The sequence below is a fragment of the Martes martes genome, assembly GCF_963455335.1.
Source record: "Martes martes genome assembly, chromosome: 8".
In the NCBI taxonomy this organism is placed as follows: Eukaryota; Metazoa; Chordata; class Mammalia; order Carnivora; family Mustelidae; genus Martes; species Martes martes.
In genome coordinates this window covers 60,083,824-60,155,912 of record NC_137895.1, presented here as the reverse complement: position 1 = coordinate 60,155,912, position 72,089 = coordinate 60,083,824, and positions in this window count along the sequence as shown.

The following is a 72,089-nucleotide window of genomic DNA, read 5'->3' as shown; positions in this document are numbered from 1 at the left end:
AGACATGGACAGACATTTCTCCAAAGACATGCAGGTGACCAGCAGACACATGAAAAGATGCTCAACATCATTCTTCATCAGGGAAATGCAAATCAAAACCACAGTGATATATCACCTCACACCTACAGAACGGTTAAAATAAAAACACAAGAAACAACAGATGTTGATGAGGATGTGGAGAAAAAGGAACCCTCTTACACTATTAGTGGGAATGCAAACTGATGCCACTGCTGTGAAAAGCAGTATGGAATTTCCTCAAAAATTAAAAATAGAACTATGGTCCAGTAATTGCATTACTGAGTATTTACCCCCAAAATACAAAAATGCTAATTCAAAGGGATACATGCACTATTAGCATTATTTACAATGGCCAGATTATGGAGACAGCCCACATGTCCATTGATAGAAGAGGTGCTATATATATATACAGGGGAATATTACTCAGCCATAAAAAGAATGAAATCTTGCCATTTGCAACGATATGGATCTAGCTAGAGAGGATATAAAGCTAAGCGAAATCAATCAGAGAAAGACAAATATTATGTTATTTCACTCATATGTGGAATTTAAGAAAGAAAAAAGTGAGCAAAGGGAATAAAAAGGCAAATCAAGAAACAGACTCGTAACCATAAAGAACAAACTGAAGGTTACTGGGGGGGAGGGGCATGGGGGATGGGTGGAGTAGGTGATGGGGATTAAGGAGTGCACTTGTGATGAGCACTGGATGATGTGTAGAATTGTCGAGTGACTATATTGTACACCTGAAACTAACGTAACATTGTATGTTAACTATACCAGAATTAAAATTAAAAACAAACAAACGGGGCACCTGGGTGGCTCAGTCAGTTAAGCATCTGACTCTCGGTTTTGGCTCAGGTTGTGATCTCATGGTCATAAGATGAGCCCTGCATCTGACTTCAAGCTCAGTGTGGAATCAACTTGAGATTCTCTGCCTCTTCCTCTCCCTGTGCCCCTCCCACTGCTCACTATCACTCTCTCTTTTTATTTTTTTTTTATTTTTTTTTTATTTTTTTTTTTAAAGATTTTATTTATTTATTTGTCAGAGAGAGAGAGAGAGAGTGAGCACAGGCAGACAGAGTGGCAGAGGGAGAAGCAGGCTCCCTGCAGAGCAAGGAGCCCGATGTGGGACTCGATCCCAGGACGCTGGGATCATGACCTGAGCCGAAGGCAGCCGCTTAACCAACTGAGCCACCCAGGCGTCCCTCACTCTCTCTTTTTAAAATAAATAATACGCAACTAATGAATCATCGAACACTACATCAAAAACTAATGATGTATTATATATTGGCTAACTGAACATGATAAAAATAAAAAATAAATAATAAATAAATAAATACAAACAAAGTGACATACGAGGAGTTTCTACACCTACTAATATTCTATTCTTTTAACCTACATTAAGTGATTCTTTAATGTGCATTCAACTTACAAATGTTCAGTAAACTGTGTATGTGTTTATGCAGGTTATGATAATACTTTACAGTTAAATGTCTTAAATATGGTTTAAAGGAAAACAAAAACAAAACAGAAAATAAACCAATATGCTAGGGCTTTCCATTAACATGCAACCCTGAATTTCTTTCGGTTGTTCTTGATTTTCCTGATTCCACTATACACATTCTGCACCTTCCAAATGGTCAAAAAGAGATCATTTCCAATTAACGCCTTTAACATCTCATCAAATAAAGCATATACCTAACAGAACTTCAGATCCTTTGCAATCTAACATAGATATTTATATTTAGTAAAGTCCCTTGAAATCGGAACTCCTCTTCTATTCATTTTCATCTCTTATATTCTGCCTAGAAAATCCTCATAAATCTAAATAAAATTTTTGTTGAACCAAGAAAGAAAGCATCTCTCACTCATTTCTCATCTAAATAGCTGGGATTCCGAATGCGGAACAGATATATCCACAGAACACTCTGTACATTCTTTTTTCTCATTTGTAAAATAAGGGCAAATAAAGTTAGCTAAATTTATAAAGTTATTTATTAATAAAGATTGTAACAGAGTCTATTAGACATTAGACTATGACTTCCCTTTATAGAGTATAGCACAGTCTATAAAGGTGTCAACTTTTAAAAATATTTCTAGAATTCTAAATCTTTCCCACTTTATACACTTTTTTATCTGAGCCACTAGCATAACATTCAGAAGACATGCTGGGTTGACATAAAGACTGTTCCAAGTCTGGAGTCAACTGAGGTTCCAAAGTTTTGTGGGGAAGCTAACGTGCTGGTTCGGGGCTCCAAAACTTACATTTTTCCAGATGGAGCGTTGTTAATATTCTGGATTTGTGGCATTGCACTATTTTGAAACAAATAAAATGAAGCAGTAAAAAGTAAGTTTGTTTGCCATATGGCTGTTTATTTCTGTGTGTAGAGCCTAACTGTGAAATATATGGCTCTTCAATATGGGACAGCTACATATTCACACCGGCACACCTGCTTTTAGCATAAAGAATCCTTCTTTTAGATGACATTAAATTCACAGTATCATGATTTGAAGAATTTCTGTCATCATTTACGAGACTCTGGGGAGCGGTCTGGCTTATACGACACAGAAAATGAGATTATATACCAGTAGCTTTTACCCTTTCAAATATATGTATTATTTAAATATGAAAAAGAGCTGCTTTAGGTAAGTAAGAGAATATGACAGATAGGAGTGTGACTCTTAATACTGGGAAGGAGGCCTGTGTTCCAATTCTACCTGTGACCGGGGTTTCTAAGACAGCCTTGAGCAGGGAATGACATTTCTCCACCTCATCTATTCTACCTTTATAATTGGAATTTAAATAATAGAATCATAGAGTTATTGATTTCCTAAAGTTTGATCTAGCTTTGCTCCAGGAAAGTTACAATGAGGACACCAAAAGAGGCAACAACTCCTTTCTTCCCTCAAAGGAAACAATTTCTGTTCCTAATCAGTCCAGTGGTGCTTTCAGGGTCAGAGGTCAACCTGTTCTTTGGAACCTCCTTTCTCTTTTCGAGTCAGAGAAAGAGTGACCCCTTATATACCTACAGAGGATTTTAAATCAAATCGCTGCTTTCAGGCTGGAAGAGGCGAAGACACCCTGCTCGGTTAATTATTTTGTTTAGTTCTGAGCCCGACACTCAGACCTACAAACTCTTCTCCAATAAAACTGTTTAGATTTGATGGTGACTTTCAATATTTCACCTGGTCATTCAATCAGTTCTTTTATAGAAATATCATGCTTTATGACATACATTTTGCAATCTTTTTATAAGATTTCAACTTCTTTGGACCTGAATAGTATAAAACAGCTCTTCAATCAGTATTAATTACTTACGTGCATATGATAAAACCTAGAGACAATCAAGTACTTGTTGAATCCATGAACACCAAGCCTATGTTAAATACTGTTTAATATTAAAGAGGAAGGAATAGTCCAGATCTTAGAGGAATACAATCTAAATATGTGGTTGGAGAAATAAAACTAATGTATGGTAATAACTCTATTTTTTTTTTTTAAATACACCCTTGTAAAAATAAAACAAATTATTCTCTCTCTCTCTTTTGCTGTTATTCATGTTTTGTCCAATCATTGGGTAAATTCTGTTTTGTTTTGTTTTTTTTACAACATTTTCAGTATCAGTCAACTTTCAAGGCCCATCATATTCAGGATGCTTCGCTAGAAGTGTCATCAATGTGACCATCATTGAATTTTTCCAGACTTTATTGACAAATTCTGTTACACAAGTGTCTTGTTAAAGCACCTATAGTACTTGTTATTCCTGCTTACCAGATCTGATCAGCATGAGTCCTTCATACAGTAAATCAGTGTGAAATTCTGTGAGTATTTTAGTGTCCTGGGCAGCCATAACAAAGGCCAAAAACTGAGTGGCTTAAAACAACAAGAATGTATTTTTTCCACAGTACTGGAGGCTACAAGTCAAGGTGTCAGCAGGGTTGTTTCTTTTTGAAGTTTCTGAGGAAGAATGTTCTGTGCAGCTCTCCTACCTTCTGATGAAGGGCAGCCATCCTTGACATTCCTGGGCTTGTAGAGGCATCAAATCCCAGCTTTATCCTCACATGGGGTGCTCCCTGTGTCTTGTATCTTCCTGTGGCAGTTCTCTTATGAGGGCGCCAGTCATCGTGGATCAGGGGTCCACTCAACTTCAGTAAGATCTTGTCTTAACTAATGACATCAACAATGAACCTTTCCAAATAAGGTCACATTCTCTAACCTTATTTCTAAATAAGCTTAGAACTTCAACACATCTTTTCGGGAGACACAATTCAACCCATAATAGATGTACACTCAGATACATTCAGATAACATTATGTCAGAGAACAGGGATTCTGGTAAAACACTAAGTAAGCCACTGAAGTTACAGTGTTGATCCTGCTAGTTGAACACAAACTTCTTCTGACCCTGCTTAATAATTGGCTTTTAAAAGTACTTGTGGAAGGTATGGAGAAATTAAATTGCTCCAATATAACAGTCACCTCCTAATTTAAGGTTATGTTAATCTTTAATCATTGTCAGAGGTTGATTTGGCTTTTGTACCTTTGAACAGCAGCTTAAATGGTGATGTGATAAGAATCACCACTCCTTTGTCTTTTAAGTCTTTTTTTTGTGGTACTAACTTCTGAAGTTCTCTTAGAAATGTGGTACATTTAGATGACTGTTTGATAATGAGATTCTATGCTAAGAGTTTACCCTTAGTTTTTCTTGTTATCCATAGCCTGATTGCCAGGTCAGGGAACCATTGTGGAGATTCTGTAAGTTGCCAGGCTCATCCCAAGGAAACATTCAAGGACAGGAAAAATAAACAGGATAGTTTGAGAATCTACTGGGCCCAGTGTGAGACCCACCTGGAACAAAATGCAATTTATCACCTCATAACTATAAGCCCTTGGTGGTGGCCTATAAGTAATTGGAGGAAAACGTTATAGTATTTAGCATATATACCCTTTCACTTAGGGAAACGAGTCTCCATTTAAATCATAGAGCTTCAGGTTGTCAAGAACTGTGAGAAATCTACAATTGTATCCTGTTTGCAAGCTAACAAGCTAACCTATCACAGTTTCATGGATGCTAGCAAAAGACAAGAGACTCCTGAGTCGAAGACAAAAGATTCTATTGCTCGAAGCCCAGTAGGTAACAAGTTTCACGTTTGCGTAGGTTCTGATGCCCACAACTTCCACAAGGTCATGTGGATTGAGCCAGGTAGATGCTATGCATGCAGTGGTTAACATCTCAGGTAAAGAACACCAAGTTTAAGAAACCCCACTCTTCTATAACAGATTACAAGCCATTCTGCCTGACTTTGCCCTAGAACAAGACATTATCTTTATTATCCTGACAAAAACCAAATCTGTCCTCTGCCCCAGAAGGAGGTACTATCTCTATCTTCCACAGTAGTTTGTCATACAAATATCTTTGTAAAGATAGTCCAAGACAAAAAGTTGTTTATACCTCTGACCAAAGACTTGCCAGAAAAAAAAAAAAAGAAAGACCCATGGAGAGTTGTGTCTCAACACAAGTACGAATTGGTTTAAGCCTGGAAAATGGGTAACAGGTAATTACTTCCAACTGAAGTTATCCAAATCAGGTTTCTATTAACCAGACTCTGATTTTTTTTCTCATAATATGGATTAAATAATTCTTTTGTAAATTGTTGTACCCCCAAATTAACTGCTTCTCAATGCATTTGTGAGGGAGAATCTTCTGGGCCTCTTGTTGGCAGAGTCAACAGGAGGTGGTGGTGGGACAGGATGAAAAGGTAAGGCATAGAAATCCAAACAACATTCCTATCTTCTTAGTCTTTCAATTCTTTTCTCCACATAATGATAGGGAAGTTCTGGGATTTTGACCTAATTAAGTATAGGTTACCACTGAACTCAAATTTTATTCAGACTGTTAGGGCCATTTTACTTTACTAAGCTTATTAAATGCAAAATGTCTGATAAGCACATTCTTATGGATACAGCCTGAAATTTCTTTTTAAAAAACGTTTTATTGAAGTATAGTTGACATACAATGTTATACTAATTTCTGGTGTTATGATATAGTGATTCAACAATTCTACGTTACCCAGTGCTCATCACAATAAATGTAGTCACCAGATGTCACCATACAATGTTTATTATTGACTATATTACTTATGTCGTACTTTTCATTTCTGTGACATTTATTTTATTGGCCTGATGCTTCTTAAATCAGTTTTTAGAATTCATTTCTGTATATACTTCTTGCACGTCTGCTGATAAAAATTAACAAGATTTTTCAATTGTTTTGTCATCTAAGTTATTTTAAAAGATCTTCCTAGACGTGATGTAGTCCCAATCTCTGGATCAGAAGCAATGAGATTTGGGGATGAATCCTGAGGAAAATACGGATCTCCTTGCTAGAAACCCTACAGGTGAAGGTTTGGAACTCAGTGTTCTCATATTTATATAAATGTGATCAAAATTTGCCATCCCAGATCTTAGGGTCCCCTTCCTTTCCAGTTAATGCCTTAATTTTAATATGAGTAATTGGTCAGGTTATGAATTCAAGTTTCAAGTAAGTTGCTTACTCTACCCATGTATAAGCACTCTGGTTTTCTATCCTTGCTATCCTTGCTTTGAATGTCAATTTTAAGTCCTTGAGTTTATTATGTAATTTTACTAAACTTTATCCCAGTAAGATAGCAAAGAATCTTGCTATCTTGTTGTCATCATTATCAGCACACTTGAAAGATACAACAGCTGCTTGATTTTCCAAAGCTTTTCCTTCAATAATAACTTCTTCCAAAGCTAACACACATGATAATACGTGTAATAATTATATACTTGTTATCTGATTTTCTGTTTGCAAGAATATTATTGCTATATTCAGTTTCTAACGGGTAGGCAACTCATTTCCACTCTCTCATCTTTGAGGTCTATTTCCTAGGACCACTCATGTACGAAGAACTCCATGAATTAAAGTTCAGTCAGGAATATAGAAACAATTTGAAATTTTAAATAGATGAAATTTAACGAAAGCGATTTTTTAACAAAGATACTAGGATTGCTGAGAACACTAATTAACATGGAATAAGAGGAAAAAGACTGGTTGCTGTCCAAGCAAAGGAATATCTGATTCCTCCTTCTTTCTAAGCCCCAATATCCTCTCAGTATGAACTAGTAGCAGAAACTAGCTTGAAATAGTTGTAAAAGGAAATTTAGAAATATGGCTGACTGAAAAGCAAAGCAGAGCATGGTCAATAGAATAGTGCCCTCCTCCCACCCTAAAGATGTTTATATCCAAATTCCTAGAACCCATGAATATGTTATGTTTCATGGATAGAAGGAATTAAGATTGCAGATGGAATTAAGGCTGCTAATCAGTTGACTTTAAAATAAAAAGACTATCCTGGATTATTTGGGTAGACCCAATATAATTATAAATTTCCTTTAAATGTGGAAGAGTTAGGCACAAGAGTTAGAGAAGATGCAGGAAAGAAGAAACTTTAGAATGATGTGCTATGAAGACTCAATCCACTGTTGCTAGCTTTGAACATGGAAGGGGGACATCAGCCAAGGAATGCAGGCAGCCTCTAGAATCTGGAGAGGGGAAGGACACATATGTTTTTCTAGAAACTTTAAAAAGAACAGAGTCCCATAGACACCTTTATTTTAGCTCAGTGACACCCATTTTGGAATAATGATCTCCAGAATTAAAAGACAATAAATTTATATGGTTTTAAGTCACTAAATTTGTAGTAATAGTGGAAATAAGAAATTAATACACAGAGTAAGGTGAGAGGTATAGATATGAGGTAATTGACCACATCTAATACCCTTAATTCCTAACATAGTAGTTCATAACTCCATGTATGATGGAGTAAGTGCCGCTCCTTCATTGAATAAAGCTTAGGATATGTATAAACCCGAGTAGGCTCAACCTCTTTTTACCATTCAATTAATTGTACTAACCTGAAAATGAAATTTTATTAAAAATTTGAATATATTCTAAAGATCAATACTTTTTAACAACTTATATGGGATGAATCATACATATGTGCATATTAGCCAATTTTAGAATGGCTTGCCATCGAGAATTTAAGGTCAACTCTCAAAATTATTATCAGAATCAAATACTTGTTCAGGAAGACCAGCTGAGAGTGCTGGAGAATTCTAGGACATCATCAAACCCAGAGGTCCACTTCTATTCATGTATCTTAAAGAATATATGGTTACTTTCTGTCCAAGCGGTGGGTTACTTCAGAACCTGGGCCATCAAGTGAACCCAGACAACACAGAGGGGATTTAGTCCTAGTTTGACAGGACACGGTCATCATTCAGTTCAAAGGTTTCATTTGTGGGAAAAAATGGCTCAGGCCAATGTAGATTGTTAATATATGTCAGGAATGTATGTTCTTGGAGTATACTATACAATGCTAGGTTGGAGAAGTCTAAGCCAAAGGACATAGGAGAACAGAAGCAGAGTGACACAAGTCCAGACTTCCTTATTCAGAGGAAGCCAAGCACAGAAACAAAAACGAAAACGAAAACACAAATAAACCGACAACCAGCAAGAAAAACACACACATACACACACAAATTAAAAGCAAAGTAAAACAAAACAACAACAACAGAAAACAAGCCAGACAGTAATAGGAAAAAAGAAACAGAATAGAAAAACAGACATGGCAATTTCAGGATCCCAAGAAGTCCAGCAATTCCTGTAATCAGCCAGGTTAGAATGATTGCTTTCTTGTCTTGCTTTTAAGTTGTCCTTTTTTTTTTTTTTTTTTAAGATTTTATTTATTTATTTCAGAGAGAGAGAGATGAGAGCATGAGCGGGGGGAGAGGGGAAGAGGGAGAAGCAGACTCTCCGCTGAGTAGGGAGCCTTACATGAGGCTGGATCCCAGGACCTGGAGGTCACGACTTGAGCCGAAGGCAGACACTTAACCGACTGAGCCATCCAGGCACCCCTAAAGTAGTCTTGTTCTTGATAGAGTGAATTCAAAATGCAGGTTGCTACTGACAGTAAGTGCAGACATTTATTACAGAGAAAGGAATCTCTTCATCTGGGAAGCAATCAGAGTACTACTAATAATCTATCTCAGTTTTTTCTTTCATTTCTGTAGTCAACAGATATTATTTAAATAACTATGATGGGGGCACCTGGGTGGCTCAGTGGGTTAAGTCTCTGGCTTTGGCTCAGGTCATGATCTCAGGGTCCTGGCATCGAGCCCCGCATCCGGCTCTCTGCTCAGCAGGGAGCCTGCTTCCCGCCCCCCTCTCTACTTACTCATGATCTCTCTCTGCCATATAAATAAATAAAAATCTTTAAAAAATAAAAAGTAAATAAGTAAATATGATGCTACAATCATTGTACTACTCACTGAAACTATAAGGATAACTACCGTGCTCATGAAATGTACTGTTGATTAATTTCAGTATCTGGGTTAGTCTAAACCACCCTATAAATCATATCTTTAGCGGTCTTAAACTCTAAATTATTCCTCACAGTTTAGTTTAATTAATTCCTACTCTCTGTGAAAGGGAGACAGTTGATCATTACCATCCAGATACTTTTCATTAAAAACAGGAGTACTAAAAAAACAAACAAACAAAAAACACAAAAAAACAGGAGTACTTCAATTTTTCCAAGAAATAGTCATCATTAGGGATATTTCCTATTCTCAATTTCTATCCTTTTTTTCTGGATCATCTCAAAGTTTTCCATATCTGACTTGGGTTATAGAACTTAAAGTTAAACATAGGAAAACCTTGCTTGTATTTTTGATAGTGACAATTGAAATTTCTCAATATAGAAGTTCACAGCCTTCCTGAAAGGTTAGGAAATGTCTTGGATTTCTGCCAGTAAAACTTTGGAGTATCTCTTGGAAAATAACATTGAAAACAAAATCTTGCAAGAGGCCTTAATGTACAACTCTGTAGGATTTCTTAGATGTAACAGGTTAATTCTAGAGTTAGGACTCCCTTGTGGTACTGGAGCATTTTAGCACATTAAAGATAAAACACATTTAGTGATCACAGGAGAGAATGCAACTATAAAAGCAAGCTCATCTTTTCCTATCCTCTGGTTTAGCTGGAAAATTGGAGTAAGCATCTGTGGATGTGGTGCAGTTTTAAGGTACAAGAAGATGATGCTTCTAGGTTAAACAATTTCAGCCCCAACTTCGTAGTCCAGAAGCAGCATGGATGAAGAAACTCAAGTGTGTTGAATGCTGCTGTTGGGCCTGTACTGGGTCATCTGAATAAAATCTGAAGTGCCAATCCTTTTAGAATTATCCAATTTAGTCATATCCCTAATCTAAGATATTATGTTTCTCTGAATATTCTTATTGTTTGCTAACCCAGGATTTTGTTGCTATGTAAATATTGTTTTGGCCACACCATTTATGCTAACATAATTGAATGGTAACATGAAAACCTTTATCAATTAGGCCATTATATGTCTATCAGTCTTAATTCACATGTGACATAAAAAAGCCATGTCCAGCAACAAAGGCATAGAATGGGCATTTTGGCAAAGTACCACATCCTGTCTTCTCACCAGTGATTACGTTACAAAAAGAAATAAATCTCTTCTACCTATAACAAAGTTGCAGGAGACACTTTCTGGAAATATGTACTGATATTTACTCCAGAAAAATGTGAATATCAAAACACGACTTTGGAACACTGGGCCAGAAACAGTTGACCTATGCAGCTTTTGCTACGTTTAGATGACAGACGTGTATTACGTTAGAAGTGAAATCAGTGAAGGCAGAGATGGGGATAGGACAGAGTGGGAGGTTGGGCAGGTAAAATGCCCAAAACATTGAAGATTGTTTCTAGCAGTTGCATGCTCATGAGAAAAAGAAACAGTTACTGTGTTTAAACAGCCAAAATAGTCTGGAAGCTTTTTATTTACATTGGACAGATTTAAGCTAGAAAAATAATTGTGATGAGAACTCAAACTTTTGCTGGCATAGACATAAGCTCGGCAAATCTCAGAAGCTATATCTAGAGCAATGGGAAGGAAATATTTCATTATATTTTATCGAATAGGGAATTTAAAAATTTTAGCTAGTTTTTTGAAAACTCCATAATTTACTTAATGCTATTTATTATTTGGAATGTGTTCACTTAACAAACTCCATGAATGGATTAGAACTGCTAATTTACTAATAATAACATAAAGGGTTTTTTATAAAAGATTTTATTAACTTATTTGAGAGAGAGAAGGCATGTACAAGTGGGGGGAGGGGCAGAAGGAGAAGGTGGCTCCCCACTGAGCAGGGAGCCCAATTCCGGACCCTGGGATCACAATCTGAGCTGAAGGAAGATGCTTAAGCAACTGAGTCACCCGTGTGCCCCAATAACATAATGTTTTTAAGGAAACAATTCCTTGGCACCTCAATCTCCAGGTAGTTCAAGTAACTTCTTTGAGTGATAGTCATTATGCATTTACTGTGTACAATTATGAGGTGAACAACATTCAAATGTAGTGAAGAGGAAGAATAAAGCTGAGAAGTAGCAATTAAAGATTTGGTTATTACATCTTGGATTTCAAAAGATAATATAAATTGATCCATAGCTTATAATTACCCCTAACATACATACGGATTTTTCACAACTTCTCAATGGATAACAGAAGACTAAGACATTCATAAATGTTATATTAGAAAGTTTTTACTTTATAATGCAAACCATGGCTGTGACCCAAAGCAAGAATATACAATACTCTTCTGTGGGATATTCAGTCACTTTCATTCTCTTTGATGCTTTCTTCAGTTTCTGGAAAGGAGCAGAGGGAGTTCAGGTTTGTGGCTGGCTCCCCTTTTGTCCTTCACGCTACAGTCACTGAAAAAGAGATGAAACCTCAGCTGCTCACCAGTGCGCATGCACACATCCCCTGGCTTTCATCAGTTACTTTTCTTCTTCATGGAAGTTTCTGTCAGAGAGCAGAGCACCTGATTTTATAGCATATCCAGCTCCACTCACCACCGTTGGGTGTGAAATGGGCAATTGCAGAACATTCCACGAGATTTTTCTTCATGTGTAAGATTTCCTCAAATGAGTTCTTTTTCCTTACAGTGTTGAGGAGTGGCTGAAACAAATGACTCCAGGGGACACACAAGAGTTGATAGATCATAACGGTTTTTATCACCCAGGCAACCTCCTTATTTCACTCTACTGGCAGAACTAACATGGGTTTGAGTCAGCATTTCCATGACCAACACAGGTGGGCCTAAACATGTGTCATCAGATGAGACTTTTCAAGAACAATGAGGAAAATTGTCTTTATTTATATTTGTCTTTTTCTTTTTATAAGGTATATTGAATTTTTCCTTAAATTCTTAAAGGTAAAAATTCAGAGTGTTACTATTTTATAGTTTCATCAACTTCCTTTGACCTCATAAATGCAAACCCTTTAAAGAAAAGTAAAGTGAGGAAAGGAAAAAAACAAACAAACACAATGATATATAGATTCAAATAACCTAGGGAGGACATGTAATCAGTTTTCTTACACTAAAAAGGATTGACTATTAATATATGATGAAAAGTATTAAATCTTCCTAGAAGACATTTACATTTAGAGCTGAAAGGAAAAATGTAAGACTTTCATTTCCATTTTAAAATTTGAAATTCAGAAATATTGGTTGAATAACCAAAAGAAGTAGGGGTCTAGTTTAAGAACTTTTATAAATCATTTTCATTATAAATTTCATTATAAATCTTTTATAAATCACAATGCTCTTCCTTCTAGACTTTTTATGACTACAAAATTTTCATTGCTATTACATACTGTTATTAATTTAACAACTGCAAATATTTGTTGATTAACTTCTCTAGGCTAGACACTCTTCTATGCTTGGAGGATACAAATACAAAAACAACAACAACCAGACGAAATCCTTACACTTAAGACCTTAAAACTTAGAGGGGACTGAAACAAATGAAAAACAAATATATAAAGATAGATGAAGTAAGCACTATGACAAAAACAGCAGAGTAAAAAATAGAGCAAGGGGTGCTAATTAATAGCCCTTTTGAGAGATGACAACGGAAAAGAGACCTAGATAAAGTGAAATCACATGCAGATGTCTGTGGGAAAAGGCTACCAGTAAGAGAAAACATTGATACAGAGATCCTGAGCAGGGGTTGCCTCCTTCTGTTCAAAGAATCATGATCGCGGGTCAGTGTACCTACTCAAACTGGGTGGTTAAGAGAGAAAGAAAGGTAGATGAATAACAGATGAAACCTGGACTTCAGATTTTATTTTATGCATATGGAAAAACTATTTGTTGTGGGATGCTAGTGAATGCCATAAGCAGATTTATATTTTAAAAGGATGACTCATAGCTCTGTGAATGCAATGTAGTCAGGTAAGACTGAAAGTAGTAAGAGTACCAGGGGTATTAGAAGTATAGGTGAGGTAGTAGTGGTCTAGGTAAGACAGCTCCTGTATTGATAATTTTGGAGTTGATAAGAAGTAGATATTTAAATATACATTTTATCATTCTTAATGTTTTCTTTTAAACTTTACTGAGGTAAAATTGACAGAATGTAAAATTAACCTTTTTTTTTTTTTTAAAGATTGTATTTATTTATTTGACAGAGAGAGATCACAAGCAGGCAGAGAGGCAGGCAGAGAGAGAGGAAGGGAAGCAGGCTCCCCACTGAGCTGAGAGCCCGACATGGGGCCTGATCCCAGGACCCCAGGACCCCAGGACCCAGGGACCACTACCCAAGCCGAAGGCAGAGGCCTCAACCCACTGAGCCACCCACATGCCCCTAAAATTAACCATTTTAAAGTGAACAGTTCAGCATCATTTAGTACATTCACAATGTTACAGAACTGTCCCCTTTATCGGTCCCAAGACATTTTCATCATCCCAAAAGGAAACTCTGTACCTATTGAGCACAAGCTCCCAATTCTCTCCCCATCCCAGACACTGGCAGCCTCTAATCTGCATTCTGTCTCATGGATTCATCTATACATGCCTAAATGTGTATTTCATAAAAATGGAGTAATACAACAGGTGCTCTTTTGTGCATGGCTACTTTCACTTAGTATAATGAATTAGAAGTCCACCTACGTTGTTGCATGTATCAGTGCTTCAGTTTGTTGTTGTTGTTGTTTTGTTTTTAGTGGTTAAGTAGTATTTTCATTATATGGATATCCAATAATGTGTTTATCTGGCTATCTGTTGAAAGACATTTAAGTTGTTTCCACCTTTTGGTTATTATGAATACTGCTGCTATGAACATGCACATACATGAATGTACTTGTTTATCTGTTTTCAATTCTTTTGGATCTATACCTAAGAGTGGAATATCAGAGTCATAGGGTAATTACATATTTAACTCTCTGAGGAATCCCAAAAAATTTCCTCATGGTGGAACCATTTCACATTGCTACCATCATCAATTTTTCCATGTCCTTGCTAAAATGTGTTACATTATGGAGTAGTTTTGTTTCCGTTATAGTCATCCTGGTGGGTGTGCAGTGGTACCCATTTTATGTATGGTTTTTATTTGCATTTTCCTAATTAGTGATGATGTTGAGCAACATTTCATGTACTTTTGGCCATTTGTTTATATTCATGGATAAATGTCTAATCAAAACCCTGATCCATTTTTAATTGGGTGTTTGCCTGTCAGTTTTTCAGATGTAAGAGTTCTTTATATATTAGATACTAGACCATATTCAGATATATGATTTACAAATATTTTCTTTCATTATATAGGCTATTTTTTCATTTTCTTAATAATGTCCTTTGGTATAAAACATTTTTAAGAAGTCCAGTTTATTTATTTTTTTCTTTTGTTACTTGTTATTTTGGTGTCATTTCTAAGAGTCCACTGTCAAATTGAAGGTCATGATTTACCCCCTATGTTTTCTAAGCATCTTACCCCCTTTGGTTATCTAATGTAGATTGTTGATCCCTTTTTAACTACTTTTTGCATACGGTATAAGGTAAGGGGCCAACTTCATTTTTTTTCCATGTCGATACCTACCTGTTCTAGCATCATTTTGTGAAGAAACTATTATTTTCACCATTGAATGGTCTTAGTACCCTTCTGAAATCATTTGTTTATATCTGTGAGGATTTGTTATTGGTCTCTCTATTCTATTCAATTGGTTTATATGTTTGTCTTAATGCCAGTACTACACTGTTTTGATTACTGTAGATTTGTAATAAATTCTTGAGTGAGGAAGATGAATTCTCCAACTTTGTTTTTTTTTAAATATTATTTTGGAAATTTAGAACCCTTCAAGATTCCATGTGAATTTTAAAAACAATTTTTCTATTTTTGCAGAAAACATCATTAGGATTTTGATAGAGATTGTGATGAATCTATAGTTAAGTTTGGGTAGTATTTACATCTTCCAATTCATGAACACAAGATTTTTAATTTTTTTTTTAGTTTAGTTCTTCTTTAATTTCTTTCAGCAATATGTTGTCATTTACAATCTCTGAGTCTTTAATTCCTTTAGTTACATTTATTCCTAAGTATTTAATTCTTTGAAATACTACTGTAAATGCAGTTGCCTTCTCAATATCCTTTTTGGATTGTTCATTGCAGGTATGAGAAAACAAAACAGATTATGTCTATTATCTTGTATCCAAATTTGATAAATACCTCTGGTTTATGGTGTATAAGCCTTTTAATATCCTGTTGAATTCAGTCTGCTAGTAGTTTTTGAGGATTTTGGCATCTATATTCATTCTTTGTCTGGCTTTGATATCAGAGTAATGCTGGCTTATAAGATATGTTAGGAGGTGTTTAATCTCCTATTTTTTTTAGACTTGAGAAGGATGAGTATTCATTCCCTCTTTAAATATTTGGTAGATTTCACCAGTGAAAGCATTAGGTTATAGGAGTTCCTTTGTTGGAAGATTTTCAATGATTCTTCTGCCTTCCAAAACCTGTTATTGGAAACCTATAGTGAGTTTTTCATGCCAATAATTGTATTTCTCAGATTCAGGATTTCCATTTGGTTCTTTATATAATATTTCTCTCTTTATTGATATTCTCTATTTGTTCATATATTGTTACCCTGGTTTTATTTAGCATTTTGTCCATATTTTCTTCAGTTCTTTGAGCATAATTAAAATAGTTGGTTTAAATTTATTTTCTAGCAGGGGCACCTGGGTGGCTCAGTCAGGTGGCTGACTCTTGATTTCAGCTCAGGTCATGATCTCAGGTTCTGGGATTAAGCCCTGCATCAGACTCTGCACTCAGTGGGGAGGCTGCTTGAGGATTTGCTCTACCTCTCCCTTTGCCGCTCCCTCCACTCTCTCTCTCAAATGAATAATCTTAAAATAAAGTTATTGTCTAGTAAGTCCAAAGTTTGTGCTTATTCAGGGGAAGTTTGCATTAATTTCTTCTGTGAATAGTTCATACTTATTTCTTTGTATACTTCGTATATTGTTGAATGTTGGACAGTTTGAATATTATAATAAGGTAAACCTGGAAAATGGGTTCCTCACCCTCGTTAAGATTTACTTTTCCTGCTTGCTGCAGGCTGGAATTGTTTGTTTCCTTGAGTGCTAAGGGGTTGGGGGAGGGAGAGGGAGAAGGAGAAAGAGAAGAAGAAGGAGAAGGAGGAAGAGGAGGAGGAGGAGGAGGAGGAGGGAAAAGAGGGCACAGAAAAAAAAAGATAAGAAATGGAAAGAAAGGAAGAAAAAATAAAGTAAACAAACAAATAGAAACTCTCCCAGTATTTGCAGATGAATCTGTACATAATTTTTTGGTGTTCCTGTGGAAGGATATGCTTCTAGAGATGCCTTCTCTGCCAATTTTGCTGACGTCAACCCTAAAAAAAATTTAAGGACTTCTAAGAAGTTCTTTATTAGACAAAGTATGAGGTGTGAGATAAAAATTAGTAGTAAAATTATAGCTCACTTTTTGGCCTGAGTAACTGGGTGAATAATATGCTATTTAATAGGAAGAGGGTTAGTAGAGAGAATGCAGGGTGAAATAAATTTGGGTAAACTAAGTTTCAGTTGGTTATTAGACCACCAAATAGAGAACTTAAATAGTATGGTGGTTTACTAGATCTGGCTCAGTCATGACTTAGAATTAGAGACATCTTAGAAGTCATTATTATATGGATGGTAATTAAAAAGAGAAAAAAAACACTGTACTAGTTCACTTAGAAACTAGTGTAGTTAGAGAAAATAAAGGGTCTCAGGAAAGAATTTAGGACATTACAACATCTGCAAACTGGAAATTGAAGGATAATTTAGCTAAAGACAATAAGAAGAAAGTGAGGTAGAAAGAAAAACGGGAATGTATGGTATCTAGAAGCTAAATGCAGAAACTATTTAAAGAGAGAAGTGATTGATTGCTTTAAAGGCTGCTGAGAGATAAAGCATAATAATGGATCATTTTTTGTACTAACATAGAGATCACTGATGTCCTAAAGTTTTGGAGAAATAATCTCAGTTTGCTTAGATTCAAGAGAAAGTGAGACTAAAAATACAGTTAATAGATGTAACTCTTCAAAGAAATTTTGCAGAAAATGGGAAGAGACTATGAGAAGACAATGACACTAGACAGGAAAATGAAGTAGAGAATTTTTTTCCTAAGAAGGGATATATAATATGTTGGTGTGTTAATGGAAATAATGAAATAGAGAAACAAAATATGATTCAAGAAAAAGTAAATTATCTTAATTTAATTTAAAATATTTAAAAGTCGCCAATCATGTAACCATTTTCTTTTGTAATCTCTGTTATATATGTATATGATTTAAATTTTTTCTTTATATAAAGGGATCCACTTATACATTTTAACTGTATATTACATAAAAGCATATATGTTATATAAAACTTCTTTATAAGTTCATAAAATCTTCATAATTACATTAATGATGCATAGTAACCTATTGATGTCCCAGTACTTATTCAATGATTCTTCCTTTTAATATTTAAGTTGTTTCTATTTTTCCTCTTACAATTATTCTTATAATGAGTAGTCTTGAACACACCTGTTTGTGAACATGTATGAGTAGTACTCTAGAATACATAGGTAAGTTGCTGGGTCAAAGGATAGAAACAATTCAAATTGTAATTTCCCATAATTGATATTAATGGCATTCAGTAAAATGTTATGACTTTTCTTTTTTGAGCAAGAGATGTTGATTATGAAATTCATTTGGAAGAAAAACAATAAAAAATAAACCAAAAAAATCTCAATTAGAAGAGCAAAAAAGGGCCTATGTTCTTGAATAGAAAGTTCTTGAATAGAAAGACCAGTGGAACAGAAGAGAAAATGCAGAAATATCCAAGTTCATATGGAAATTTAGTATAAGGTAAAAAATAAAAAATCTTGTATCTATGGGAAAAACTGGACTTCTAAAGAACTGATGTTGGAAAACTATGCTAGACAAATGTAAAAAAGGTCAAATTAGATTTGTTACACATGATGATCATGAGGCATACTTCTGAATAATCAGAGATTTAGGTTTAAAAAACATGGAACTATATAAGAATCAGGGTTAAATAAACAGTTCTAGATTAAAAAATCTAGAAGCAATAAAGGGAATGGTTGATAAATTTAACTGTATTAAGTATTTGCTTGATAAAAGCTCCATAAACGAATGAAAAAGGACCAATATCCAATTAAGAAAATATTATAATTTATGTTAAACACAAAAATTTAGGGGCGCCTGGGTGGCTCAGTGGGTTAAAGCCTCTGCCTTCGGCTCAGGTCGTGATCCCAGGGTCCTGGGATCGAGCCCCACATGGGGCTCTCTGCTCAGCAGGGAGCCTGCTTCCCTTCCCCTCTCTCTGCCTGCCTCTCTGCCTACTTGTGATCTCTGTCTGTCAAATAAATAAATAAAAATTAAAAAAAAAGTTATAAACACAAAAATTTAGTATTCCAAATTACAGAGTGTATAAATATTGAGGACCATTGCTGACAACCCTATAGCAAAATGGGCAAGAGACCCAGGTAGACTATCACAGGCAACCTCCTCTTCCTCTTCTTCCTCTTCCTCATCAGGCTTCAGGCATCTGAAAAGATATCTTCTCACAACATAATAAAATTAAACTAAATGCCAACATGTTTCTCAACTCTCAGACTGGCAAAGATCTCATTTTTTTTGACAACACATAGCTTTGATGAAATATGGGGAAATTTAATATTTTTGTGTACAATTATATAACCCCATTGAGAAAACTTGGCAGTATTTAGCAAAATTACACTGACTTTTTCTTTTTCTTTTTTTTTTTAAGATTTATTTATTTATTTATTTTAGAAATTGACAGAGATTGGGGGAGATGGGGCGGGCAGAGGAAGAGGGAGAGAGAAAATCTCAAGCAGACTCTGCACTGAGTTTGCAGACCCTGACCCAGTGCTCAATTTCATGACCTGATTCTGAGATCAAGACCTGTGCTGAAATCAAGAGTTGGATGTTTAATTGACTGAACCACCCAGGTGCCCCATGTAACTTTTCGTTTATTCAAAATTCCATATCTAGAATTCCATCCCAAAAATATGTTACCAAAAATTGGGGGGAAAAATGTCTGCACGTAAATTTTGATAACTACAACTTTTATAATATTCATAACAGAACAAACACAATTCTGGAAACAATTGAAATATCCATTTATAAGAGGCTTGGTAATGATGGTACATTTACCAATGAAGTAAATTGCAGCTACCAGAAAGAATAAAGCATATTTTTCTATGTAATGTAATGGATGTATCTTCAGGCAATATAATTAAGAAAAAAGAAAGATGGGGGAAAGTATATGCTGTGATGTATATGTGTTACCTATGGGAGAGAAATACAAATATATGTGTTTGGTGACTCTAGAAAGATAGATGGCTAAACTAAAAGAAAAAAAGGATCCTTCCTGTGTGATAGAAAAGGAGCAAAGGGACGGGGGCACAATCTAGACTTCTCTAAATATGCCTTAATTTATAGATTTGACTTTGTTGCTATAGAGACGTTAAGATATTTATAAGACAAATCTAAATTTATAAAAGCCTTAAAATCTAAAGCATTATAAGACAAATGAGGCTGCAGTATTTCTACTTGGTGGTATATCGTACAAAGAAACATTATTTCAAGTGACTCTAAAACAAGTAAGTGACCATTTATCCCTTGTAAAATATCCCTTAAGAACAAAATAAAACTACCAAAATACTTAAACTGCCTTTAATCTTCATATTATTAGTAATAACATTGGAATTATTATTCTGATATATATATACATATATATGCCTATGAACACATACATATGTGAAAAAAATGTGTTAATGCAATTAAGAAGCAATAATTCTAGCATAAGAAAAAGGAGATCTAAACAGTAAAAAAATTTCTGTTAAAAAAACTTTCATCTTAGATTTGAATTGGAAATATCAGGTCTATAAATTCAAGGTATATAATCTTTTCTAATCTCTTCTATATTTTTTAGATAGATTCTGAAAAACACCACAGCAACAAACAACTCAGGTCTCTAAATGTCATTTCTAACTACAAAAAATAGAAAAATGAAAAAATAGTTGATACCATATTTGGCAGGGGATGAGTATGAAACAGTTTCAAGATCTTGTTATAGTGACAAACACGGTTTCCAAGAGTTTTTGGAATGTGGCAAAGAGAATTTAAGTTAACCTGATGAAGTTATCATGAGTCAAAGACTGGGCAATTTAACCATCAATAAGAATAATAACTAAAAAGAATTCACACACCTTGGGTATGTTAAAACTATATCTATCTATCTATCTATAACTATATCTATATCATCTATATCATCTATATCTATACATATATATCTCTATATATCTATAATGATACTTAAATACTAAAACTGCTTTTGGTCAGGTTTAAAGGATGCTAGAGGGAAAAAAATTACTATTTTGGAAACTGGTAGAGAAGAAGGGAAGTGTTTATTATCCTGCACCCCAAAGTCAGAACACCCAAATATATTAAGTAAATACTAACAGATCTAAAGAGAGAAACAGATAACAACACAATACTAGTAGGTGATTTCAATACCCCACTTTCGACAATGATAGATCATCCAGACAAGAAAATTAATGAGAAACATTGGACTTGAACTACACTTTAAACCAAATGGGCCTAACAGATACATATAGAACATTCCATCTATCAGCAGCAGAATACGCATTCTTTTCAAGTGCACATGGGACATTCTCCAGGATAGGTGTGTTAGGTCACAAAACAAGTTTTAGAAAATTTAAAAAGGTTGAAATCATACCAAGTATCTTCTCTGAGCACAATGGTATGTGAAAGTAGAAATCAGTAACAGGAGGAAAACTGAAAAATTCACAAATATGTGGGAATGAGACAATACACTACTGAACAACCAATGAGTCAAAGAAGAAATCAAAAGGGAAATCAAATAATATCATGAAATAAATGAAAATGGAAACATAATATACCAAAACTTATAAGATGCAGTGTAAGCAGTCTAAGAAGGAAGTTTATAGTGATAAATACCTACTTTAAGAGACAAGAAAAGATCTCAAATATACGACCTAACTTTATACTTCTAGGAACTAGAAAAAGAAGAACAATCTTAGCTCAAAGTTAGCAGAAGGAAGGAAAAACAAATACTCTATTTTCTTATTGAAATATACCTCAAAGAAAGCAAATAGTGGATTACAGGCAATTTGTCTCTATTAAGATACTGCAGCTACTACATGTAAAAGAAATGAGAGCATTTAAATTTCACTATTTCATAATCATTAAAGAAATAATGGATCAGGGCAATGATTATCAATAGTAACTAACATCCCCCCAATGAGAAGCTGTGTATGTGAATCTTAATACATAAACACTTAGGAAATCTTCTTGTCAAAAACTGAAGCTGAGGCAGATCAGCCCTCTAGCTATAAACAGAAGATCACAGGAAATATAGACAGAAGATATATTTAATGGCACCGCAAAAATACGCTTGACATTCTATACTGGGATTAAAATGAAAAACAATAAGGAAGAAGAAAAAAGAATACCCTCAACATGAGTTTCAGTAGGATATGTTACAGGACTAGCCCCCTAGTTTGTTCAACTAATAAATTATAAATATAAGAAAAAGGAAAAGAGAATGTGTAGGTCAAAAGGAGATTAACAGAAATATCAACTAAGTGAGTGGACAGTATTTAATTCCCAATTATGGGAAACCAACTGTAAAATAATACGAGACCTTTGGGGAAATTTAAATATCGACTGGTGATGATATTAAGGAATCATTTCTACATACCTTAGGTATCATAATAACATCATGGTTATGTATTTTTTAAATATTTAATTTTTTGTACATCTAAATACTTTTTTAAAAATGATTTAAGACTCATAAAAGTTGCAATGATAGTACAGTGAGTTCCTGAGTACACTTCACCCAGCTTCTCCCAATGGTTACCATCTTAGAGAATCAGAGAACATTATCAAAACCAGATGTTGAGCCTGATACAATATTATTTATAAAACAAGAGGTCTTGTTCATTTTTCACAGTTTATATTTATTTTTTTTTACCAAAGTTTATTCTTAAATGTTCAATAGACTCCAAGACAGCTCTTTATTCTAGCAATAAGTGGTAACAGATGTTATGGCAGGGAATCCAGATGTTTAATCAGAAATGGAATTAAGAATCACCATTGCCTCAGGCAGGAGAAACAGCATACTTTTTGCCAGTTTCTTAATTCCCAGGGACCCTTCCCCACAGACTTCACTCTTAGCTCTTTGAGTTTCTTCTGCTTCTTTTTCTATTTCAGCTTGAATGTCCTATCTTTCCTCATCCATCTCCCTGGTCTCCTTCTTGGGCTGCTTCAAGGGCTCCTCCACCTTTGTGGCCAGACATGGTGCCTGCTGCCCCTTCTTGAGACTCTGCCACCAGAAGTGGAGCCATATTTCACAATTTTTGTATACTCTTCCAATTAATGTATAGTTCCACGAAATTTTACCACACATAAGAGGTTTATATAACTACCACAGAAATCAGAATGTAGAATTCTTCCATCACCAGAAACATGTTCTCTGATACTACCCCCACAAGGTCACACTCTTCTTCCAACCCTAACCCCTAGCACTGATCTGTTATCACTACAATATTTTCATTTTGAGAATATCAAATAAATAGTTCTATGGTATGTAATACTTTCAGATTGGCATTTTTAACACAAGTCATCCAAGTTGATGATTCATCCAAGTTGATGTTTGTATCAATATTCATTGTATGGATGTACTACAGTTTATCCATTTGCCCATTGAAAGATGTTTGATTATTTCCAGGTTTTGGCAAATACAAATAAATTTCTATGAATATTTATGTACAAGTTTTTGAGTAAACATTGTTTTCATTTTTCCAGGCTTAATACCCCAAAGTGGGAATACTAGATTATATGGCAAATGCACATTTAACTTTTAAAAAAAAATTTTTTTTATTTTATTTATTTGACAGACAGAGATCACAAGTAGGCAGAGAGGCAGGCAGAGAGAGAGGAAGGGAAGCAGGCTCCCTGCCAAGCAGAGAGCCCAATGCGGGGCTCGATCCCAGGACCCTGGGATCATGACCCGAGCTGAAGGCAGAGGTTTCAACCCACTGAGCCACCCAGGTGCCCCCACATTTAACTTTAAAAGAGACAGTAAAACTGTTTTTCAGAGTGGCTGTTCCAGTAATGTCAGAGAGATTCAGCTTCTCCACATCCTCACCATCACTTGGTTTGTTATTTTTTATTTTAGCAATTCTAACTGATGTGTAGTGCTATTTCACTGTAGATTTAATATGCATTTCCTGGATCGCTAATGAGGTTGGACTTTTTTTTATATGCTTATTTATCTTTCATATATTCTCTTTGGTAAAAGGTCTATTCAACATCTCTTCTCATTTTCTAGTTGCATTATTATTATTATTATTATTATTATTACTGTTGAGTATAGAGAGTTCTTTGTATATTCTTGATATAAGTCTTTCATAAGATATGTGACTTACAAATATTTTCTCGCAGTCTGTGGATCATGTTTGTGTCCTTTGTTTTTTGTTTTTTTTTTAACAGGACCTTTGTTTGTTTAAGTTTAATGAAGTCCCAATTTTGAAATTTTTATTATTTTTATGAGTTGTGCTTTGGTATCTTATTTAAGAAACATTTGTCTAACTCTAGGTCATGTCTTTATATTTTCTAGGTACATACAAAACAATATCACTAAATTTTTTCTTAAGCATAATTGAATAAAGAGAGAAGAAACTGGTCAGGGGGTGGGATAGCCAAAAGTTTATAAATATCAAATCTAAGTGAAATGTACATGAAAGATCATTAACCTATTCTCTTTATGTGTTTCTCATGTTTCAAAAATTAAGAGATATTTGTTATATACATTTGCAATTTTGAAAAATATTGCATAATTGTTTTGCCAACAGCGTATGGATATGACTGTGTCCACATATATTTTCTACATTATATACAGAAAATCCTCTTCATTTTTTTTCACATGTCTTCCAATTAACTGATTTTGTGTGATTTTTTTATACCTCCAGTTGAACTGTCATATTGTCTTTTGAAGTACCTTAGAACAAACAAAGTAAATAAATAAGTGAACTTTAAAAATTACATTAGAGCCAGTTGCATAAGTATGGAGTTAGCAACTATTTTGGTTTGTGGTCTCGAACTTATTTTGGTTCATTCCCATCTGTTTATAATAATCTTATTGTAATTAAATGACCCCAACTTTTCTGATGGTATTTGTACTCTCTCTAGGTAAAACTTGTTTTCAGATTCTTCCTTCTTACTAAGGAGACTAATATTAACATGCAACATAATTCAACAGAATTAAATTTATATTTTATGACCAAGCAAAATCTTAAAAATGCACACATTCTAATAAACTAATTTATTTTATATATTTATAAAAACTGAGGTAGTAAGCTCTTAAAATGTTCAGATTTTTGCTACTTATTTGTTCTGTTATCTTTTTTTTATTTTTATTTTTTAAGATTTTATTTATTTATTTGACAGAGATCACAAGTAGGCAGAGAGGCAGACAGAGAGAGAGGGAGAAGCAGGCTCCCTGCTGAGCAGAGAGCCCGATGTGGGGCTCATGAGATCATGACCTGAGCCGAAGGCAGAGGCTTTAACCCACTGAGCCACCCAGATGCCCCCCAATTTAATATTTTAATTTTGATTTGGTAGAGCTAAATTATCCCTGTCATTTTTTAAAGATCACTAAAAACAAAACCATATATAAAGGACTTTTACCTCTTTGGCTTCCATTATTTGTGTATAATTCCAAAATAATTTAAACTCTTAACTTCCAAAGAGTAATATTCCAAATTTCATTGAAGTAGCATATGCTTGTAAGAGCAAGGGTATCTTTTTATGGTTAATCTTTTGTTTTTATTTTGAATCATTGACTGGTGCTTCATATGACTTTTAGCATTTATATTCATAGCTAAGTGTATTTTATTCCATACAAACCTAATGAAAGCCATGAATCTGGAAACAGCTGGTAACCAAAGCTAAGTCGGAGCTATGAAGAAGACAATCCCTACCCTTAAGGTGGTTAAACTCAAGTGTCAGTGAAGTGGTTAAGTGTGATAATGAAAGGCACAGCAAAAGCACAGAGGAAGAAATTATTTCTTATAAAACAACAAAAATAAATATTATTAATATCAAAATTAAGTAGTACTAAGCTTGGTTGCAAGTAATGAATTTGATTTAAAAACATGCTGCTTTAATTATTAAACATATATTAATAAAAATGAAAAACATATATTAATAAAAAACATATATTAATAAAAATGAAAAAGAGCACATTTTCTATACTATTGTCTTTCAGCTTTATATGATTCTTGAAGCTTTAAATTATTTGTAAATAGGCACAATAGAAAAGATATACCATTAGTGTTTCTTTTATAATTGTAGAAGAACTATAGTTAGTGAGACTTTATGTTCATAAAGGCCAGCTCAGGGGATGGTTTCACTTCTGAACCAGATGGATGAACGCCCACCCACTGAGTTATCCAGATCATTTCCTGCAGTAGTTGGTTTTGCCTGTAAATATCCTCATGTAAATACCTATAGGGCCAACTCAAATTAGATTGTTAGATGTCAAAACATCACAGTTCAGTAAGATGTTTGCAGGACACCTCCCTCATTGTCTCCATAAACACAGAGGGCATAGAAAAAGTAGCAGGTGCCTAAAATAAAAAGATTTATAAATTTAGCTGAAGTGATTTCCCTTGTATGCCAGGTATAATAATTTTTTTATTTAAAATACACTCATTTAGCATGAACTCAGAGGCTTTCAAAGTGTTCATTGATCTTTAATGAACTATACTTTATAAACAACTTTAATGAAATATATAACCTAGAATAAAAATTTGTTGTAAATATGGTTAGTTGAGTATCAAAATGTGATTTTATATGAAACATTCGATGGTAAAATTTCCTCATATTCACATATATATGCAGTTTCAAGTGTTGTTTACTTATATGTTAAACAAAATGCTTCTGAGAAATGCTTAAACAAAATGCTTTCTGAGAAAGACTTAAAAAGGGAATAAATGGTTTTTAGAAAATTATATGATTAATGTTGGTATCTTTTTTCATTTAAAATATTATGCAAACGACATCTATGTTATATATTTCTCTTAATTTTTCCCCCAGTGGCTACATCATAGTCCATATTACGGGTGTACCAGAAAGTAATTAATTAATGCATATCTTTGACATTTTATTTAGTTTTAGCTGAGTATTAAGATAATTTCAATTTTTGGTATGATAAACAACACTAAAAATATCTTTTACTTACATAGTTATTCATTTGTCCAATTAATGTCTTAAGAAAATTCATTAAATGAGAAGTTACTAAGTTAAAAATCAACTCACATTTAATGCTTTTAATGAATATTGACAAAATGCCTTCCAGAGAAATCCTTTAGTTCTATACTCAAACTAGTAAGCAATTTGGGTAAGAATTTCACCATTGTTATGAATATTAGATTTTGTAAATTTTTAAAACATCTGGGCAAAATGATAGTCCATTGTCATTTTTTAGATAACTTGTAAAGTAAAACATCACTTTATTTGTTTATTGGTTATTTATATTTCTTTGTGCAATGACTGGGAAACAATGACTGGGATGTATTTTGATTTCCTTGAAGAAATTTTTTTGATCCTATTTTTATAATAGTGCTTTATCACAGGTGGTAACTATCTTTCTTGGGTGTGGCAGGTTATTTTCCCCTTTGCCATTGTGCTAATTTTCTTCTACCTGGAAAAATTGTGTATGCATGTGTGTGTGTGTTTCTCAGATCTAGCAACACTTGGGAATATTGTTTATGGTTGATAAATATTGGTCACAATTGTTAAATATTGGCCATGGCTGATGAACAATTTTCCAAAAGCAAGATAATACAAAGCCTTACCTATATTTTTCTAGTAACTTTAAGGTTTATTTTCTTTATAGTTAGATAGTTAACACATTTGAACTTAATATGGGGATCTGGAGCTAAGAAGTTATCTAATATTCTTTTTTCACCAAATTTAAAATTAACGCTGCAAAATAATTTGGGGGCAGAAATCCCATTTTTTTAACCAATATAAAAACACCAAATTACCTTATGTTAAGTTCTTGTGCAAGATACGTTCCATTTCTGATGTCTCTGTTCAGTCTCATTGACTTGTCATCACAGCATTGGTTAGATAGCATTATGATGCATTACCAAAGTGTAGCAATTCAAATCTCTTTCCTTTCCCAAACTTTGTTGTTGTTGTTTTTGGTTTTCTCTGGGGGTTATTTTTGGTGACATTACATTGATATATTCTTCTGAGTTGATCCTTTCATCACATTTAAAAGAAGCTCCTATAGGTTTTTGATAAAAGTGCATGTAGGTTATAGATTAATAAAATGAATATTTGTAAATTTACACTATCTAGGGTCCTAAAGGACAGAGAAATGTGTCTAAATTATATACCTTTTGTTTTTTGTTGAGATTATTATTAGGCATTATGTGGATTCAATTACAATTTCTAATTACTTATTTTTTGGATGTTGAAAAACTATAGAATATTGCTTTATTTTTACCACCCATCTGCCATGTTATTATCAACAGTGTGTTAGGTGACATTCTTAGAATTTGAAGAGATGTTTGAAGCAAATATTTTGTCTAATGTCTTCAAGTCTGAAAATTTTCAATAATTATTTTTGTACTTATGTGCCAAATTTCTCCCATTTATTCTAGCCTCTTTTTTCAGTTTTATTATTCTCTATGTCTTTCTTCTTCATCTTCTTCTTCTTCTTCTTCTTCTTCTTCTTCTTCTTTGAGATTCACTTATTTATTTTAGACAGAAAGAGAGAGAGAAGAGGAGGTGCAGAGAGAGAGGGAGAGAGAATCCCAAGCAGACTCCATACTGAGTGCAGAACCCCATGCAGGGATCGATCTTACCACCCCCAAGACACAACCTGAGTGGAAACGAAGAGTCAGACACTTAACCAACTGTACCACCCAGGTGTCCTGTAATTTTCTATTTCTTTCTTAGCTTGTACTTTCCAGCATAATATACTACATCTATATTTCTGCCAAATTTCCTAGAACCTTCTTCCTCTTTCTTATCACAGGTTCCTCTCATGGACTTTCACCCCATTTCTACTACTGTTAGAGATTCTTCATTATCTAAGTCAGGAAAACATTTCTGCCATACAAAACGAATGCCTAAAACACTTATTGTGAATAAATTAGAATAAACTGATGAATGCCAACCTTGACACTAATAACACATATAAATTTTTAATCAATTAATGAATCAATGACTTAATTATCAAACCTCTGTTATTGTTTAGAATGATTCTTCCCCAAAATGACATGTGAATTACTTTTGAGCTGAAGACAATCAGGGCCAAAGAACTCAGGAATAGCTTTTTACCTTCTCCTTAATTGCCTCTAAGAATTTAGAAGTCCTGGTCAAGGAAGAGAGTTGTCACCAGAGATAACTAGGAAGAGTACAGGCTAGGTATGGTGAGCTGGGGGAAGTTCAGAAGTACCTGTATGATCAAATTCCTCTCTTTCTCCTATTGTTTCTGCAAGGCATGACAAATATGTGTTTACCAAACATTCTCTGCCCATATTCAGGTGAACTGTCTTCTTTCCTTTAGAAGCCCCGGCCCCCACCCCCTTCTCCTTAGCTCTGCATGAAATATAAACCTCAATTGCCTGACAGTCTTTGAGCCTCTAATGTCTTTGTGGGGCTCCCATATGTACAAAATTAATTTTTTTTCCCTGTTAATCTCTTATATCGATTTAATTAGTAGACCAGCCAAAAGAACTTAGAAAGGTAGAGGAAAAATTTTTCCTTCCTTATACTGTCAGCTGAATGAAATAAATTATTTATTTGTCTTGGAAAAAAAATAAAGCAATTTCAAAAAAGCAGCTGGAAATCCAGAAATATTTTTTCTGAATGTCAGATATCAAAAGAGAATTATTGAGACATATCAGTAGTAAAGAGAATTCTCATAGTTTTTTAAGGGTACTGTATTACTCAATAGTCAAAAATAATCTACTCAAATTATAAAAGTACTCAAAATTAAAAGCTTTTAAATAACTTTTCAATAAAAACTGATTAACTTCCGGGTTAAAAGAAGATATTTATCTTTGTTAATATTTATTGTAATACTCAATTTCAGGGTTTTTCTCCCTAAAGAATAGTTTTACTTGAGCCATCTGTTACAAAAAATTATTAATGAACTAATTATAGTTGATTAGACTCTAAAAAAAAAGAATAAATTCAATGATATCTACTCTTTATGTTTAAAATGGGTGGCACAAAGGGAAGAATAATGATATAATACACAAAATCTATTATCAGAAATGGCAAAACCTCAAATATATGTATTTGCTGATATACATATTACTTGATCAGACCATTATAAAAGATATACATACAGATATGTTACAAATATATTATAAATGACATACTATACAAATTCACAAGCATGAAATGTTATAAAATATTAATTTTATATGTAAACTTATTTAGATTAAATTATGAAAATAAAATATATGAATATATTGCATATCTCTTTATAACATAATAAATAATTGTAAGCACAGTCATATAAAACTAAAGAATTCTGCACCCCCGATTCTAATGTGTGTGCGTGGGTCGTTTCACCTCACCAACAAGCAATGCTCTAACATCAGCTGGTTTTCCTACTGTTCAACTAAATTGCGAAATTATCTACCTGGAGATAGCCCCAAATCCCCAGGTTAAGGTCTTAATCCTACAAGACTGTTCTACTCCCTTCATCTACACACTTCTCCTCCCCTCAACACTTCAGTTGTCACCTGGGCTTCTAATTGACCAACTATGGATTGGTTCCTACAACCTCTTCCTTGGGTTTACCTGTCCAGAGCAGCTCACAGAACTCAGAGAAACAGTCTACTTGCTAGATTATCAGTTTATTACAAAGGGATATAACTCAGGAGGAGCCAGGTGGAAGAGATGCTTAAGGCAAGCTATGGGGAAAGGGCAAGGAGCTTCCATGTTGTCTAAGTGCACCATTCTCCCAGGATCTCAATGTATTCACCAACCCAGAACCCCTCTGAACCTTGTCCTTTTGGGTTTTTATGGAGACTTCATTACACCGGCATGATTAATTAAATTATTGGCCTTGGGTGATTGAACTTAATCTCTAGCACCTCTCGCCCTCTCAGAGGTGTGTGTGGAGGGGAGGTGGGAGTGAAAGTTCAAACTCTCTAATTACATGGTTGGTTCCACTGGCAACCAGTTCCCCCTCTTGAGGTGATTTTTAAGTCACTTCAGTAACATAATAAAAGACACATTATCCTTTCCATTACTTAGGAAATTCCAAGAGTTTTAAGAGCTTTGTGACAGGAATAGAGTCAAAGTCCAAATATATATTTCTTATTAATCACACTATTATAATAACACACTATTACAATAAATATGTTATAATATTTAACACATATAGATGCAAATATTAATCAAAATAATTAATAAATCAATGCTTATTTCACTTTTATAATAAAAATATATAAAAAGTGGAATTAACTTGGTGCCTACTTTAAATATTAAGAATTGAGAAGTTAGTATGAGATAGAAAAGCAGGTATTATATGACACTGATATTTATATATATATATTTATATATATGTATGTGTGTATGTATGTATGTGTGTATATATACATATATGCGTGTATATATATATACATATATGTATATATGCATATATGTGTATATCTATATATATCTATATAGAGATATCCGATCTTTGTCTCTGCTCCTGGCAGAGCTCTGAAAACCCTTCTCATTTCCTCAATAATAACAGCTATGGGAACATCTTTTATTACAATGTTTGGTCTCTTGTCCCCCATTCCTGAAATGGCTCCATTTCAGGAATGCCTTTGTTTTACTTATCAAGCCCCTTTCAACCACAGCTGAGTTTATGTCAGTGGGGTGATTTTTGGAAAGTCCCTAGATAACCAATGGGATGGATGCTGGTTATCAGAAGAACCAATCACGTGATAAGAGAGTTGAAATTTTCAGTCTTACCCCCTGACCAGTGGGGAAGAGATGGGGCTGGAGTTTGAATTAATCAACAGTCAATGATTTAATCAATTGTGCCTATATAATAAGGGCTCCATAAAAACTCCATTATGTATAGGTTTCCCAGAGCTTCCAGTCTGGTGAAGACATGGGATTGCTGGGAGGGTGGCATGCCTGTAGATGGCATAGAGGCTCTGTTCATTTCCCCTCCTTCCCTTATACCTTATATTATGCATTTCTTCCATCTGACTGTACCTAAGTTGTATCTTTTTATAATAGTAAGTAAGTAAACTGTTTTCCTGTGTTCTTTGAGCCACTTCAGGACATGCTACCCCAAAATAAAGCAACTTGATATCTTAAATATCTTAAGCTGAAGGAATTTTTTAAAATGGCAGAATCAGGAATGTCACTATCTGACCTCTACCCCCCTGCTTTCTTCTCTGAAAGAAGTCATAAAATTCCTACTTGAAAGGTATACCCCCCTTCCCTCTGTACAAATCTCATTGAATTAACCCTTATTTTCCTAGTTCTTTGCCATTTACATCCCGTAGCCTAAATCCGTTTGTCTTCCCAATTCTTCACAAATGTATTGTTTCTTTGTTTAAGAAGTATAAAATCTTCCTACTCTAGTTCTTCCTTTGAGTCTTCATTCTCTTGTGAAAGCTCCCATGTGCATGTACAAATTTAATAAAATTTGCATGCTTTTCTTCTATTAATCTGTCTCTTTCAGTTTAATTTTCAGACCCAGTCAGGGATCCTAAGAGGGATGAGGAAATACTTTTTCTCTCTTACTGGAGACAGAAGAAATGGTAGGGTTTTTGTGCTCAAAGTATACTAGACTAAATTGATTTTATCCATTGGGGTAATGCCAATTTTTGTATAAAGCACTTTCTTGTCACAAATACCATGAGGTCATATAGAAAAAGAAAATTATCAACAGGTTAAATTAATAGAAGGATAATTCAAATTGACTTACTAAAATTCAATTTTCATATCTCAGACTGGAATTTCTGACTACCTTAGGTTGTTAGAAGGGTAAATGAGTTGTTGTGAAAGCACTTTCTAAATTATGTAGAAAAGAATGTTTTAATACATCCTTTTCACTCTAATCAGCCCTAATCAGTCCTTCAACCCACTTCAGATATGTGGGAGTCCCCCCAACTCTTCTGGGCTTAGATTTCCCACACTAAGCACCATCTTGTGTGATTCTCATCCTCATCACACTTGGGCTCCAGTATCTTACGACAGACTATTTTGCGTAGAGTGGAACATGTCTTTATCCTGTTCAGAATTGGACACCCTATGCAGGGATACAATGATGCAAGTACATGAATGTCCGTTCACTGACAGCATGCTAACATTCTTCTGTCTGCCCGTGCTAAGTCACCCAACTGCGTGAATGCTCTGATAACTCCACTGAGGTCCCACCATTTCTACCAATGATTTGTCCTTCCAATCAGGTGTCTTTATCATTCTTCTTAGATATCTACATCTGACTCTAAGAGACAATTATTGTATTTTATGTGTACTCAATATTAACTTTTTGGTGTTTTTCATTCATTTTGTAGATCCAAATCTTTATTTGGTATCATCTTTCTTCCACTTGAAGAGCTTCTTTTAACAATTCTTATAAATTAGATTGGCTGGATTCCATGCAAAAATCTCTACTTCTTTCTAGCTCCATCCCTTGCAGAAAGGGTGTAAAATAACAAGGAGTAAATGTACAGTGAAATTTCCTGCTGTTGGAATGTGGCATTTCTTGATTGAGCATTTACTAGTTCTCTATGAGCCTTTGACTTCTGTGCAAATTCCTGTAATTTCAACCAGTTTCTGATTGCTTTCAATGTTTTTGTTGGGGAACTAACACTTGGAATCTTCTTCGTTCACTATTTTATTTACTTTTATTTTTGAATTATAAATTTAGTTTATTTTTATTTAGAGTGATGACTAGTGTATGTGGACTTGTTTTAAGTGTATTATGTGCTTTCTATTTTGTATTGTTTTATTTCCTCTGTTTTTGTTTTCTGTTGGGATGATTACATGTTACTTACCATCTTCCCCTCCTTTTTTTCTTTCTACTAATTTGGAAATTGTAGCTTCTAGTTCTTTTATTTTATCAATTACATTTAAGTGTGTGATGTGTTCATTTACTTAATAATGTCTAATATGAGGCACAATCTTTAAAATTATCCTGAAAAAAGCAAGGAGTTTTGAACTTTTTTAACCCTTGTAATTAATTCCTGATGTATAATATCAGTGCTACTAATTCATTTCTACTTTGTCTGTATAAATCAATTATTAATATTACTTTATATAATCTATGGCATTGATTTACCTAAATGTTTTCCATGTTAACCAACTAGTTGCTCACATCTCTGTTACATAATTTATTTCTTCCTAAAATATATTCAACAAATTTTTCTGGAAAAAAAGTGAGTATAATTCAATCTCTATTTATCTGAAAATATCATTATTTTGCTTTCCTTAAAATGATAATTTAGCTAGGCACAAAATTCTCAATTTACCTCTATATTTCCTTTTTTTTCATTATTATTGTTTGCCTGCTTTCATTCATTATTGAAATATTTATTGTCTACTTTGTGTTATGTTCTTTTAAATAAAAAATGGAAAAAAGTAAACAAGACACAAAAATGTCAGCTCTTACTCACGTTCTATGTGACAGATAAACATTAGAAGAAGAAATAAAATATAACACATTAGGTCTGCTTGTGTGGGTCAGAAACCTAAAATTGTTTTAGGTTTCTAAAATTGTTTTGTTCTCTAAAATGAGTTTTATTGTCATAAACATTAAAAAAATTAAGAACATCTGAATAGACAAAATATTTCATCTTTTTTCTCTCTGGAATTCTGCTTATATTTTCATTTTTTTAACTGCTTCTTCGACATCCCTTATTACTTCACATACTGCATGATCTCATTTTCATTTTTTGGAACCACAGTTTAGTATCTGTTGAAACTATTTTTCCTATTAATATTTCTTGATGTCCTTTCTTCTTTAACTATGTCAGCTCATTTGTTTGACTGTGTTTTAATATATATTGATATTTTAAAATTTTAAGTATTGATATTACTCATATCAATAGTTTTAGTTATTTTTCTTTGTCTCTCCACATTGATTTTGTTGTATTTTGTCTTTTAGTAATAGTTTGTATATATTTTCATTCTTTTTAAAGATTTTATTTATTTGACAGAGGGAGAAAGATCACAAGTAGGCAGAGAGGCAGGCAGAGAGAGAGGAAGGGAAGCAGGCTCCCTGCTGAGCAGGTGCGGGGCTCGATCCCAGGACCCTGAGATCATGACCTGGGCCAAAGGCAGAGGCTTAACACACTGAGCCACCCAGGTGCCCCAAGTTTGTCTATATTTTTAAATGTTTCTATTTATTTCAATCATAGTTACATATTTATTTATTTATTCATTTTTTTAAAGATCTTATTTATTTATTTGACAGGAGAGGGTGGGAGAAAACAAGCAGGGGACAGTGGCAGAGGGAGGAGAAGCAGGCTCCCCGCTGAATAGGGATTCCCCACACAGAGCTCCATCCCAGGACCCCAGCATCATGACCTGAGCCAAAGGCAGATGCTTACCTGACTGAGCCACCCAGGTGTCCCCATATTTACGTATTTTTAAAGTTATCCTGATAGCTAGAATCAAGTTGTGGTTTTCATCACTTTATATTCTGTGCAGTGTCGAAAGTCTTTCAATCATGGCGAAATATTTATTCCTTTTTAAAAAATGTTTATTTTTGACATGAGGATTGGCAGAATATATAGATAACAAAGACTCTAAATTGTCTTGAGAATCAGGATAGTGGTCAAGCTTCTCAGGGAAATATTTTCTTTTCTCACCCAGAATTCAGGCTTAGACTTTGCTTTAACATCTCTCTGAGCTATTGGTTCATCCTTTCACGGAGGGCATAGCACTTTGAAGGTAATAGATTTATACAGCGGTATTCATTGTAACTCCTTGTCTCACTGAGGCCCAAGGATTTATCGCCTGTCTCTGAGTGGAAATAAAAACCAACTGTCTAGTTTACCAAGACCAAAGCTCCTTATCCCCATCCAGGAAACTCCAACATGTATCTATCTCTTCATGATTTCATTCTCAATTTCTTCTTCATTGTGGGTTTGTACATTTTTTCTTTATTCTTGGTATTCTCTATTTTTTTATCATTCTACAGATATACGTATTAAACAAGATTCTTATTTCCTCTCACATCTAGAACATTAGCTATATATAGTCTACTTTTATTTGTCTATCTGTGGATTGATTAATTGATTGATAATTTAATAAACAAGTGCCCATGGATATACCAATTCAGGATGTGAACAATCTCGTTCACGTCTCCTGTTAAAAGTTAAAAGTTCAAAAAAAAAAAAAAAGTTAAAAGTTCCATGTGGGGCGCCTGGGTGGCTCAGTGGGTTAAGCCTCTGCCTTCCGCTCAGGTCATGATCCCAGGGTTCTGGGATCGAGCCCGGTGTCGGGCTCTCTGCTCAGTGGGGAGCCTGCTTCCCCCTCTCTCTCTGCCTGCCTCTCTGCCTACTTGTGATCTCTGCCTGTCAAATAAATAAATAAAATCTTTAAAAAAAAAAAAGTTCCATGTGATTTATACCTAGGAGAATGGTTGCCGGCTTGAAGGGAATGTGAATGTTCAATTCTATATAATGCCAAGCTATTTTCAAAAGGATTATTAATATATAAGATTGTATTTATCCGTATTTTCTTTTACCTTTGGTGTTACCAGAAGTTAAATGTTTTGCCAATCAAAATGTATATAAAATGGGGCATGTCATTATTGTCTTCACTTGTAGTTCCCTGATCATAAATATGTCTGAAGATATTTTATATGTGTAATGTGTGTGTATATATATATAAATAAATACAATTTTACATATATACATATACATATGTATATATGTATACATATATACATATATATGTACATATATACATATATACGTACATATATGTACATATATACATATACACACACATATACATATATACATATATGTATACATATATACATATACATATGTATTTACATACATATATACACATATACATATATACATATATACATATTTTACATATATATGTGTGTGTATATACATATAGATACAGTTTTATATGTGTGTGTGTGTGCGCGCGCGTGCATATATACGTGTGTATGTATTTGGTCCAATGTCTTCCTGCTTCCACCAAATGCATTTTGATTGCCTTCTGTTCACTCTTCCACTTGTATTTTTCCTTACCTTGATGACTTATAGGCATTTTCCATACATAATTGATATTGAGCCTTTGTAAGTTTTGTGTATTGCAAATATCTTTTCATGGTCTATAATGTGACTTTTCACTTTCCTTAAGTAGTCTTGTGATGTACAAAAGCTTTTATCTTTAATAGTTAAATTTATCAAACTTTTATACAGCATAAAGTCTTAGACGTATTGAAACGAACGTGCTGCTGTTCAGATGCTGGAAAAGATGAGGTTTCAGATTTCTTACTAAAAGTTTATCAGTTTCTTTCATGGCCTCTGGGGGAAACATACACAATAACAGGATTCACTTAATTCCACTGTTAAAACAGTTTGTTTTTTGTTCCAAAGTGAGTTAATGATGAAGCATTTGCCTGTGTGGGCTTGACAGAGCAATCTGTCTCTGTGGGAAGCTTCCTCGGGACTACCAAGAAGTGTGAACCCCTGAAGATGCCTCCTTTTTACAAACCCTATAGTTAGCCTAAATGCTAGACCTAGATTCCTGGATCAGTTCCAACCTGGATAATACGCAGTGCTTACTAAAATCCCTTCTGTAGTTTGAATGCAATATAGAATATTTTCTGCATTTCTCTTCATAAAGCCTCCTTCAATGTGATCACATATCTATTAAATTATATCATAATCTCCAGTCTTCCAGTGTTACCCATTATTTCTTATGACATACTCAAAATAAAAGTTTGTTGTATCAAAAATAAACGTGTAGTTTGAACACATTCTTATCTTGTTTAGCAATATGGATTTACTCTCATGAAGCCTTCAGATAATGTTGTAGATACGATAACTGATGCTGAAAAAAATAAGAGCATATGCAAGTAAAAGCTTTAACTTCAAAGGATCCGGTCTAGATCAGCACAATTTGTATATTATATAAACTGGGCCTAAGATTCAGTTTCATGCAGATCTCTAGAGATTTGACTTTCCTAGGAAAAGACAGAGAACATGTAAATACTACTTCCTAAACTGGTTATCTGCATTGGTGTAGATCACCCATAGAGCTGAAATTCACTATTAAAATGCATAAATAACCACTTTGCAAAGTAAAATCCCATGAAGGCTGTTTACAGAAAGTCAAAATTGTGGTTTGAAAATATTATGGGGACTATCTTAACAACTGAATTAGATTGACTCCATGAGCAATTCTACTGAGAACACAGAATAAGATCATTATCGCAGTCAAAAATGGACATAAAGAGATTATTTTATACACTTATTCATACACTGCCTATATTTTGAATTTATCAATAATTTGTAACCAGATGTATATTATATTCACCAACTGAGTCTTCAGCAAATGTATAAAGTGGATTTATGTATACTTCACTCACTGTGTAATATTGCTTGGACACACAAAGAAAAATTTCCTTAGACGTTATACACTCTAGAAATCAACCCATTAGAATGATTAGAACCTTTGAAAGAAATGAGACAAAGTTGGTAAATTTGGGAATTTTATAGAATTGGGCAGTGCTCGAAATGATTTTCTGAGTAGAAATAATAATAATGCTAGTCTATGAAAGAGCTTTTTAAAACGTTTTTCTGTTACAAGGAGGGCTGGTTTAAACAGTATAAAATATCTTGCTTATTCCCCTGGAACTATGTAAAGCTTAGGTAAAACGCAGGAAAATAATTTTTAATCAGGTACCCCTATATTTGGCCCAAAAAACCCGTTACCGATCTTATTTCTGATGAACATATCAAAGTGATTGTTGTATGCCCCATCTTTTCAGAAAGCATATGTTAAACAGGGCAGGCAAAGATAAACTTTAAAAGGATTCACTTGTCCTAACAGCCCATCTGTTTCCTACTCCCCGCAGAGCACATCTCTTTTCTGGGGTCCCTTTCAGGTGTGCTCTTACCTTATGTAACACTCTCTTTATTGTAAGTTCATGCTGTGACCCTGTCAGAATTGCTACAGCAGGGGTGACCTCAGTAATGACCATCCACAGCCTGCCAAGCTAACTTGGTCAGTGTTAGCTGATTAAACTTTTAACAACATCCCCTGTGCGATAAAGGGCAAAATGACAACTTTGCCCATCGTCAAGGTGTCTGTATAATAAACTAATTAGTAAACCACACAGTCTGTGGAGCTTTTAATGAGTGCTATCGGCTGGCCTCTGTAATAAAAACCCAGTCTGCCCCCTTTTGGGATTCAATTAAGGCACAGACTGTCATATGCTTGGTCTAGCTGATCAATGAATCCATTCCGACCTTTGTCGGAGCTGTTTGCAAGGTCAGTGGCAGTAGTGAAGAAAGCCAGCTTGGTGAAGGAGACATACCCAACAGCGGCCGACAGGCTCCAAGTCCAGTTGTTAATATCCTTGTGGTCATTTGACATCAGCAGAAGTTTCTCTCATTCAAAGGTTAGCTGAAAGAGAAGACAGCAATGAAAAAAATATATTGGCTTTTTTTTTTTTTTCCACAGAAAGGTCCCTCTGTTATTAAAAAATGATCATTAGTCTGTTAACATCTACTTTTACCTTGCGGTATCTCCTTTTTCTTCACCCAGTGGAATATAGTATCCAATTTTTGTTCTTCCAAATATGCCTATTGATTTAATTCTTTTCCAGATGTGAAAACAAATGTAACCTTTATAAAGTGTAGTCCTGTTTTTTATGTTTCAAGATGCTGAAGTTTTAGAAAAGGAATTCAATTAGAAAAAATGTTATTGCTTATTAAAAGTCCTTGATGTCAGAAAAGTTTTTTTACAATCATTTTTTTAACATTTCATATTTTTAGGTATTGCAAGATTCAGGTTTACATCCGAAATGTCACTTTTTTTTTTTTTTTTTGTCTTAGGAATTTGAAAATCTTTGCATTTACATCTTCTAGAAAATAATTATTCCCAAGTTAAAAATATTTTTTCTAATACTTAAATGATGGTTTAATTAGAATAAGAATACATCTGTCCATTTTAAATAGAGTAAGTTTAAGGGAAACAAAACATAAATATTGTAGAAACAAAACGTGTAAATGTTATAGATTGTGGCATTTTCAGACTTAATTTTTATGGCTATTAGAATAATCCAGAAGACCTATGACAGTTAGCAAGCTAAAACTTTACTGAGACCTAAGATTGATAGGCTTTGCTGCCAGGCTGTGAGATGGAAAACCACTGAGATAGTGAGCAGAGAGGACAATTCAGCAGCCACTACCCAAAGTGACACTGTTGTGGCAAATGCAGTGTTTGAGAGGTCCTATAAGACATCACTCTTTATAGCTTGATATAAGGTCAAATATATTTTATAAATGCTATTTGGGATTTTGACTATTTATATGCTTTTTAAAAATTAGGATTCTACAGTTTATTATTTTCTACAAAATAGATTTCTATGTTCAAATTAGGTTGAAAAATCAAATTGAGAAATTTTTAAATTAAATAATTTTTACTAGAATTTAAATTAAAAAAATAAATCCAACAAGTTTTAATAAATGTATATTTGCACAATAAATTGAGTACAATTGAGATTGAATAATCTGTACCTTTGAGTAATATTGGTACCATCTTTAAGTATTAAAAATGAACATACCATGAGATCCAAAAACTCTCCTTCTTACAGTCTATGCTGAGGAAATAATCATATGGCTATAGAATATACAATTACTAAAATATTCACCACAGAGATTTTTTTTTTTTAATAGGAAACAACCATCTAAAACCTAAATGCCTAACTACAGGGGACTATGTATAAAGAAACAGTATGTCCACTTAGTAAAATACCATGTAGCCCTTAGAAATGATGATGTGGAGCCTATAGTTACAGTCATAGAAAAGTGTTCAAACATCATTAAAGAGACCAGTGGAAAAACAGTATGATTCAGTTTTTGTAATATCTATTTTATAATATATGTATATATAAAATATATACATACATATGAATATATTCATGCCTATATGCTTATATGAATGTATAAGTGAATTTATGGTACAGATGTTTATAAGGTATATATATACATAGATGTATCAATATATACATATATACTAATATAAATATTCTAGATTTATAAAAGTACTTTCAGTTTTTATACATTCAATATTTTCTGATTTTCTTCTAATGATCTGTCTTCCTACATTATTTAACCAAAAAGAAAAGACGAAAGATATTTCATTTTTTAAATGTAGTCAAAAATCAGAAGATGTGCAATTAAAAATCTGGGATGTGTTTTTTGAAGTTTGTAAATATTTCAGTAAATATATTTTCCATCTCATTTTTACCATACTTTTTACTTGATAATAATTTCACATAAAAAGCATGTGGAGGTATATTTAAACACAACGTCGAGCTTGAGGGTTATCATATATTTAGATGAACTATTTTCCATATTGGAGACTTAAATAAAGAACTGAAGGAATCACAGAAAAGTAACTTTCACAACTGAAATGTACTGTATAGATAACTGCCCCCATTCCATCTTATCTATTTGGAAGCTGACATTAGAGAGCATTCTTTTTTCACTGGGGGTAATATTCTTGAGTACATTTAGAATCCAAAGTAAAAGTCCATGGGTTTGTGAGATTTGGGATTGAGGGATGATTACGAAGGAGGAAAGTGTGATTGACATACTCTTGATATTTGAATTCTATGCAGTTGAATTCACAGACAACATGGGTTTGAGCTGCATGGGTCCACGTATGTGTGGATTTTTTTCAATAAATACACTACAGTATTTGTATTTAAAATAATAAAATAATAATAATAAATAATTATTAATAATAATAAAATAATAAAAATTAAATTAAATTAAATTTAAAAATACAGTAAATGTATTTTTTCTTCCTTTTCTTCTTCCTTTTTTCTAGCTTATTTTATTGTAAGAATACATTATATAATACACAGATAACATACAGAATATGTGTTAACCAATTGTTTACATTGTGGGCAAATCTCCCAGCCAATACCAGTTAAATTTTGGGAAGAGTCAAAAGCTATACTCCGATTCTCAGCTGCACAGGGAGTCAGTGCCCTAACCCTTGTGTTGTTCAAGTGTCAGTTATATTTCCGACTTCTCGCTCATTAAGACCAGCCCTATTTTCTTTACATATATCTCTATTCCCCAACACACACACATACACACAATTGTGCAAACAAAGACACATAGAGTGAGCATGAACCAGGGAGATCTGGTTTGGTTTGTTTGTTGTTGTGTGTGTGTGTGCGCACGCGCACGCTTAGGATATAGGCATAAATATAAATACATATGATATTTAAATTCTCCTCAGAGCTCAAACTTAAAAAAAATGTTATCAATACAATTCTGAGACATGAGAGGGTATCCTGTGTCCTTTTATAACTCATGTTTTATTGAGTTTTTAGAAAATGCAGATGCTGCACTTCTGGCTTGACCAGCCCACTCATGTAATAAAATACATCAAGTTTCCTCATCACAATTACTCTGTAAAGATTTGTTTTAAGAATTGTGGACATTCAATTTGGGTCAAGAAAGTTAATATTAGGGGATGAAAGCAAGGGTAGGTGAATCAATAAGGGAAAAATACTTCTTCAGGCTGTCTGAATTTACCACATAACTTATAATCTGTTCCCTGGTTCCCAAATACCTGACTGACTTTGCTAGTCTTTCAGAATTGTGTTTTTGGAATCCATGACCTTAAGTTAAATTTTAACACAAAGAAAACACAATCATTTAAATTAATGCAGAGATGCCCTATGTTTTAACCTCTACACTATTCAAGCATACATTTAAAATATTTTACAAAAAAATTAAAAACACTTTACAAAAAAGTATAATGTACAAAGAAATACCCTGTAACTCTTCTAGTCGAAGAGCAGATTAAATAATATAAAAGGTTCAATTAAAGCCAAAAAAGGCAGAAAATTAGTGGAAAAAGAACCAAAGAACAAATGATTATAAAATAGTCAAAAAGCATGTTAAACATGTATTCAGACATGTCAACAATCATTATTAATGTGAATAGTCTAAATACACCAATGAAAATAAAGATATTGTCAGACCGGATTTAAAAAAAAAAAAAGACAAGGGGCACCTGAGTGGCTCAGTCGTTAAGCCTTTGGCTCAGGTTATGATCCTGGGGTCCTGGGATCAAGCCCCACATCAAGCTCCCCACTCAGTCGGAAGCCTGCTTCTCCCTCTCCCACTCCCCCTGCTTGTGTTTCCACTCTCTCTATCAAATAAATAAATAAATAAAATCTTTAAAAAAAGACCCAATATGTTAGGCTCAAAAAAACACCTTAAATATAAAGATTCAGATAGGTTAAAAGTAAAGGAATAAAGAGAAATATGCTACATTAACATTAATCAAAAGAAAGCCAGGGTAGCTTTAGTAATTTCAGACTTCAGAACAAGGAAGATTCTTGGAGAGTAAAGGGACTCACTACCTAATGATGAAGGGGTCAATTTTCCAAGAAGACAGAACAGCCCTAAATATGAATGCACTAAACAAAAGAGTGTCAAAATTATGAGGCAAAACTCATATGAATTAAAGGAGATCATGAAATCCACTATCATTGTTGGGAACTTCAACACCTCTCTCTTAGTAATTGATAAATCATTCAGGCAGAAATCAGTAGGACTACAGATGTCCTTAACAGATCTATCAATAAACTTGATATAATTAACATTTACAGAACACTACATATAGTAATAGAAGACTATATGATCTTCAGGCTAATTTAAAATATTAACCAAGATAGACCTTATTCTAGGACATAAAATACACTTATACAAGTTAATCATATATATATATATATATATAATATATATATTATATATATAAAATGTTTTTCTTGGAACACAATAGAATTGAACTACAAATCAATTAGCTGAAAGAAAGTCACGATAATCCCCAAGTATTTGGAAATTAGCAATACACTTCCATAAATTACCCATCTGAAAATGAAGTCTCAAGAGATATTTCAAAAATCATTTTGAGCTAACTAATTTAAAATGAAAATACCATTTTTCAAAATATTTGAGATGCATAGAAGAGCTCCTTGAAACAATGCTTAAAGGGAATTCATAGCACCAGATGTATATATTAGAAAAATAAAAGAATCTACTAAAATTAATAAACTCCTGGAAAAGGTAAGGAATTATATAGCAAGGTTAGTACATAATGCAAGAGAAATATATTAAAGTCAACTACTTTTATATATATAACCAACAGATAAGTGAGCTATGAAATTTTAAAAATAACATTTATAGTAAACCCCTAGTCTCTGAGCATCACAGAACAACTACTTACATGTAAATCTAACAAAATATAAACAGGAATTCTATACTGAAACTCAAACAAAACAAAACAAAACAAAACAAAACAAAACAAAAAATAAAACTCTGATAAAAGAAATCCAAGAAGATCTAAATAAATGAAAAGGTATTCCATTTTTATAGACTGGTAGTATCAATATTATTAAGATGTCAATTCCTCCTGACTCCATCTATCAATTCAATGCAATTCTAATTAAGCTCCCAATAAATTATTTTGTAGTATAAAACCACTAATTTTAAAATATGTATGGAATGGTAAAGAGTTTAGAATGTCAACAAAGTACTGTAGATGAAGAACCAAGTTGGAGGGCTCACATAATCCATTTTTTAAAATTTACTATAAAGCTACCATAAACAAAAGATTGCGTATTGGCAAAAGAATAAACACATAGATCAATGGAACAGAGTAGAGAGCCTAGATAAGGAACACAAATATAATGAACTAATTTTTTTAAGGTTGCTAAGGCAATTCAGTTGAGAATGTCTAGTCTTTCCAAAATGGTGCTGGAACAACTGGATGTCAATATACAACAGAATAACAACAACTCTGAACCTAGGTACAGACCTTACCGCTTATACAAATTTAATACAAAATATATCATAGAAATATAAAATGCAATATTATAAAACTTCCAGAAGACATAGGAAAACATTACGCTGACTGTGGCTTTCATGCTGAGTTTTTGATACAACACAAAAAGTACAATTATTTTTTTTAAAGATTTTATTTATTTATTTGAGATACAGCACAAGCACAAGCAGTGGGGAGGAGAAGAGGAGGAGGGAGAAGCAGGCTCTCTGCTGAGCAGGAAGACTGGTGCTGAGCTCAATCCCAGAACCCTGGAATCATGACTTGAGCTGAAGGCAGATGCTTAACCAACTGATCCACCCAGATGACCCAGCACAATTATTGAATTAAAAATGAATAGTTCAGGGGCACCTGGGTGGCTCAGTGGGTTAAAGCCTTTGCCTTAGGCTCAGGTCATGATCCCAGGGTCCTGGGATTGAGTCCTGCATTGGGCTCTCTGCTCAGCGGGGAGCCTGCTTCCTCCTCTCTCTGCCTGCCTTTCTGCCTACTTGTGATATCTGTCTGTCAAGTAAATAAATAAAATCTTTGAAAAAAAAATAAAAATGAATAGTTCAGTTGGATTTAAAAAATAAAATGTCTCATCCTTTCTGATGGCTGAGAAATCAGAGAGGGAGAAAAACCATGAGAGACTCTGGACTCTGCGAAACAAATGGAGGGTTACAGAAGGGAGGCGGTTGGGGGGATGGGGTGATGGGTATTAAGGAGGGCATGTGTTGCGATGAGCACTGGGTGTTATGCACAACTAATGAATCATTGAACACTACATCTGAAACAAATGATGTACTATATGTTGGCTAACTGAACATAATAATAACAAATAAAATAAAATATCTCTTAAAATGTGAAGAATGCTGTTAAAATATTGAAAAAACCCCAAACCACAGACTGGGAAAAAATCTTTGCTAAACACATATCTGATAAAGAACTAGAATACAAATATACAAAAAAACCCTCCAAACTCAACAATAATAAGCAACAATTAAAAAATGGCAAAAGATCTGAACAGACACCTCAACAAAGAAGAAATAAAGATAGTAAATAAACATGTGACAAGATACTTAACATTATTTGTCATCAGGAAAAAAGTGTAAATTAATATAAAATGAAATATTATAACACACTTATTTCAATGGTTAAAATCCCAAACACTGGTGAAAGCAAATAGTTATGAGATGTGGAATAATAAGAACTTTTATTTCTGGTGGGAATTTCATAGTTGGTGGGAATGAAAAATGATACAGCTACTTTAGCAAACTACTTGGCAGTTTCTTGCAAAACTAAACCACGTCTTATCATATGACCTGGTGCTCACCGAATATACTTTACTCAAATTGAACTGAAAACTTAATTTCCATCCAAAACCTGTATGTGAATGTTTATAGAGCCATTGCTTATAATGGCCCCAAAGTGGAAACAATCAAGAGGTCTTACAATAAATAAATGGATACATCAGCAAATGGGTAAACTATGGTACATTTATATAATGGCATACTATTTAGCAATAAAAATAAATGAACTACCAAGATAAACAAAAACAAGGATGAAATTCTAGCAGAAACAAAAATATAGAGATGGGAAACAGATAGGTGGTTGCCAGGAATTTGGGGAGAAGAATGGATCGAGTAGGTAAAGCACAGGAAATTTAGGATGGTGAAAGTATTCTGTATGTGACTATAATGGTATAGATAGAGCACAATGCATTTATCAAAACCCACCTAACTTTACAGCACAAGGAGTGAATCTTAATGTATGTAAATTAAAAAAAATCATTTAGGAGTTGGATGTCAGGATGGAATGTGGACTGTGATAAAAAATTTTTAAAATATATGAAATAACCTCTGTGAAAGTGTTGGGAAAAAAGGGTGCTGACAAAAGTAACTTTGGAAACAAATATAGCCTATAGAAGTAAAGGCAAAATGAACTGGATATAGCACTTTAGTTGATAAAGTTGTTTCTCATGGGGGTATGGGGTAACAATTCTGGAAGCACTATACATATATACTGGAATCAAACAATTAAGTTAATGAAAGATGTATGGCTGATCCCACTTTCACTATTGAGATGGCAGTTAACAGAAAAGCAAAGGGAAAAGACTGGAATCACCCAAGAATACTAGAGTTGAAGACACAGTATCAACTCATTTAATATTTATGTAGAGATACATAGAGAAATAGGTATAGATAAGTGTATAAATGTGAGTTAGCACGTTCATAGATTGCATTGTTCTGTCAGTGGAGAAGGCATAGAAACAATGACACCCCGGTAACAAGGAGCATACCTAGTACCCAGATCTTGGTTTCCAACACCATCCTCCAAGAACCCCATAGTACTCTTACTGGAGGATGGTATTGGAATACTATGGGCTTCTTGGAGAAATGGCTGATTCTATGAGTGGAGCAGGGAATACATAATATGAGCCTGGAACATCTTATAGCACCAGAAGTTACACATATGCTAACAAAACCCATTTTTTTTTTAATTACAAAAAAAAAAAAAAAAAAAAACGGAATGGGTCAAAGGGACACGAGCCTCAACCAAAGAGCTTCCAATCATCAAAGATGGAATTATATAAGTAACATAATAAAATGGTTCAGAATTACAACCTGGAATATAAATATCCATAAATCTATACTATTATGGATGGATGAGTGAATGAGAATAGACAAATACTGGGTGAAAAGAATTCCAAGTCATTTATGCGGATACTCCATACTCAAGGAAGTAGAGCATAACTCCTTACGTCTTCAGTGTGGGATGTACATTATGACTTCCTTTCCAAGAGTGCAGTATGGAAATGGGGGGAATGTAAGATTGCAGTGGGGGAACTGACCAATATGACCTTAGCAAAGTGATTAATGGTAGCATCAACAGTGATTAATTGTGCTGATACATGTGCCCTTGATGAACTGTGATATGATAAGAATCACATGCTATCTCTGTGTTTTGTTTTGTTTTTACCATGTGAACACACACACAGTTGCTGAACATGTTGATAATAGTAATAATATTGCTGGGGCGCCTGGGTGGCTCAGTGGGTTAAAGCCTCTGCCTTCAGCTCAGGTCATGATCCCAGGGTCCTGGGATCGAGCCCCACATCGGGCTCTCTGCTCAGCAGGGAGCCTGCTTCCCTTCCTCTCTCTGTCTGCCTCTCTGCCTACTTGTGATCTCTGTCTGTCAAATAAATAAACAAAATCTTTAAAAAAAATAGTAATAATATTGCTGTTTCAAGTTATAAAACACTGGCCATAAGTATTACCAGAAAATCAGTTTGGGGCGGGGGAAGGACACCTGGGTGATTCAGTCAGTTAGGTTAAGCAGCTGTGTTTGGCTCAGGTCATGATCCCAGAGTCTTGGGATCTAGGCCCATTATCAAGCTCCTTGCTCAGCAGGGAGCCTGCTTCTCCCTCTGTCTGCTGCTCCCCCTGCTTGTGCTCTCTCTGTCTCTTTCTCTGACCAATAAATAAATAAAATCTTAAAAAAAAAAGAAAAAGAAAATCAGTTTAGTTTTACTTTTTTGGGGGAGGGGGTAAAAAGATGCCTCTGTGGCCTTAAAATCCATAACTCCAGTTTTCATGAGAAAAGTATCAGAAAAATTACAGTCCAACAATATACCTTACCAATAATCCTCAAACCCACCATAATCATGTAAGTCTAAGAAACTATCATACCAGAAGGTACCTAAGGAGACATAACAACTAAATACAATATAGCACCCCAGATGATAACCTGGAGTGAAAAAAAAAAGGACGTTAAGTAAAAAACTAAGGACATCTTATTTTGGAATTTAATAGTAATATTATCATTATTGGCTCATTACTTGTGACAAATATTCCACACTGATGTAAAATGTGAATAATAGAAGAAATGGGTATAAAATACATGGGAACTGTCTAGATATTTTCACACCTTTTCTGTACATCTAAAACTTTTCTAAAAGAAAAAAATTTAAATAAAAGTCTAAAAGACCCACTGTAGATAGGGAATTAAGATATGAAGTCAGAGAGATAAAGGCCATAACATGGAATATTTTGAAGCCGATAACTTACTAGTGATATTGTATTTTCTGTTGGAAGCATTGGTGACTTATGATTTGATTTCATTCTAAAAAAATAACTCTGGCAACTATGTAGCATACAGATTATAGAATAAAAACCATTAACAATGAGGGAACTTTTGAAGGCTAATAATAATGGTCTAGAAGAAACATATTGTTGGCTAGACAAGTCAAGCTAATGAAGTTGATGGTGGTTTAAATATGGGGTATGAGAGAAAGTGTTCATGGATCAGGCTAAGAGCTTTTGTTCTGAGCTGTTCGGTGAAGAGTTGTGACATTTTCTGCTGTGAGGATATTGAAGAAAAAGCCTCTTTGAATTAAGAGTTGTCAGTTAAATATCATAACAATTCTGTTACACAACATGACATTTTTTTTAAACACACCGGTGAAAGATGGAATAGAGATGTTAATGGAAATTGCTAAAACTTACACACTTAAAATCACCACAATTGAGATATCACATATGAATCCAAAAGCACCTGGTCTTTGCGGATTCCACATTGCTTCTGAGCAATATACTTTTCACAGAGGGGACACATTTCTCTGTTTCTGCAATTTTCAAGGTAGTAGACATGCATCTATTGACCAAAGAGCCTTTCAAAAGTAGAATGAAATCTTTTTAAATGAGAAGAAATATAAGTAATATGATTTCAAAATCTTTCCCCTCCTTTTGTTCACCTTAGAAACTAAAAGGTTTCAGCAAAAGGGAGGAGGAAATTTCTCCCCGTCTGGCAATAGAATAAATATGGGGCTTGGTTTGTATGGTTCAATTCATAGTTCATGGTCACCTTAGGAATATCATGGGCCTTAAGAACTTTTGCCTTTGTGGACCCCTTCTTCCATTAAACACATATTCAAAATTCTATTTTATAATGAGGTTGGTATAATAACATATTCACATTATACTATAAATTTTTCTTTGACCTATGGTGCCTACAACGTCTAATGGATAACTGACCTAATTCATATGTGTAGGGAGAAGAATGTTCTTACAGAGTTAAGATTTTGAACAGAAGATATAGTTTCCTCAAACCACTTTTTCAAATAAGTATTATTTCAATTCATGAGGATATTATGTAGAAATCAGTAGTTCATTATAGACTATTAAAGTATGGTTTTTTCCCCTAAACATTTTGCTAATGTATTTTTTAACAAAACATGTGATTCTTTTGGATTACAGTAACAGTTTTTAAATTAAGACAGAATTTTTCTTTTTTTCAAGTGGTTGTATGTCCTTATGTTTATTCTGAAGTTTTGATTCTACTCAACTAATCATCATGAGGAGGAGAAGAAGGAGGAAAGAGGATATTTTTTTCTCTTTAGTTATCCCAGTGTTAAAAGGAACTGGATTTTCAAAAATTATTTTTGTGTGTGTGCATTTTTTCTTTCTTGCCCAGGTTTTGTGTCACTGCTTTCTCAATTTTTATCTTATACAGTGTATCTGGGACACATTTCCTGCTCTTTTTAGGCTTGCCATAAGCTAAAATAAGTTTAAATATTTCAAGCATTTGGTCTTTGCCCTAAATATGCTAAAGCAAGAGAAATATTCTTTATTAATAATTCTACCTTTCTAAGCAAGTCATCACACAGGAAGGCCAGCACATTAATTAATTAATACATGCACACAGAGGAAAATTAAACAGTTGAAATAATAAATGTGAACGTGTCTGTGAATATTTGAATTAAATTTTATTATTTAAGTTACTAGCAAATTTTAATCTGCAGTCTGGGGCAGGATAATACTTGAAAGTATTTTATTCTGTACAGCTGAGAATTTTGGATAACTAAGAGTTTGTACTTTGCTTCTTAAAATGTATTTTAACCACTTGGATGGGAATAGTTTTAAAGATGGTAAGTTACTACATTTTTAAGTAGAATTAACATATTGCATTGTTGATACAAGTCATTATTTTGCCCACGTTATTGACATACATTAAAATCCCTATATATTTTGAGGATCCACTAATGGATTTTGGTTTATTTTATTCCAATTAAGCAGTCCTCAGAAAATTATGCTTTTTGAAATATTACAATGCTGCTATTAATAGTGTCACACAAGTTGGGAGAAAGTGGTCTGTAGTAGAAAATGTTTGCTTAGTTTTGTACATGTCGCATTTGGTTGTTACAAAAATAGAAAAATTCAACTGAGTTAAGGGAAAATAAATAAAATACAAGTTGCCATAAATATGTTGACATGTAATCCTAATTATATATATAAAATATTATATATACAAACATATATACATATACTTTCTATAAATATATATATAAACTATATATACACATGTGTGTGTATATTCATATTCAAATAATATTTAAAACAGTGGGTGAGGGCCCTCACTCCTTGCTTTGGCACCAGAATTCTGAAACGGATTTCTCCAGAGACTTTCCTTGGGCTACTTCTGAATTTCTGTTCTTGACTTAATCCAGTCTGATGTTTTTAAATTCCTCCTTATGATCCAGTCTGAACTTTTCCTTTGGCTGGAAGACCCCTATTTCTATCTGGATATTTGATTTTTCCACTTGAATGTCTCATAGAATTCCTAGACTTAACATGTTGGAAATGGATCTTTTGATCTCCCCAAACTGGTTCCACCTGTAGTGTTCTTTGACTAAATGCAAACCCTTCCAAGTTTTCAGGCCAAAAGTTACCGAGGCCAAAAGTACCTTGGAAGAAACACGACTCTTATTTCTCATTCTCCATATAGAAATAATCAGAATATACTACTGAATCTATAAAATATATTCAGAATCACACTGCAACCCTTGTCTAAACCATCGTCATTCCTCCCTGGTATTATTGCAGTAGTTTCTGTCTGGTTTCCCCTACTTGTGTCCTTGCTCCTTCTGCAATCTGTTCTACATAAAGCAGAGAGACGAATTCTTTCAAACTTGATGAAACCAGGTCATTATCTGCTTAAAACTTGCCAATGGCTCTGCCCTTCACACGAGGCCCTACCCAGCCTGGATCTCCAAGGTCTTTCAAGGACTTTCACTTTTCTTTTGCTTACTTCTCTCCAATCTCAGCCCCTTTGTTATTATTCCAGCACACTGGGCATAGTACTTCTATCAGAGAGCCATTGTAATTGTTCTTTTGCTGTTGTGGGTGCTCTTTTCCCAGACAACTGTTTGGTTCAATCCTTCACCTCGTCTTGTTTCAATTTTTTCATTTACCAAAAATGTGACTGGGTGCCTGGGTGGTTCAGTCAGTTAAGCGTTTGCTTTCAGCTCAGGTCCTGATCCCAGGATCCTGGGATCACCTCTGCACTGGGCTCTCCACTCAGCATCCAATCTGCTTTTCCCTCTCCTCCTGTAATCTTGCTCGCTTCTGCTGTCTCTCAAATAAATAAATAAAATATTTTTTAAAATCTTTATTAAAAAGTGAAAAAATTTTTCCCTGGGCAAAAAATTGCAACCCCCTTCTAGCACTGTCACTCTCCTTAGTACTTATTATCGTCTTACATTTATTTATTTATTTATTTATTGCCTGTGCCCTTCCTTCTTAGAAAGTAAATTGCACAAGGAGATGGATTATTGTTTATTTGTTTTATTGCTGTATAGAACACTGGAAAAAGTGCTCAACAGATATATGTTGGGTTTGTTGAATGACTTTATAGATCCAATGGAGCAGAATGACTATTTTGACCAATTATAACAAAATTCTAAGTCTAAGATGTTTGGTATCATCAAAATATGATGAATCATTTAAGGAGGTGAATAATTTGATGGGAATCTATGGTCAAATTATAATTATGATAATGAAAGGGTTAGGCAAATTTATTAGTAATCAGTACAAAATGGCTCTAAGCATAAAAAATTATTAGATCATTATCTATTTGTAAAAAAAATTCAAAAGGTTGGTTTTCTGTTATACTTCCAAATATTCTGACCTGTAGAAATCTGCATTTTAACAAACAAATGATGTGTTTTGATGTCAATTGTGCAAGGATCATGCTTTGAGTTAGCACACAAGAGAAAGAGGAGAAACTGAAAGAAAGAAAGAAAGAGTTTAAGAGTAGTAAGTTCGTATTTTCACTAAGATCCAGCATAGAACTATGAGATTAAATAACAGAATTAAAAATTAGATTTAGAATTAGGCAGACTTTTTCTTCTTGGTCAGGACAGATAAACTGAGGAAGATAAACTGCTTTTTTTTTTTCAGAAACATTTAAAAATAGATTCTCATCTTTCTGGAGTGATTTTTATGATAGTCTATTTTAAGATATCAGATTAGCCAAAATGAACTTACATTGTTCTTTTCAAGTGCTGTGATCATGACTTTTAATCTTTTTAACAGCTATGAAGGAGTAGAGTAAGTATCAAGTTAAGAACATTGGTAATAGGGCCAACTTTTCTTTGAGTATCAAATGAACCAAATACAATTATACTTTCTAAGTTACCTTTCTGCCTACATTCTTAATGGTTTTCATTCTCTTTCTCTCTCTCTTTTTAGGCATAATAAAGGGTATAGATTTTTAGGCATAAGGAAGGTCATATAAAAATATCAACTATTTCTTTCATTTAAAAATTCATGTTTGGGGGCACCTGGGTGGCTCAGTGGGTTAAAGCCTCTGCCTTCAGCTCAGGTCGTGATCCCAGTGTCCTGGGATCGAGCCTCGCATCCGGCTCCCTGCTCAGCAGGGAGCCTGCTTCCTCCTCTCTCTCTCTCTCTCTCTGCCTGCTTATGATCTCTGGCTGTCAAATAAATAAATAAAATCTTAAAAAAAAATCATGTTTGGTGCAGGGCTTTGTCAGAAGGATGGGCACTCAGGAAGGGCACACTTTCTACCATTTTAATTTAATAGTATGACATTTTACACTTCTCAGCCTGAGATTAAATAGGACATCTATACCTAACACAATGTAACAGAGGGGAGAAAAGAAGGAGGAATTGAGAAAAATGGTAATTTTTTTCCTAGACATTTTCAAGTATTCCTGCACTGTGGTGTTGAATACCCAAGTAAGATCTTAGCTTATTTCAAAATGTCAGGGAGCTAAATATTTGCTTTGTTTTCTTAAATAAGTTTTACAATAAACAAATAGGCAATGGAGAAATAGGCTCAGGGATCAGGTTCTAAAGTGATCATTTTCCTATTAAAGATCCCTATCAAGAGTGTGAATACAGTTCTACTTAGCATTTCCAATCCCACATAAATACAAATATATACACTTTCTATCTCCAATTATATATCAAGCTATTTCAGAGACCAGGAATGACAAATCTGTTCCTCTGTAATTGGGACAGGGTTTGCCTGCATGACACTGAACCATATAAGAAAAGGAAGAGCCACAGAGTTTGAAGTGATGAAACATTTTAATTTTAAACATTCAACCCTATCTTAAGACTTCAATTTAAAAAAAAAAAAAAGAGAGAGAGAACCTGAAAGAAATATACACAATATTATGATGCAATGGATCTTTCTTTTTAAACCTCCAGAAACATCATGAGATTACACAACCCAGTTTACAAGAGAATTGGGGGCAAATTTCAGAGTTTTATCATTCAGACTTGGGACTTGTTTATTTCATTTTCTATTCACTTAAAATAAGTGTTTTAAGTATGAACTGAAGACTAGTCTGTATGCAGTTGAGGTAGAGCCCTAACTAAATTGGAACCATAATTTGTCCTTGGTGACCCGGGTGAGGTTTCAAACTTTCTTTACATTTTTATTTGTCATTAGAGTATAAGAAATTCAGAGCTGTGGAGAATGTCAAATACACAAGGATTCATCTTCAAAAAACCCCTCAAAAACCATAAACAACAGTATAAAAAGAAGAAACAGAATTTAAACAGAAGTATTCTTTCAATACAATTTGAGAAAACAAATAAAAGCTTGATACCTTATATAAGACATCAATAACCCTTTTTGAAAACACTAAAAAACACTCTCTTAATCTCAAGAAACAAACTGAGGATTGCTGGGGGGCAGGAGGGAGTGTTAGGGTGGCTGGGTGATGGACATTGGGGAAGGTATGTGATATGGTGAGTGTTGTGAATTGTGTAAGACTGATGACTCACAGACCTGTACCCCTGAAGTAAATAATAAAGACTATGTTAATAAAAAAAAAATTTAAAGATTTTATTTATTTATTTGACAGACAAGAGATCACAAGTAGGCAGAAAGGCAGGCAGAGAGAGAGGAAGGGAAGCAGGCTCCCTGACAAGCAAAGTTCCCGATGCAGGGCTCAATCCCAGCACCCCAGGATCACAACCCAAGCCGAAGGCAGAGGCCCCAATGCACTGAGCCACCCAGGCACCCCCCAAAATAAAATTTTTATTAAAAAAAAGATAAAAAGAAATACACTCTGATTTAAAACTTTATTTATTTTTTTCTGGTGGTGATTGTCTATGCATGACCTCAGTTGAGTTTGTTAAATAAAGTAGATATACTAAATACGTACTTACTGGTGGCCTTAAAAAACAAAATTCAACTGAGTAAATTTTTAAAATTTTATTAGCTTTATTCAATGATTCATGAAAAAGGCAGCATTTCAAGTAGCAGGTACAAAGGAGCACTAAGGAGGTGTACAAAATGGAAAGCTTACTGGCAGAAGGGAGTGTGGCAAGGAAGTTAATAACGGAGTGGATTGTTTGTGGCAAAGTCACCTTTCTTTAGGGGACTGGGGTGGGTGGGGGGGAGGAGTAGGTGGTCTTTCAGGCAGATTACCTCACTAGTGCTGACCAGGTAATTCCAGATTGGCTGGTTAAAATTCTTCCCCAGGGAAAGGTTGAAACTTAATTAAGTTGGATATTAAGTCTCAGATTGGTGACCTGGGCTTAGCACAAGGGACTCCATTTGGGCCTGTTTCTTTTTTAACAATAAGCAAAGAAGTTTTAGCATAAGTGTAATTTGCTCTTTAAAAGTTATTAATAAAAAGGGCAAAATAAGGTGCAATTTGCTGAATCAATTCAAATTATAAAACTCTTCCACTACCAAAGAACAGAATTTTGAGCAGCCTGGAGATAGGTCACGAGGTTTATACTTTGAAGGTCTTATGAAAATAACAACTAACATGTACCTTAAACCGTCATTCTTCAACAGTTCCTTCACATTTTTTATTCTTCAAAACGCCATATATTTGTATCATTATTCTCTGCACTTAAAAAAAGCTAACACTGAAAGAAGCTGAACATTCCATATCTGGTAAGTTATATGTTTAACAAAGGATGGAGGTGAAGTCCGAATGCTTCTTTAACAACAATCTTACAGCCCATCTAGTGACCTATTAATATGGGTGCCTCTAAGGCCTTTATTACAGACCGATTTATATTCAAGTCATGAAAAATAATCAAATATTTTGATTTGTATTCAAAACCTGTGACACCTACAGAGGTAGTGTAATAGTTGCCCAGCTCTGGTAGGTGTGGATGAACCTGCCCAGATCCTCCTTCAGAGAAGCATTTGCCCCCTGGCTCTGAAGGGTGTGCCATTCCACCTGTGTAAACGAGCACGTAAAGAGATAAAAGCAGGCCTACTTGCCCCACACAGGGAATGCTGATGGGGAACAGCTTCGTTGGACATCTGAGGCAGTCTGATCCCTCCTGCCCCATCTTGCTTTCCCCCTTTCCCTCACAGTAGTGAATCCTTAAAAAACAAACAAACAAACAAACAAACAAAAAAAAAAAAAAAACTTTGCCTCAGAAACCTGCTTCTGTAAAACCAGGACTGGCTACATAATTTGTGGGGTCAGTGCAAGATAGAATCCTGAAGACCTCTTTTAATAGAGACTGACTGCATTACGTATAATTGATCGCTGATGTCTTTCAAGCCCCATAGTAAGAAAAGCCAATAAGAAAGCTTGCACTCTTTCCCGAGGCACCAGATGGGAAAGTGCAAGTCAAGCAAACTCACTATGCTGGGAAGATTCTCATACCCGTGTGTCTCCTTTTCTTTCTTCCCTTTTTTTTTTTTTTTAAGATTTTATTTATTTATTTGGGAGAGAGAGAAAGCACGCACGTGTGTGAGAGAGCAGGAGTGTGGTGGGGCGGGGAAGGGATGGGGGGAGGAGCAGAGGGAATGAGAGAGAGAAGCAGGCTCCACATTGAGCAGGGAACCCATACTGGGCTCAATCAGATCTCAGGACTCTGGGCTCATGATCTGGGCCGAAGGCAAACACTTAGCTGACTGAGCCACCCAGGCGCCCCAACCAGCCCGTCTCCTAATCACAATAAAAACTAAACCACACCATTTGCCCTTCATTCATCCATTTTGGATCTGCCCGGGAAGCTATCCTGCTCTCAAAAACAAACAAACAAACGAACAAACAACCCCCACAACATTATTATGTGAGTAACAGAACTTTTCCTACCCTCTTGGTGCATGTGTGGCATCATCAGTTTCAATATCTGCATCGATTTTGAGTTGGGGATGTGATCTTGCCCTCTGCAGGATACCACAAAACATCCTTGTACAAAAACTGTTACAAGTCTCAAGACTGGCATAGCAGAGAATTACACTAAGTATGAGGCCATTCTGAAACTGGGGCCTGGGCCACTATACACCTCACACGCAGAGAACCAGCCCCGTGTAAAACCTGACCTGTGACATCAACTCTAGTTTGGCTTTGCGTTAATGTCATAATATTAATTGAAAAAACATAAAACGTAGCCTTTCCCTCCCTGGGTGGTCTGTTCTAATGCTCTGACACTCGCAGTCGTTCTCCATTTTCCCTTCCTCTTAGTGTTTAGCGCTGTGCTTCCACTCCCAGTTGGGTGAGTTTCCATAATTTCCCCAGTCCTATTACTCGCCTGTTTCTAAGAAAACCTTCCTGCAACAAAGGATCATTAAAAAACTATGCATTCGTATGTTCTATTCCCTCGACTATAAGGGAGGATCTCTCACAGGTAATTATGACACTATGTATATGCATCTTCCGACCCTTCCTATTCTCCTAATTCTGTCTAAATTCTACATTCCCACATTAGATCTTCTGTGCGCAAACACTGACAGCTTTCTTGGCCCCCCTTCAATTGGTCACCCTCTCCTGGCTAGCCCCTAATCATAGTTAAAGTGTACTTGCCACCTGAATTATATCAGACCCTCTGAACCTGGACATGGTTCACTGTCTCACTTTAAATTCGTAACCATTAAATCAAGTGACCATGAATTTTACCTCTGTATGGGATCATTCCAGTGAGCATAAGCCGTACACATATGCTGTAATTGCTTCCAGGTTAAAAGGGAAACTTCCTGGGGTGCCTGGGTGGTTCAGTGGGTTAAAGCTTCTGCCTTCGGCTCAGGTCATGGTCCCAGGGTCCAGGAATCGAGCCCTGCCTCGGGCTCTCTGCTCAGCGGGGAGCCTGCTTCCTCCTCTCTCTCTGCCTGCCCCTCTGCCTGCCTCTCTGCCTGCTTGCGATCTCTGTCTGTCAAATAAATAAATAAAAATCTTTAAAAAAAAAAAAAAGGAAACTTCCTCAACCTCTCTGTCCCTCTAGCTTCCACCCCATTCTTCTTGTTACCTTTAGCAGCAAAACTCTATTTATAGAGTGGCTTGTATTTTATATCTCTGATTCTTTTATTCCCATTTTCCCTTAAATGTATTTCTTTTAGACGTCTGACTTCACAATATACTGGAAATACTTTTGTTGGGTTATAAATGAAAGCCACATTGTTAAAGGCCAATATTAGAGTCATTATTGACTGCTTCCTCTCCCCACAGTCCATATCTCATCAGTTACCATGTTCCTTTGCTCTAATTTCAAAGCATACAGAATTTGACTCTCAACATCTGGAAGAATCCTCTGATCCAATCCGCCACCACATTTAGACTGAAAGCATTTCTGAAGTTCCTTAACCAGTGTTCCTGCCTCTGCTTTGTATTTCCATTAGCAGATTTTCAATCCAGAAGCTGGGGTTCTCAGTCAAGTAGACTTACGTTGCTTCTTATTTAAAATACTCAAATGGCCTTCATCTACACAGGAAAAAAAGTCAAAGTTTCTACTAGAGCCTAAAGATCCTATTACCTGATTCTAATACTTTTAAAAAGAAGTCCTACTTTATTCACTTCCTTCCAACCACAGTCATTTCCAGGCTGTTTTTCTAACAAAACAGGTATACTCCGGCCTCAGAGCCCTTTGGCTTGTTGTTTGCTCTTCCCGGGATATCTGATATACCTGAATCCCTTCTATTAGTCTCTGGCCAAAGGTTACTTTCTCAGTGACCTTCTAATATTATTCAAATTAAAATAGAATCTTTTTTCCTAATCATCACTAATCATTAATCCCTATCTTCTCCATGTGTTTTACTTTTTCTCCTAGTACTTTTTTACCTTTTGACAAATGATACATGTCTCTCTACACATGAAATATATATCTATATATATCTATATATCTGTGTATATATATTCTATATATATATATAGTCTATTGCGTATGTCACATCAGTAGAATAAGTTTCATGACAGCAGAAATCTTTATGTGTCTAGAACATAGCAAGTGCTCAATACACAATTATAAATTAATTAAGCAAATATATCTACTGATAGAGTTTTTATAAAATATTCCTAAGGCTTTTCACAAGTTCTAACCACCTAAGAAACATCCAATATATTAGTGAATTGTCTAAATATTTCCCGCAGGAACAAATGCAAAGACTGAGAACATACGAATAAGAGAATAAGACTGAAGAGGTTGGTAATGCAAATTATTCCAAAAAGAGGGCAAGATATATATGCATAATGCAATAACTCAAAATGAACACGTTATGTAAGTAGAACCTGTGTAATAATTTCAAACCAGGTATGCTCAAGTAAATGTACAAGTAAAGGGAAAATGTCAAGACAATCGGGGTTTTGTAAGAAGTTATTACTTTTTAAAATCTGATGGGTTTTTATTAGTCCATCCTGGTTTTAGCTCATGATGATCCTCGAATATTACTTGAGAAAGCAGCTAGTGATTGTCTTTCAGGCGGCTACTCTAGATTCTGGGATGCAGTGTGTACGCATGTGCGTGTGTGCGTTTAAATGAGAGTGAACAATTTATTGTCATGTGAATTGGATAATTCTGCACTATTATTATTAGGTTAAAGATGGACAAAACCTAGTTCACTTTTTAAAAAATATTTTCCTCATGTTTCAGGTTGTTCAAGCTTTCTTCTTAATGTTTTGGCAGGAGTACCAAAAGGCTGTTATCAATTTTGTCATAGTTTGATATTAAAATATGGGTGCATTAATCTTGCAGTGACCTTTTCCCTGAACCTCGTGCTAGAAAAAGGATGCTGCATCTTCGGTAAGTAACTTCAAGGCAAAATATCATACAGCATTCAAATATAAGCTTTTATCCAGTTAATCATCAAGCATTACCTACTTTCATCAATGTTCAGGAGCTTAATTCCTGGATTACTCATCCCCAAAAAAGCTAAATATAAAAATCAGAAGCATAGACCCAAACAATAGAACTTTTATACCATGATAATTAGAAAAGGAACCTATTACCGGGATTATAATTAGTGACTAACATATTAAATGACCTTTAACATTTACCTTAAGCCCTGGATTTCTGGAAAACCAGCAAGGTTATGAATGCCATATTAGTAATCTTTAATCTTTATTACTGCTGTGGACAGAATTTTAATGATTTTTAAATAGGTAGTGGTCACTAACATATCCCTATTAAAATAAAAAAAATCTCATAAAAAATTAAATGGATTAAGACTTCAAATGTACCATCATCAAAAGTATTATCTAATTATGGAGTTCAGTGAACAGGCCAAGTGAAATGGTTGGTAATATTAGTTACTTGCCACATGGGAATGCCCAGGATTTATGCACAAATAGATTCTGCTTCTGTTGCAACATAGTAATTAAGAATTTGTCAGGGAAATTTGACCCTCTAGGGTAGAAATTACTTTGTAAAATAAGAATGGCAGAGCACTAGTCTCCTTGCTGCACATAATTTAACTTGATTATTTATACATCAAAGAGAGTCTGCAGTGACTGCAGTATAATATTTAAGTAGAGGGATATTAAAGAAAGAAGCATCTAGTGAAATCTTTTTCCCAAATCTCCGTGAGAATATAGAAGAAATTTTCATAAAGCATTTCATTTTGCATATAAATTGGGGCCTAGATTGTGCCTGTGAATTTACTGCTGTCAAATTTAATTTTTCTTTAATTCTTCAGGCCCAGATGTGAAAGGCTCTGTGTGCAGGCTGCAATTTTCAATGCTTACAGGTAGCACCCGGATCGATAATGTGTCTTTATGAGAAATTACCGTTAATGTTATTGAGTATGCATTTTGTTTTATAGGATAATAAGGTAATATGAAATGCCAATTCATTCATTAGAAGAGAGCTAAGTGCTTAAATGAAATGGGTGACAGGTCTGAAAAAAGATGTAGTTATGGGCAGGAAGGCAAGAATGGATTTTTAATGACCTAATACTTAAAGGTTTAACCATATTTTTGCATTTTCTTTTTAGAAACAATTTAATTTATAAAATAAAGGAGTTTATTTAAATTAGGGAGTGTGTTCCGGCTGAAAGTTCTCTGCAAACAAATAATATTAATAACTTGGTTTCAGAATATTTTTCTGATGGGTTAGTTTTACTAGGATCTCGACACTAAAGTTAACTAAAAACAGACATGTCAGTATGAGGTAAATGCTATAAAAATCACCAGGATGAAACCAGAGAGGGAGAGAAACCATAAGAGACTTTTAATCTCAGGAAACAAACGAGGGTTGCTGGAGGGGAGGGGGGTCACCACTGGGTGGCCTGGTGATGGACATTGGGGAGGGTATGTGCTATGGGGAGTGCTGTGAGTTGTGTAAGACTGATGAATCACAGACCTGTACCCCTGGAACAAATAATACATCATATGTAAATTTAAAAAATCACCAGGACATAATAGAATGTCACAAACAAGACCAAATTTAACCTTGTGAGAAAATAAAAATGTATTTAGACTCCCAAAAATGTAAAAAAAAAAAAAAAAAAAACTCCTATTTTTTAAAGGAAATTCTGAAATTCAATTACAAAAATGCAAGTACACTTATAAATTTGGGAAACTATGATCCAAGTAATTGTAAGTCAGGCAAAAGGAATGACTTTTAAAAAAAAAAAATAGTTAAACTGAATGTGAATTCTAGTATTGATATTAGTATCGATATTGAGGAAACCTAGTTTCCTCACCTTCATGAGTAAAAAGATTCTCATCCAGCCCCACATTATTAAGCTGAGGGGCATTCTAATTAACTGGATAGTTGGATGGACTCATTAACAGATCTCTGTGATTTTATAAATACCCAGTATATATTCTACAAGGAAACCATTTGGGAACTCAGTTAAACATAAGTTTTGGCAAAATATAAATAAAATATCTCCATATTGCATAATTTGAATGAAAACAACTTGCTTTTACATCTTACTATCTTATAATCATATATAATTCTGAAACCAAGATAAACCTCATTGATGTGTTTAACAGTGTCATGAGCAAAATGTTTTTGAGCTGTGTATCTCCAGAATAAAACTGACACTAACATCTATGAGGGTGTTCCCAAAACAAAGACTTGGATACAAAGGAACCAAGCAGGAACATCAACAATTACATACAAAAGAAAATGAAGTAATCTAAACAACCAGTTGTCAGAACAGTATTGATTATTTTACAGATTAAAACAGTACAAACTTATAGAGAAAGGTGCACACCATGATTTCAGTATTTGCAGAACTGGAGAGTGGAGAACAACATGCTCAAAGTACAGAGGCTTTGGAGTCAGAAAGACTGAGAATCAAACACAGCTGTTGCCTACTGGTTGTTTCAAGTTAGACAAATGATTTAAACTCTTCAAATCCATCTTGGAACACTGAAAAAAATAAATTAATAAAATAAAAATCCAAAAAGAAATAAAAAAATAAACTCTTCAGATCCTTTTGTTGTTGTTGTTGTTGTTGTTATAATATGGGCACAAAAATACACAACTTATTACAGCTAATGCCATCCATTGAAGTTAAACTAAAATTTGTTCCTGTCTGAAGTGCAAGCAAAGATATGTCATACCTGAGCTACAACTTTCTAGATAGTTCTCAGTCTTATCCCTATTACCCCTACCCAACAGCTTTTATGGAAACAACCAGTTCTTGATCCCACCCCCATCTCAGCTGAGCTAGACTTTCCAATATTTGCCATCCTTCCTCCGTTGCATGGATTCTATTATTGACCATTTCAACTACTGTTTCACCAATGCCCTTAATGCCTTGTACCGTTACCTGTCCAGACACCTAACAGGAAAAATTGCAAATCTGAATTAATCTTCCTTCTGATCTTCTTTACTCTAATGCACATGCTCAACTTTGCTAGAGAACTGCCATGGTTTAAACATTCACATAGCCACAAAATTATATTCAACCTCAGTTAGTTCCTCTGATCTTTGGACAATTTTTTGTCTTCTCAATCAACTTCTGTTTCCACTTCTTTCAACAACTATCCCTTTATCTTCAAAACCCCTTGACTACCCCAAGCTTACCCTCTACAGCCAAACCTCTAGATTATGGGGAAATATGAATCTGCAAACACGAATTATTAGCTCTCGCAATACCTGTCCTTCTGAGAAGGTGGTATACTTCTCCTCTCGAGAGTCGATAGTGACTCAGACTCCTGTTCTTTATTTCCTACATGTCCTCTAGGACTTTCTTGGCTTTCTCCTGCACTTTCAAATGTGTATAAAGTCTCTAAGCAACCCCCTGCCCCCACCAAAGAAAAAAGCAATTACAAAGAGACTTACTTGAAACTTAAATCCCCTTATTATCATCTTATCACTCTTTTCCCTTTACCAGCATGTTTCTTCAAATACACTGTCTCTGTCAGTCCACTGAAGCTGTCACAGTAACCAATGACTTTCTAATTATAAAGCCAGTGGACATTTAAAAAAAAAAATCTTTCTTGATCTATTAGAACAGTGATAATATCACCATTCTTTTATTTGTATTTAGGAAATCATTTTCTCTCTTTTTGACTTGTCTTTCTCAGTCATCTATGGGTCTCCTCTTCAACGTCTCTCAACGTTGACCCGTGGTCATTCTCACTCCACATACACCCCTTGAAGACTTTCCCAATTTCATAGTTTTCATTACCAACCAATATTTATGACTCCTATTTTGTGTATTTCTAGTGCCAACATCTGTAGTTCAGACTTAGTTCAGACTTATAGATCCGACTACCTGCTGGATATCTTCAAAACTATCTCAAACCTGGCATGAGCTTATCCTTCCCTATTAAATTGTCCTTGTCTCTGTATGACCTGCCTCTGATAGAACAATTATCCAAACACAATGTAAAAAACAATACCATATTTGGGCTACAATATCAAATTCTTCCTTTTCCTTACCTCAACTTCAAAATTTCAAGATCTAATAAATTTATCTACTAAATTGTTTATAGATCTCTAATCTTTCCTCAAGCCATGCTGTCATTCCTTTGGTTTAGACTTTCCTTGTGTAATAATGGGCCTTAGTAATGAGTGCTTATCTGCTGTCTTTGCCTTCCAATCCATTCTCCAAGAAATTACCACCAATATTCTGTCTCAGCTGTGACCTGATCATGTGACCTGCCTGCTTTAGAACCTTTCAGTGGAAACTTGTTGCCTATAAAATCCTCACATTTTACTATTCGGCACTGTGTAGCTCTCATGACCTATCGAACTCTCTCACCTTCTCTCCTGCCATGGCCTGCCTCTTACTTTATGCACTTGGAATCAAATGGCTTGCTGTTTTCCTCACACGACATGCTGTTTCACAGCTCTATGCTTTAAGTCATGCTGTTTAACTGCCCTGAGTGTACTTCCCCACATTCTTTGCCTGGCTAACTCTTACTCATCCTTAAAACTTTAGTTCTCACCATGCTGTCTTCTCGGGAAATCTTCCTGTTTCTCCCCATTCTAAGTGTAAATACTCTGAGCTCCCCTGCTGCTAGTGCATTCCCCATAGCCCTGCTCTCATGTCACGCTGGCATTTTTGTCTTTTTCACCCTACTAGATGTAAGCATCTCATCAGCAAGGACTATCTTTTTCTCTGAGAGGGATTTATTTGGAATTCTCAACTTACTGGAGTGAGACATAATTTTCCCAATAACTGACACCAACTCAACACTTCTCCCTTTCTCATTTGGTTAGGAGCTTCCTCTAAAACTCTGTTCACTTCTGTAACTTGCCGTTAATTTCAACTGTTATAAGAGAAAACTTTTAGTTTTTTTTTTTTTTTAAGATTTTCTTTATTTATTTGAGAGAGAAAGAGTGAGAGAGAGCATGAGAGGGGAGAAGGTTAGAGAGAGCAGCAGATTCCCCATGGAGCAGGGAGCCCAATGTGGGACTCGATCCCTGACTCTGGGATCATGACCTGAGCGGAAGGCAGTTGCTTAACCAACTGAGCCACCCAGGCGCCCCAAACTTCCAGTTCTTAAGACCCAGATAAAAATGTTTTAATTTACTTTAATATTTAATTTAATGCTCTTTAAAAAACAAAACAAAACAAAACAAAACCTCCTCTTCTCTTCCTACGTTGACTAATAACAGCAACCCTTTATGGGCTAGTATCCACATGAGGAACATTTGATAGTACTTAAGAGAGACTTAAGTGAGATAGGATTTAGCTATCTAATTCCCTGTCAAGAGATTCGAGATGGGTTTTAATCAACACCCCTATGTGCATGCAAATGCACACACACACACACACACACACACACGCAAACACGCACTGCCATTGAGATTAGTTTTTTCCAAATTTAGTAAATGGCATTTTGGGGGTGGTTAGCATGGACAGGACAGCTACCTATTGAAGTACCTGCTTGCCACTGTAGCTCCAAAGGTGGTCTGCAGCATTGGAATCCCCTCTCTCAAATCTATCATCTCACTCCCACACCTTTCTCCAGCCCCAACAGCATTAGGTACCCACTCATCCATCAGTTGAGAAACTTTCAGATATGAGAGGGTGGATATCTCCAAATTAATGGAGAGGCACTCCCAGTTTGAGGAGTGACTCTCTTGGGGCTTCTCTTACTCTCTCAAATAGAGATGTATTGAAGAAATAGTCTTTATTTATTAACACTGCTGTACTCTAAAAGCACACACACACACACACTCCATCTAGATGTTGGAGATAATACTGATTGGGAGGAAAGGATCCTCTCAGCCCCACAAGCTCACAGTTCCCTGAATTTAGGTTGTTAAAACTTGTAGCTACTTATTTATTCAGCAAATATTCATTGAAGCCTCTTATATGCTGACCAATGCAGTAGAAGCTTAGTTGATCACAGTGAATAAACCAGACAAACTCTCAATTGTTAGTACCTAGCATTTTATCAGTTGTATAGTTTGTGATCAATAACTATCTGGGAAATGAAAGCAGACAAATTACTTGATGTACAATGGGGGTAAAATAGATGATTTTCTTATTCTTGTTAATGAAATTGTTAAGGCTTCAATTTATTTTTTTATTTTTTTAAAAGATTTTATTTATTTATTTGACAGACAGAGATCACAAGTAGGCAGAAAGGCAGGCAGAGAGAGAGGAAGGGAAGCAGGCTCCCTGATGAGCAGAGAGCCGGATGCAGGACTCGATCCCAGGACCCTGGGATCATGACCTGAGCCGAAGGCAGAGGCTTTAACCCACTGAGCCACCCAGGTGCCCAAGGCTTCAATTTAAATTAACTTTCCAACTTCATTGTTAATTTCACTGGGTTGCATTTGCAACTAAAAATAACCCATTTATTATTTCTCATAATAAACCTAGGATAGGTCGAAATAACACCAAATTCAACATCTCAGTACCTTGAAATAAAGACACTGAAGTTGCAGCCATTATGGGAACAGAAACTCCACTATATAGAATGTCACTTGTCAAGATATCTGGGTAAAAGGAGAGCTGGGAAGTCACCAGCCAGAAATTAAATGCTACACCCGATGTGCTCACAGACATTTGGGCAGAAAGAGTAGCATGACCCATAAATTTGCAAGGGAGCAAGGATGGTAATATTCCCATTCACCATAAAAATCAAAGAACAAATGCAATGTTATTAAATTAAATTTCCAAGAGGCAAATCACCACCCTTGAGTTTTAATCATGACCTTCAATCTTTCAGTGACCTCTCTTACAGGCTTTTCTGACAGTCTTATGATCTACATTATGTGTAGTAAAATCAAACATTAAAAGATCCTGCCAAAAACCAAAACCCAAAAAATTCCTTTGCCTGAGCCATTCTCTCTGTCTGAACTAATCATCTGTTGGGTGGAATACAAGATACTCTTTGAAAATGATAGGATTTTGAAATCCATTTGAACACAGGGGATCTAGAACAGGATTTCTCAATCTAAGAATTATTAGATGTTTGACAGTATAATTTGTTGCATGGGACAGTTCTGTGCATTAGAGAATGTTTAGCAAGAGCCCTGTTCTCTACCCGCTAGATACCAACAGTACCTCTCTCAAGTTTTACTAACCAAAAACATACCCAAATGTGGATAGATGACCCCTGGTGGGACACGCTCCCAGGGCGCAAAACCACCTGTGGTTGAGAACCACTGACCTAGAAAAACTTACTGAAACCCTAGCGACCTCCATGTTATTCTCCATTGCAAACTTGTAATGCTGTTGAACAAATATCTCTAGCCTTTCCATCTCTAAAGGATCTCATCCCTGAAGAATTTCCCATGTGTCTGCATCATCAGAGATCCCTTCCATTTCAGCAGCAGACATTAACTGAGCATGCCAGGTTCATAATTAGTTTACATTTCTCAAGCAGCTACAGCAAAATCTATTCTTTTCCTCCAGCTGAACCCCATGATGCTCTCCATTCCTTACAGGAGCCTGCATGGATGGCTCTTCCACTGGAGGAAGAGAAGAAAGCATAAGGTTGAGGAGAAGAATTCTTTAAATTAGTACTATTTAAGCTGAAAAGAGAAGTAATCTTGACTTAAAAGGTCTTAAACCTTATGGATATTTCTAACCGTGGCAAGCAGAGGTTCTGTAGGTAGGGCAAGCTGAAGACTTAGTGCATTGGTCTAGTAGTGTTAGTAATTTTAGGTTCTTTTCATTTCTCTTGTCTGGCATCCATGAAGTTGGATAGATCTTCACATTGGGAATAGGTGGCTGCATTAGTTTTAGGCGACCTAAGATGGCATAACGAGATCCAAGCCAGAACTGAGTTTGTCTCTCTGTGACAGTGTTAGGAGAGAGAATACTTTTTCTGAGAATAGAGGTTTCTAGACTGGAAATTAGAAAACCAAGTTTACTTCCAATGACTCCAAGCATTGGGGCAAATGTGTTATTAACTGTCGGCTTCAGTTTTTTAGATGAAATGATCTTAAAAACCCTCACTCACTTTGCAACTTTATGAACCTCTCTAAAATGTTTGATTGTTTGTTTGTTTGTTTATTGGTGTAAATATGTAATTGGAATCTGAAAGCTGGATAAGCACTAAAGTAAGTTCACGTTCCTGTTGGAGAATGAAATTTATTTCTCTTCAGATGACTTCATTGTTAAGTTTTGTTTTACTCTCCTCTGGAAAGTGAATGACTATAAGAGCCTGGAGGTGTTGCTGCGTGGAGGGAGGGAATTTTCTCTCAGTCGTTCTAAGGTCCCAGAGGCACTACCCATCTCTAGCTCATCCAATCAATAGCCAGTTAGGGCTGCGGAGAAACAGTGAGTAAAAATTACGGAATCGATCTGTCCTGCCCCACTTGGGCCATCATTCACTCTTTGCACTTCCGAGGTTGTGAAGGGACCACTCAGGTTAATGGAAACACAGTGGCAGACCTGATCCTGCGTTTTCTCATTTCTCCTCTCTTGCCCTGGAGTGAATGTAGAGGTCTAAGAGTCAGAGAGGCCAGGAGAATCATGATGGAAATTCCCATCTAGACACCTTTCAAAATTCACCAACTCTAATAACACTAATCTATTTACTAAACTAGGGGAAAAGAAACATAACTTGGGGAAGTGAGAGGAATTTTATCCTGCCAAATAAATGTGGTACCTGGCCAAAAATATGAAGGGCATTAATTAAGGAAAGGGAAACCTACCCCACAAAATGGAGATTACAATTGTTTAGCAGTGAGTCTGATTACTGATATTTTCAATGCCCCTGAGTATTATTTACTTTTAAATGGTCCTCTTATGAAAGCTGTCATTAAATTAAAATATTTAACACTTTTTAATGATTACTGAGAAATACTTGTTAGTTCTGGACAAATATCGAACACCAGGATGCAATGGAAAAGTTTTAAGTAAATTCAGATTCTAATATTAATCAGTTTTGTAATGTTGAGTGAGTAATTTAAAAATTGTAGGTCTTTTCCCTTAAGTCAAAGATAAAGTGAATTGGTTAGTGTAGAGTCTCTCTATGATCTTTTCTGGCTATAAAATTCTTAATCTATGATTATTTGATTTGCATTTAAAAGGAAAGCTGATTATGCCATTTATCCGCAAGATTAGGCATAATAAAACCCTGGTTAATTCCACTTTGTTTTGCAGCCTGCAACCCAAAAGAATAAAGTGAAATTTAAAATCGTTTTCAATTTATCTTGTAATGATGCACAAATCAATTTAAAAAACACCAATTTTTTTTTAAATCTTTGAGTGTAAAGTTCATGAAATTTTTTAGGGATTTGAACAGAATCTGATCAAAGTAGTCATCTGGATGAAGAAAAAAAAGGATAACAAAAAGTGAAGAATGAAGTATGTGTTATCATATGTTAAAATCAACTTATTTTAGCCGGGGCCACAGAATGATTGATGTCAGCATCCCAGAGTGAGGTGAGAGACAATTGTGCAGGAGGTTTAGAGAAGTGGATGTCTAACTCAGCTTCCTCGTTCACAATGAGAGAATAAAATTGGTAGCATTTTGATTAGATAGGGATTTCTTTGGAGGATGCTGTCTGTAGAAGAGGGTCGGTGGTGCTTCTCACTCCGCAGTTGAATTGAAACTTTAAGGAGACTACTTACCTTAATGCATCCCCTGCAGTTTGGTAGACACAGTGGACAGTGTCTGACTCACGCTCAAGAAATTTGAGGCATGAGAAACTGGTTGTTCAGTTCCTCTGACAGCAGAGGGATTAACCTGTACTTTCCCATAGTATTAAGGCAGAAGCTGTCTGAATGTTTGTTTCCCTAGGACCAGATGCGGTCAGGCGGAAGAACAATATTTGACCTGAAATATTTGTCTTTGTTGCCCTCCAGGGGGACTATCCATAGGAGGTAGACGTCCCTGGGGGGACAAGGGGACAAGTGTGTGGAGTAAACTACAGTATTTTCTAAGGTCTAAGAAAGAGGTTATAAACCATAAACCAAAATAGTGAACGTCGTAAAGGGAACTTGCACTGAATTAACCTCAGCTATAGTGGGGATCTCAGTATTAATATCTCTTTGAGATCTTGATTTCAGTTCTTTTAGATAAATATCCAGAAGTGGGACTGTGGATTATATGATAAATTCCATTTTTACTCTTTTGAGGAACCTCCATACCGTTTTCCACAGAGGCTGTAACATTTTGCATTTTCGCCAACAGTGTAGTGTGCAAGAGTTCCAGGTTCTCCACATCCTCACCAACGTTTGTATTTTGTTTTCTTGATAATAATTATTCTGTTCTGATAGGTGTAAGGTGATATACTATTATTGTTTTGATTGGAATTTCCCTGGTGATTAGTTTCATATATCTGTTGGCCTTTTATTTTGTCTTCTTTTGAGAAATGTCTAAATTCTTAGTCCATTTTTCTAAAGGCAGTTTATTTTATTTTTAAGATTTTATTTATTTATTCACAGAGAGAGAAAGCAAGAGAGCACAAGCAGGGGGAGCTGTAGATGGACAGGAAGAAGCAGGCTTCGTGTTGAGCAGGGAGCCTGACCCAGAGCTTGATCCCCAAATCCTGGAATCATGACCTGAGGCAACGCAGATGCTTAACTGACTGGGCCACCCCGGAACCTTCTTGGTCCATTTTTAATCAACTATTATTTCTTTGTTATTGAGTTGTAGGAGATCCTTACATATGTTGTTGATTAGGCCCTCATCAGATATATGATTTGTAAATATTTTGTCCCATTCTGTGAGTTGCCTTTTCATTTCGCTGGTAGCTCCCTTGGCGGAAGCTTTCTAGTTTCTAGTTTGCAGAAGCTTTCTAGTAGTCCCACTTAATTATTTTTGTTTTTATTGCCTGTGCTTTGGGTGTCAAATCTGCAAATCATTGCCAAAAGCAATGTCAAGAAACCTTTCTCCTATGTTTTCTTTTAGGAGTTTTATAGTTTCAGGCCTTTAATTTTCATGCATTTAAATGTTAAGTTTTAGGTGTCCAAATCTTTAATCCACACTGAGTTGATGTTTGTGAAAGGTGTAAAATAAAGGTCCAGTTTCATTCTTTTGCATGTAGATACCCAGTTTACTTAACACCAGTTGTTGAAGAAACTAGCCTTTCTCCAGTGTGTATTTTTGCACCTTTGATGAAGGGGTAATTGACCATATTTGTGCGGGCTTATCTCTGGGCTACCTATGGCGTTCCACTGGTCCATATGACTATTGTTATGCTACTACCATATTGTTTTGATTGCAATAGCCCTTAAATATACTTTTTAAATCAAGAATTGTGATGCCTCCAGCTTTGTTCTTCTTTCTTTGGGGTTAATTTGGCTGTTTGTCCTCTTCTGTGGTTCCAAATTAATTTGTTTTTTCTACTTCTATAAAAAAATGCTATTGAGTTTGTTTGTTTGTTTGTTTTTTCCTTTTTAGAATACATCTCTTAGTCTCTTCCCAGTGTATGGGGATAAGCACATTTTATAGTTTTTTTCTCATCCAAAAATGAGAAAAAGTTCACATTTTCCATTTCCTCTCTTTGCAAGTCTAAAAATATTTTTAAGACTTTATATTATATTGTATTTTGGTAATGTTTGCATTATGTTTAATTGTTGGTTGTATTTCTTTAACTTTTTCATTTTAATTCCACTATAGCAAACATATAGTGTTATATTTGTTTTAGGTGTACAATATAGTGATTTAACAATTTTATGTACTACTTAGTGCTCATCATGATAATAGTACTTTTAATCCCCTCACCTATTTTATTCACCCCCAACCTCCCCTGTCTGGTAACCATCAATTTGTTCTCTATGGTTAGGAGTTTGTTTCTTGGTTTGTCTATTCCTTTTTTTGATTTGTTCATCTATTCTGTTTCTTAAATTCCACATATGAATGAAATTATATGATATTTGTCTTTCTCTGACTGACTTATATCACTTAGCATTATACTCTCTGACTCCATTCATGTTGCCATCAATCTGCCATTTGTTGTTGCACATGGCACAATTTCATTCTTTTACATGGCTGAATATTATTTATATATATATTCATACATATATTCTATATGTTCATATATATTTCATATATAAATATATGTTCTATTT